The sequence below is a fragment of the Lactuca serriola genome, chromosome 2 (assembly GCF_051521515.1).
Source record: "Lactuca serriola cultivar US96UC23 chromosome 2, Lser_US96UC23_V15, whole genome shotgun sequence".
Taxonomy (NCBI): Eukaryota; Viridiplantae; Streptophyta; class Magnoliopsida; order Asterales; family Asteraceae; genus Lactuca; species Lactuca serriola.
In genome coordinates this window covers 188,484,483-188,556,571 of record NC_136409.1, presented here as the reverse complement: position 1 = coordinate 188,556,571, position 72,089 = coordinate 188,484,483, and the positions used below count along the sequence as shown (strand labels likewise).

The 72,089-nt window shown below is 36.3% G+C and overlaps 6 protein-coding genes and 1 non-coding gene across 7 annotated transcripts; 2 read left to right on the top strand and 5 right to left on the bottom strand.

The window, feature by feature from the left end:
• The first annotated feature begins 25,373 nt into the window (after positions 1-25,373).
• On the top strand, positions 25,374-27,712 carry LOC145087818 (nucleic acid binding / zinc ion binding protein). Its single transcript, XM_079025893.1, has 4 exons — positions 25,374-25,684; positions 26,704-26,765; positions 26,873-27,071; positions 27,148-27,712. Exons 1-4 carry the CDS (start codon positions 25,541-25,543, stop codon positions 27,496-27,498), a joined length of 756 nt encoding a protein of 251 aa, XP_078882019.1. The 5' UTR covers positions 25,374-25,540; the 3' UTR covers positions 27,499-27,712.
• Positions 27,713-30,626: 2,914 nt separating this feature from the next.
• LOC145087817 (protein transport protein Sec61 subunit gamma-like) lies at positions 30,627-31,824 on the top strand. The gene is made up of 3 exons (XM_079025892.1): positions 30,627-30,812; positions 30,913-31,030; positions 31,629-31,824. Exons 1-2 carry the CDS (start codon positions 30,719-30,721, stop codon positions 31,026-31,028), a joined length of 210 nt encoding a protein of 69 aa, XP_078882018.1. The 5' UTR covers positions 30,627-30,718; the 3' UTR covers positions 31,029-31,030; positions 31,629-31,824.
• A 533-nt stretch (positions 31,825-32,357) lies between these two features.
• On the bottom strand, positions 32,358-34,366 carry RPL27 (ribosomal protein large subunit 27). Its single transcript, XM_079025891.1, has 4 exons — positions 34,208-34,366; positions 33,831-34,131; positions 32,812-32,913; positions 32,358-32,724 (listed from the first exon to the last, which is right to left on the bottom strand). Exons 1-4 carry the CDS (start codon positions 34,327-34,329, stop codon positions 32,506-32,508), a joined length of 744 nt encoding a protein of 247 aa, XP_078882017.1. The 5' UTR covers positions 34,330-34,366; the 3' UTR covers positions 32,358-32,505.
• A 10,823-nt stretch (positions 34,367-45,189) lies between these two features.
• TRNAL-AAG (transfer RNA leucine (anticodon AAG)) lies at positions 45,190-45,270 on the bottom strand. Its single transcript has one exon. It is a non-coding gene; the product is annotated as a tRNA-Leu (tRNA).
• A 319-nt stretch (positions 45,271-45,589) lies between these two features.
• LOC145087815 (ribonucleoside-diphosphate reductase small chain-like) lies at positions 45,590-46,784 on the bottom strand. The gene has a single exon (XM_079025890.1). The coding sequence runs from the start codon at positions 46,697-46,699 to the stop codon at positions 45,710-45,712; it is 990 nt and encodes a 329-aa protein (XP_078882016.1). The 5' UTR covers positions 46,700-46,784; the 3' UTR covers positions 45,590-45,709.
• Positions 46,785-47,679: 895 nt separating this feature from the next.
• Positions 47,680-50,769, bottom strand: LOC145087814 (DHBP synthase RibB-like alpha/beta domain-containing protein). Its single transcript, XM_079025889.1, has 9 exons — positions 50,485-50,769; positions 49,433-49,548; positions 49,277-49,330; positions 49,175-49,199; positions 48,927-49,049; positions 48,609-48,775; positions 48,444-48,513; positions 48,257-48,355; positions 47,680-47,931 (listed from the first exon to the last, which is right to left on the bottom strand). The coding sequence occupies exons 1-9, from the start codon at positions 50,668-50,670 to the stop codon at positions 47,851-47,853; spliced, it is 921 nt and encodes a 306-aa protein (XP_078882015.1). The 5' UTR covers positions 50,671-50,769; the 3' UTR covers positions 47,680-47,850.
• A 6,729-nt stretch (positions 50,770-57,498) lies between these two features.
• LOC145087813 (mitochondrial import receptor subunit TOM20-like) lies at positions 57,499-59,563 on the bottom strand. The gene is made up of 6 exons (XM_079025888.1): positions 59,327-59,563; positions 59,123-59,201; positions 58,795-58,964; positions 58,544-58,591; positions 57,982-58,092; positions 57,499-57,891 (listed from the first exon to the last, which is right to left on the bottom strand). Exons 1-6 carry the CDS (start codon positions 59,420-59,422, stop codon positions 57,766-57,768), a joined length of 630 nt encoding a protein of 209 aa, XP_078882014.1. The 5' UTR covers positions 59,423-59,563; the 3' UTR covers positions 57,499-57,765.
• Between the last annotated feature and the right edge of the window lie 12,526 nt (positions 59,564-72,089).

Genomic DNA, 72,089 nt, shown 5'->3' with positions numbered 1-72,089 from the left:
ATTTTGAACTGAGTGTGTTCACAAGGTATTTTTGAACTAAGTGTGTTCACTAGTTATTTTTGAACTAAGTGTTTACCAGATGTTTTGGACTACGTGTTCACCAGTTGTAATCTATAAACCTTGGTAACGATGGACTTCGTACCTATTCCTTAGGATAATCCTTAGGAATAAATGAACGAGGAATAGTTGATTCTTAGGGTAGATCCTTAAGAGTAAAGAAGATAATGTGGATGGGTAATTGGGTTGATTAATTGTTTGAAGATTAAACATAATAATTATATTATTGTGGGTTGAAAACCCTATGTACTCACCAGGTTTCCCAACCTGACCCACTCAGTTTATTTATATCACAAGTGTTGATATGAAGTCACATTACACTGAGAGATTAAGGAGATATAAATCACTAATTATAATGAATGTAAGTTCTGTTTATGCTTATATTTATGTATTGACGATGACATCCCAAATGTTTTAAAATGAATAAAAATGTTTTTCTTTAGAAATACCTTGATAACGTATTTATCATGTTGTACTGGGAACAAATTCCGCAATTTTTTTATTAAAAGAGGTAGTCTGATTTTTATAAAGCATAAACAACATCGGTATTTTCTGGCCGTGAAAATGGGGATGTCAGTTGGTATCAGAGCATTAGTTTAAGCGAACTAGGAATATGAATTTATTTCTAGACTTAAACTTAGAATGCTAAGAAATGATTGTGATGAGTGTGTCTTAGGTAATACACTTGAATAGACACAAGCACTAGCTTATTTAGGGAAAATGCCTAACATGCTTTTATGTGCTAAATGATTTATGATGCTTTATGATGCTAAATGTATGATCGGATTTATGGTCTGTTGCCGACCGGATCTGGAAACTTTACATGTTCAGAATTCTAAACGATTAATTACGGTAGTAGAACTGGCATGTAACTTTTCGGAGTAATAGGGAGATTTACACGTCGATCGTAAATAAAATCTTTTCCAATCTTAATTCTTGTCATTACACATCGAACGTCCGAATTGGTGTATAGATCGAAATGGCAAGAACCCGAAGTGGAGTCGGGAACGCAAATGGAAATAGGAATCAACAACCCCTAGTGATTGAACAAATACATGTTGTAGTAGAAGTTGCACCTGAACCAATCACCATGGCTGGAGTACAAGCCATGATTCAGGTTATGTTGGATGAACAAAGGGAAGAAATGAGGAGGATGTTGCATGAAAATAGGGACGAACCTACCATGCCCATTGAGCAACCTGAGCTGATTCCCGAGCAATCAGAGGAAAGGAACTATAGCCGCCATGTGAGTCAAGTTGGGACTCAAGTAGAACGAAGGAATGTCCCAGAGGGGGAAACGAGAAGGATGGACGAATGTATAAGAACTCCTTGGGTGCCAAGCCACCAAGCCTTTCCGGAAGCCCGAAGCCGGTTGAGATTATGGATTGGATCTCCGAAGTGGAGATGGTGTTTGAGAGCTGTGACTGTAGCGACAGGCAAAAGACCGTCTTTGCAGTCAGACAACTAAAGACTGGAGTGCTAAGTTGGTGGAAGTTGTTAGCAGATACAATGCCACGAGGAGAAGCCATGTGAATGTCTTGGGAAGCATTCGTGGAGCAGTTGAAAATGCAGTACTGCTCAGGGATAGATCTGATAGACCTAAACAACGAATTTCAGAACCTGAAGAAAGGAAAGATGAGTGTGGATGAGTATGCCACCGCATTCACCGAGAGGATGAAGCTATTCTCCTACTTGGTTCCTACTGAACTCTCCAAGATCGATAGGTTTGCTAACGGACTGCCCACAGACTTTGTCCCAACAGTCAAAATGGCAAATACGTTGAAAACGATCGTTAGAGCAGCCAGGAATGTTGAGACCCAGATAAGAGAGAAGGGTCTGGAGAGAGCTGAAGTTGGCGAGAAAATGAAACATGAAGGTTGTTCAAGGTCCAACAAGGGGAGAAAATTCCCGAAGTCTGGAGGAGGAGGAGGTGAAGCAAGATGGTGTGATAAAAGCAAGAAGAAACACTTTGGAAAATGCGGCAAGGAGGTGACATGTTTCAAGTGTGGAAAGTCTGGGCATTACGCCAATGAGTGTACATCCAACAAGAGGGTGTGTTATGAATGTAATGAAGGAGGGCATCTTTCAAAGAATTGCCCAAAAAAGAATGAAGCAGCAAGGCCAAACACACCACCAAGGCCAAGGGCATTCCACATGATCCTCGACGGAGCAGAAAACAATGCAAGGAATTGAGGATGAGGAATTCATACCCAAAGATCGAGTTATAAAGTAGCCAAGGGGATAGAATCATATGATGTAGCCTATTATAGGCACAGGGTGAACTTGAACACCTATGTAATATAGTTTCAAGAAATAATAAAACCTTCGTTTTGTTATATGGCGTGTTAAACCGTTATGTGATTTTCTTGTATGGTGACTTGGAAAACTACAAGACAATACTTGAGACGAGTATGAGTAGGTGTGAATGGTAGTAGAAGCATATACTACCGGAAGCACATGACTCACGCTTGGATCAGGGAAAGTCACAAGGTTACCAGGAAGCTAGTAATTGATATCGTTTTATTCAAATATGTCGTTACCATCATTTCGGTAATAACTAAGAAGATGATTTTTATTCCGACCCGAGTGGTCATATCGAATTGAGTCCGACTACGATGAATATGTTACGTGGTTCTGAGAACCAAGTGAGTGGATAATCCTTTTCATCTTACACATAGATATGAAGTATTTTAATATAAATTATGTGTTATGTGTGCATATTGTCTGAATACTTGCTGTCTATGCTAGGTGAAAGATTTTTATACATGTTTTAAATGATTTAAACTGTATATGTATTTTATGTCTACAAAATGTGTTGGGTAAAACATGGGTAGATGAAATAGTTGTTGTGTGATAACACAATGAAAGACATCAATGTTGATAGTGATCCAGTCATCTAGTGGAGTATAGATGATGACCACATATTATACTAGACAGTCCGGTGAAACGCTAGCAGGCTCGTAACCTGTAGGTGTTTTTGAAGTAGGTGCTCATTAAGTATTTTTGAACTGAGTGTGTTCACTAGCTATTTTTGAACTGAGTGTGTTCACTATGTATTTTTGAACTGAGTTAGGTATTTTTGAACTGAATGTGTTCACTAGGTATTTTTGAACTAAGTGTGTTCACTAGTTATTTTTGAACTAAGTGTTTACCAGATGTTTTGGACTACATGTTCACCAGTTGTAATCTATAAACCTTGGTAACGGGGAATAGCTGATTCTTAGGGTAGATCCTTAAGATTAAATAAGATAATGTGGATGGGTAATTGTGTTGATTAATTGTTTGAAGATTAAACATAATAATTATATTATTGTGGGTTGAAAACCCTATGTACTCACCAGTTTTCCCAACCTAACCCACTCAGTTTGTTTATATCACAAATGTTGATATGAAGTCACATTACACTGAGAGATTAAGGAGATATAAATCACTAATGATAATGAATGTAAGTTATGTTTATGCTTATGTTTCTGTATTGACGATGACATCCCAAATGTTTTAAAATGAATAAAAATACTTTTCTTCGGAAATGTCTTGATAACGTATTTATCATGTTTTACTGGGAACAAATTCCGCAACATTTTTATTAAAAGAGGTACTCTAGTTTTTATAAAGCATAAACAAAATCGGTCTTTTCTGGCCGTGAAAATGGGGATGTCACAGGGGACAAATTCTAGAATCCCTTGTAGGGTTTCCTCGGGCTCTAAGGGTGCATTGGATACCTTAAGGATGAAGTAAAGGGATTAGGGTTATCTTGGAGATACCTGTCTTATCCAATATTTTCCTATTACCTATATAAACCCTCTTTGGGGTTGAATTTCGTCCAATCCTTGATTCCTAAGAGGAATTTCGAATTTTACACACGCATACACATATATACTCTCTCTCTCTCTCTTTATCTCTCTCTCTCTCTCTCTCTCTCTCTTCAAGCTCCTTGGTTGCTAGGGTTTGGGTGTGAACCATTGGAGGCGCAAAACTTATGGTGCTTGCTTCCAAGAGATCAACAAGAAGGTTTCTTTGATAATAATCAAGTTATGTTTCTCGTAACCCTAATTAGTATTATTTTGAAAATATGCTAGGTAGGGATTCTTATTTGTTGTTCAAAGTTGTATGTTCAATTAGAGAAAACATAGATCAAGAACTAGGGTTGCATGCACACATAAGATTTTATATGTTTTGCATAATTCTCATCAGTGGTATCAGAGCATAGGGTTTGTTTTCTATTGAATTGTTGCAATTGTTGAACTTGAACTAGGAGAAGCAAAATAGAATCATCATTATGTTCGGCCACCGCATCGTGGTGGTTTCCACCACGGCGTGGTGACCTGCGAATTCGTCCGACCACGGCGTGGTAATTGCTTACCACGACGTGGTGGACTGTCAGATCCATAAAAATTGGATTTTTTTGCTTATCTCATGAATTAATTATGATAATTACCTTAAATAATGTTTTAAATAAGTAAAATTGAATAATTATCTAAGTAATTGGATATCCTTATCTTGAATTCATAATTGGTTTACTTTTAAATTAAAATTAATTTCTTAATTTTCGATATTTAAAATATAAACCCTAGTATTTTGAAAAGTTTAAAATACATTATTATGGATCTTATTATTAATTTAATTAAGTGATTAGTTAAAAGATAATCAATAATTCCATAAAATTGTTTAAGTTTAATTAAACTAAAAGTTTAATTTATTAAAAGACTAAACCTTTGGAATTTTAAAATGTTTTAAAATACATTGTATACTACGCATATAGTTAAAAGTTTAATATATATTATATATATAAGAAAAGTCATTCGAACCGCTAGTACGCCTCATTTACGAAGTCATGGTATAATGGGAGTTTAAGGAAGCGACTTATAAAATGACCGTCATTGGGTATCCATTCTTACCTACTTCTCTCTTGTATGGTGGAGGGTTGTTAGCCGAACGGGTTTGATAGGACAATTAATTCTCATTAATAAGTATAATGTGATTAAAAGTAACTAAACTATTTTAAAATCCCACTCTTAGTTACTTTAGGAAAATGTGAATTTGTATGCTAATCCATGAAATTGCATATTGCATTTTACAAGTCATTAATGAAGCATGTGTGGTTAACCGACACACTAATGGGGGACTAATAAAGAGTGGTAACGCGTTTCTCGAAAATTATCGTTGATTAATGGAGCGTGTGTGGCTAACCAACATTTTAAAATGAGATGATAAATGACATCGAGAGTACCAAGCTAATTTTCATGGTTATTCACATCTCGTCTGTGATCCTCGGCATCCCAATCACAAAAGTGAGAGCATAATCGAGATTAAACATGTCATTGATTAGATTTAATGAATTTCAAATGATCTAGGAGTTTCATAAGATTGAAACTGGTAAAAGCCTTGCCTACCTAAAATAGATTCGCATTTGATTACAACATCCCTCTTCAAAGTTCAAATCGAAAATATGGATCCTAGCCTTAGTTTAATTTTATGGGTTAATAATTAAGGATTAAAATCAACTAACTTGAATTCTCTTTTCTCCCTTTATAGATGTCAAGTCAAGACAACAATGGTCTTTCTGATTCTTTTGGATATACTTTTCTTCTTCCTTCTGAAGATGATCTTCCACGTTCAGATCAAGGAGAAAATGTTTTCTCTTCTTCGGGAAATGGTGGAACTGGATGTCATGCTTCTTTAACTCTTCATCGTCCTCCATTGACTCTCCCCGCGTCACGTTTTCCTAGAGTCGAAAGATACAAAATTACTCAAGCCCTATTGGCATGTAAACAAGAGGATGAAAATTATGTGTGTACGCATGTTCTGAAAATGAAATTGTACATTGACAAATTGGATAGATTGGGTGTCGTTTTCCCAATGGAGCAGGCCATTGATTTGGTTCTACTTTTGCTTCCTAAGTCATATAGTCAGTTCATTGAGAAATTTTATATGAGCGACCTCGACATAAACCTAAGTGATCTGACACATATGTTGATCGATGCTGAAGTATAAATGCTTAAGAGCACAAATGAAGCAAAAATGTTTGAAGGATCAAATTCCAAAGTTTCCATGGACATTCACAATGGTGGTCCATAAAAGATTTCTCTTCCCAATGGAAAGGGATCGACCAAGGTCAAATTGTTTGATCGTATGGTAAAGAGAAAAGCTAGTTCTAAGATAGTTCCATCTGCTAACCCTAAAAAGCCCATATGTTTCTATTGCCAATTGAAGGGACATTGGTTGCGAAGCTGCCCAAACTACCTGAAAGATCTTAGAGATGGTAAAATCAAGTCGTGTGACTCTACTTCAGGTACATCTATTATCTAACTCCATTATTTTAATAAGTTCCTATTCATAGACTCTTAATACATGATGTGATGATCACATTTTGATGGTATTGCATGATCTAAGAGAAAGAAGAAAACTTAAAAAGAGTGAGTTGAATCTGATCGTGAGATATGGAATTCGGTCGCATGGTTCGATGATCAGATTTTGGAAACTACTACTTAGGATTTATAATAATTTAATAGATTGCTTAGGAAATGTCTAGAAACATTGTTATCATTTATGCATTGTAAGGAAAAATTCCAATTTTTCGTTTATTATCAATAAAAGTAAAATTCTGGTTTATATAGTTGGTTTACTTTATATTTATTTGTAATGACATCTATGAAAGTGTTGGTTACATTTATATTATTAGCAATATTTGATAGGTTTTTGGTCATAAGAACATCCTATGTGCTCATACAAACCCTAATGCTTGGATCTAGGTTTCTCTATTGTACATGCAAGTTATCCAAGACTATAAACCCTAATTCTAGCATACAAGTAATCATATTAACATAAGAATGGGTTTAAGATATTACCTTGATTGTTATGTAGCAATAACAATCCCAAATCCTTCTTCTATTGACTTTAGAAAGCTTAGAGTCATAAATGTCACTCCTCTAATGGTTCACAAACACCATAAGCAAGAGGATGAAGAGGAGAGAGGATGGAGGCTGCCCAAAAAACGTGTGAAACCCTAGAACAAAGCTTAGCGACGTTTTTGGTCCTTAAGGGATCTATATATAGGAGGCTATTAGGGTTATCTTAACAAGGAAACCCTAATTTGGATGCTTAAGCCCTAAGCAACCCATGGACTCCTTTAATTATGGCCTTGGACGATTTCCTTATGGGTTTCCCCATAGAATTCGTCCACTCCTTAATATAAGACAATCCATGGCCCAAATTGTAATTATCCTGTAATTATAAGTCCAGTCCCTTAAGTTTAATTAATCTCTTTTAGTCACAAAACTAATTATCAATTAATTATTGACTAATATTAATTAAACAATATAATTTCTCCTTTAATATATTATTCCCATAATATATTAATAAATCATATTTAATCCTTTCTCTCCATAATTCATCCTATCAAGTTGTTTTGGTGAAGGCAACCCAAAAGGACCATGCACCATCGGGTCAAGTACATACCAAAATAGTTATGGACTTAGACACTAATCCAATAGTCTCCCACTTGGATAAGTCTAATAACTATTATGCGTATGACTTCAGATCCTGATCTGCAATCGTAGCTTTCCAAAGCCACTGTCAACTCTGATCCTATCAGATACGCGTGTCCTTTAGATAAGGGATCATATATTCCTCCATTCTAGATATCGTATGAGACATGATTTCAAATCATTCTCTTTGTACTATTTCTCGACTTCCAATTTATGACGACTGACTAATTGAACAAATCAAATTAGCCCTAGCCCGGCCGAGCATTTACGTTTGTCATCACTAAATCATCGAGGGGCCCAAAGATATCGCTTTTATCCTACTTTGGATAAAAGGAACGGATAAACTTTGATACAATGCTTGCTTGCACTCACTCACCGAATTACACACAACAATATGTTTTATAACACCAAGTTACTAGTGCGTTTACATATTATCAATGTGCAACCAATTTGCAAGATACAACTCACACATCTCGGTTTCAAGAATATAAGATATTATCGTCTCACCAATCACTCGTGATACGAGTGATCCAAGTGAGCGTGGGTTTAATCCAATGCTCAAATCATATTCATAAGCACTCATGAACGTTGCAGCAAACATTTGCTTATGTCTAATACCTTTTAGACAATCCACACACCAATTCATGACAGTCTTTATTCATACCTACTTCCAACATATGAACGACTGTGGCCCGTTCGAATAATTTGACTGTTCTCAACCAATTAAATTATTCAGGAAGTCAAAACATGAAAAGTGAAACACAGGGATAATACTAGTCCCATATGGCCTCAAACCTTTGAGTATAAATAAAACACCTTTTATTTATCACCATATCGATTACTCATTATTTGTTGTTTCGGGTAATCAACTTCTTTCTTGAATTATTACAACACTTGTCCCATGCTCTTAGCATGCACACAATGTTTACCTATGGTTCTTACTTTGTGAAATAGATCAAACGAACACATTTCCAATCATACTCATTTCACAACTCCAAATCCTTTTTCATAAGTGAAAGAATATCAAATTCTTGCCACTTATTGAATATGAAAGATTCTAACATTTTATGCAATGATCCTTTCGTAATATCACTGCACCAAAGTCACAAAGACTATTGCCAATGAATTACAAGGTCCTCTATCGGAGATTGTTACAATACAATTCCTTAGATATCATGTCTCTCACTCAAAGCACTTTCCTTTGAACATCCTTTTGCATAAAAGTTTCTAATCTAGACATATATTTTCAATATTCAATTCCCAATATGGAAAACTTTCCATACTTACCATATGACAACTCATTCTCAATAGAATCTTATCTATTCATAATAATGTTGATATGGTCCATCCAATACTATACTTCCAACTACTCACAAGCGACCAATCCTAGGCGAACTTTGGATTGTCCTTTGATAGTTGTTTAATTATCTTAGTCAAAACCGATTCTTGTCCTTTTCCCTCTAAATGTGCTAGACATTTGGAAAATTTTAGAATGGTCAAATATTATAGCATTTGCAATTGATCCTATACCCGAAGCGTATGGGACACGATGCATAATGTCTTACATAAAGAATTGATACTTTATCAATCTTCTGCCATAATATTTTATGTGCTACGTTCTCAAAATTCGAACTATGAAGAGGAATGCCGTAATCATAATAGAAATTTGAGAACACACTATGTTTCCTTGACTAAATTTATTAACATTTCACAACCTAAACCTTAAATTTGAAATGAAGCATAATATTCTCTCCCTTAATTATATCAAAACAACTATTCAACCTTTACAACTTTGCAAAGTATGACTTTTGTTTTTCTATAATTAATATTGCTAACTTGCAATACTTTCCATAATAATCATACAATCATAACACTTATGCTCCCACTAGCTTTGACATGTATTTAGAAACAGCTTAACTTTCAGAAAAACAATACTTATTGAATTTCTTAAGTTCATGTTTCTAATACCTAATGCTTTGATAACCCTTTATCTAAGCTTATACACCTTTCTTTTAGATAGCTCATATGTGTGTCTAAACAATTTAGACTAATTGCCAAATCTCACAATTCAAATCATGGAAAGGGATATCGTAACCATAATCGAATTCGAGAATTCAATTTCACAGTCACTATCTTTTTAAAATCTCTCTTAGTGAAAGCATTTCCTCACAGTCATTTCCATGAAGGAGGGAATCTTATGACACTTAGATTTTAATGGTGTATGTGTTCCTATCCATGTGAATTTGTCAAAACCAAAGTTTACGAAAAATTCAAACTCATATGGACCGAACTTTCTTAATCTTGATTTCTTGCCTTATGGTAACACAGCTACCCACCATGTCTTCCAAGTAGTTAAGCAGCTCACCCTTTCCTATCAATGTACTTTCCATTGATCAAGGTGTCTGCCTTTTATGCGTCCAAATGAGAACTCATAGAATTCACATGCATAATTAACTCAATTGGAATGGCACATAAACAAAATTGTGTCAACACGATAGGTTGTAAACCTCAACTCATGTGCTAGTGATGATCAATAAGGTCTATTTTGATTTTTTCTTGAAACCTTTCAATACCATTAAGACTCCCACTGACTCCTTGACATATGAGATTCTTTTGCCAATAAACATTTCTTGACAAACAAATATTCAAGAGTTAGTGTAGTTTTTATAAAAACACATCATAAATTGGTCCTAGTTGGTCTTTGTCTTATCCAAGACATCACAACTTTCCACATTCAATGAATGCTATAAACCTTCTTAATACTTTTCACTCAATGTCACAATCTTAACTTTAAGACATGTTTTGGAACGAAGTATGATTGACTTCTTGATTTAACCATTTCTTCAATCCTTGATTCTTCTTCTTAAACATACAATTGTACTAAGACTCACTTAGAGCATCAATTGAGATATGGTTCTTAATCATTAAGACCTATCATAAAGCATAAAAGGTACTCTCCCTTCTTCTTAAAATGGAGAACCCTTTATCTTTCTGCCTACTTGATTCTTCTTATTTGTTCTGCTATTGATTTAAACCTTTTTTCAATCAATCTAGAATTACACTTAATCTTGTAAGTATAATCACATTTACTAAACCTTTAGTAAATCATGACGAATATCTTTGTTACTCTTATGGTGGACTTGATCAACACACAACTTTGTGTACTCGATTTCCTAGTCCTTCATTTGACACTTTGTCAATGAATTAGTCTAATTTCCAAATATGAAATTTCTCATTCATCATGCAACCAAGTTGCGTGATTCCAAATTTCTGTCCAATTGAAACTTGGACGATGAGAAACTCTCCCTATTTGGTAAATTCTCGGCATTTCCACAAATAACATAACTAAGAATCAAATTCATTATTGCTAATCATTCAAACATCAATTTTTCATACACGCCATTGCAAGGATAAATAAATAATATAAAATCAATATTTATTTTATTGCGGAAAAAAAATTTGTCCTTACAATGCAATTCATTGAAAAACTATGCTAATACATCTTTCTTAGCAATCTAATTCTAACTCTAAGTAGCAGCTCAAGAATCTAATCTTCAAGTAACGCGATCGAAATCCATTCATTCACGGTTAGATTCTGCTCACTTCTTCCTTTAAGCTTCCTCTCTTTTCTTTGATCCTACAAAACATCAATTGTAATCTTATCACATTATGTATTAAGAATCTAGAATAGGAGCTTAAAAGAGTTAGTCAATGGATTTTACCTAAAACATAGCCATACGTTTTGACTCTCCCATCTCTTAGATCTCTTAGGTAAATAGGGTAGCTTCGTCTCCAATGCCCCTTCTCTTGGTAATAAAAGCAAATTGACTCTTTTGGAATAGGACATGGAACTAGTTCAGACATTGCCTTTCTCTTATGATCAAACTTTTCGATCATAACATGTCTTTCGTTGCCATTGTCTATATCCATAGAGGTCTTGAAGGCAGATTCACCAATCAACTTTGCTTTTCTATTGCGCCAAACCATTGCTGATTCAGCAGCAATAAGCATATAGGTGAGATCTATAAGGGTCACGTCGTAGTTTATCATATAGTACTCTCTTACGAACTCACTATACGATTTAGGAAGTGACTGAAGAACCCAATCAACAGCCATCTCTTCATAGACAATGGATCCTAACATTCTTAACTTATCAATGTGTAATTTCATCCCTAGGACGTGTGCACACACCGACTCTCCTTCTTTATGTTTACTTGCCAAAAGGGTTTGAGTGAGCTTGAACTTTTCAAGCCTTCGAACTTGTGGGTTATGGAGAATAATTGGAGGAGGTGGAGGAAGAGAAGTATGATCTCTTGTTCCTCGATCGAATCGTGGAATATCATCTTCATGCGGAATGCTTGTTTCATGGGATTTGGGAAGACCATAGTTGTCAAACTTTCACATCTATAATACGGGAGAAAACGAATTCAAGTTAGTTGATTGATTGAGTCCTTAGTAAATCACCCTAATGAGATACTAAGGCTAGGACCCAACACAATATGCTACAACCTAGAAAAGGGATTCCGTAATCTAGTTGCATAATATTTGAAGGTAAGTGAATGATGATTCACTAATTTCCACCATGAAAAACGAAAAAGAAATTTAAGTTTTAAATCTATGAAAACTCCTAGATCCTATGAGATTCATTGAACATTTCAATGGCATGTTTAAATCTCGATATGCCCCTCTAGTTTGTGACTGGGATGCCGAGGATCACAAAGCTGGTGTGAATAACCATGCAAACTTATATGGTGCCCTCACATGTTACAGTCACCTATTCGATGTGCCGGTAAACCACACACGCTCCACCGAACTATGACAAACATTGAGTCACCCTTTGCTACCTTTGCTTAGAACCATTTAGTGTTCCGGTTAACTACACACGCTCCACTAACGTCTTCGCAAAGGCACAAAGTGTAATTTCATGGAATTGCATCAATTCACTTTTGCCTAAAGTAACTAAGATTGGGAATTTTATGAAAACATTTAGTTACTTTTATACTTCATTATACTTATAATGGAAGGTTTTTGTCATATCCTACCCGTTCGGCTAACGACCCTCCACTAGTCAAGAGTGAGGTGGGTAAGAGTGGATACCCATTCAATCGCCATTTTATAGGCAATTTCCTTAAACACCCCTTATAGACCAGCTTCGTGAATGAGGCCTACTAACGGTAAGACTTACTTTTACTCATACATATATATATATATATATATATATATATATATATATATATATATATATATATATATATATATATATATATAATGTTAGACTTTTAATGTTATATATAGTATAGGGTGTATTTTACACTTTTAAAATATTAGGTGGTCAAATTTAACAATTATACTTATAATTCAATTAAATTGTAAACCAAAACTTTATGGATTTATTAAACATCTTTTAATTATACACCTTAATTAATTAATAAAACCTTAAGGGTGTGATTTGAATCTTTTTCAAAACAATACTAGGGTTTTAGAATTTAACATTCCTAAATTAAACTTTTAATCAAATTTTAAATTCCAAAACTTGAGGGCAAGTTTTGGAACATTTCAAAACATTAGGGTTTAGAATTTAAATATACATCAAAATTAAACTATTAATCAAAATTTAAATTCCAAAACTTGAGGGCAAGTTTTGAAACCTTTTTCAAAACATTAGGGTTTCAACTATTTAAATTTCAAAACAACAAAACTTTTGAGGTCAAATTTAAACTATAAAACCTAAAGGGGAAAATATGAAACATTTCATAACATAAGGATCAAATAACAAGTAATCTAAATTAACATTTAATCATATAATTATCCATATTTGATTTATTTAATGATTTCTTGCAAAACAATTTACCAATTTAATCAAAATAATTAATCAATTATCACATAAGGAAATAAATATTTTATTAATTGATAAATATCTTCAATTAGATCAAGAATATACTCATATATATCATAAAATCGGATTTATATTGATCTAATATGATAATGGCAAGTATCTCAAAGATAAACAGCAAGAAATCCCGAAAATAGTTCCATCTGACGCTCGAACTCGTCGAGTACCCCCATGGACTCGCCGAGTAGGGGGCAACTCACCGAGTCCACAGTGGGACTCGCCGAGTCCATCATGCAGAACCAAAAAAATCGAATTTTTTCAACATACACGACATTAATACAATAGAAACCAATCAAGTCTCTGATACCACTGATGGGTTTTTGGTCATAAGAACATCCTATGTGCTCATACAAACCCTAATGCTTGGATCTAGGTTTCTCTATTGTACATGCAAGTTATCCAAGACTATAAACCCTAATTCTAGCATACAAGTAATCATATTAACATAAGAATGGGTTTAAGATATTACCTTGATTGTTATGTAGCAATAATAATCCCAAATCCTTCTTCTATTGACTTTAGAAAGCTTAGAGTCACAAATGTCACTCCTCTAATGGTTCACAAACACCATAAGCAAGAGGATGAAGAGGAGAGAGGATGGAGGCTGCCCAAAAAAAGTTTGAAACCCTAGAACAAAGCTTAGCGACGTTTTTGGTCCTTAAGGGATCTATATATAGGAGGCTATTAGGGTTATCTTAACAAGGAAACCCTAAATTGGATGCTTAAGCCCTAAGCAACCCATGGACTCCTTTAATTAAGGCCTTGGACGATTTCCTTATGGGTTTCCCCATAGAATTCGTCCACTCCTTAATATAAGACAATCCATGGCCCAAATTGCAATTATCCTGTAATTATAAGTCCAATCTCTTAAGTTTAATTAATCTCTTTTAGTCACAAAACTAATTATCAATTAATTATTGACTAATATTAATTAAACAATATGATTTCTCCTTTAATATATTATTCCCATAATATATTAATAAATCATATTTAATCCTTTCTCTCCATAATTCATCCTATCAAGTTGCTTTGGTGAAGGCAACCCAAAAGGACCATGCACCATCGGGTCAGGTACATACCAAAATAGTTATGGACTTCGACACTTATCCAACAATATTAAATGTGGATTTGATTCTTATTATTCCACTTGTGGTGAATGTCATAATTGACTAAGTGATAAAGAATTCTCATCACCCAAGTTTCAGTTGGATAGAAACTTGGAGTCATGTAATTTGAATTGTATGATGCATGAGAATCTTGATCGTTGGAAGATTATGACTAATTCGTTGATCACATGTTTATGTGAGTCAAGTGAAGGACTAATGGATCTAGTTCATGTTGATATGGACTATTTAGATCCACCACAAAGGAAGATAAGTCAATTCGTCATAATTTACTGATGTTTCAGTAAGTATGGTTGTTTTTATAAGATTAATCATGATTTTGATAATTTGAATAAACTTTAAAGATTAGCAGAACGGATATGAATAATCTTTTAGGCAGAAGGATAAAAATTTCTCCAATCTGAAAGGAAAGGAGAGTACTTTATTATCGTGTTTTGTGAACATCTTAATGATTGTGGAACTATGTCTCAATTGATCCTCAAATAACATCTTAGTGCAATTGTTTGACTAAGAAGAGGAATCAGATATTGTTACAAAGTTGGTTTTGCTAAAGAGGCGGGTATGGGTTCTGAATCCCCCATGGTAGCATCTTCACAATCTGAAGATTCATTCCTACCCAAATCGAAATTAGATCACACACAAAACAAAGGGAAGCAAACTGGAAATTGCATACTTGGCAGTGGTGGTGGTCGTGTGTCTGGCAGAGGTCACGGTGGAAGTCAAGGTGGCGGTAGTGGGAGCTGTCGAAGTCCACAACAACAACAACAGGGGTTCGCTCCTTGGGGGTCTCTCCACCTTGCCCATATCCAACACAAGGACAGGCCCGTGGATTACCAACTAATAGACAACAGCAAAATGGGCTTCTTGGACCTTGTCCACAACACCAGCAAGCCTTTGTGACCTCACCAAATGACCAAACTACATCATATGCTCCAACAGATATTGAAGCAACTATGCACATAAAGTCTATTAATCTACCCGATCTGACTTGGTTCATGGACATCGATGCTACATGTCACTTGACCTCTTCCAATGGTAACAACTCCTCCTATTTTTATTTGAGCAATCATCATAATGGAATTCTTGTAGGAAATGGTCATACTATTCCAATTTGTGGTTATGGTCACACTTCATTACCTACCCCTAACCCCCCTTTATCCTTAAAAGATGTTCTTCATGCTCCCGAAATTATTGAAAATCTTATTTCAGTTCGAGTGTGTACTACTGATAATTGTGTAACGGTTGAATTTGATCCGTTTGGGTTTTCTGTGAAGGATTTACAGATAGGGAGACGAATAATGAGACGTGAAAGTCGAGGTGACCTATATCCTCTTACTAATTCCTCAAATAATCAAGCTCTACCTTCCACTTTTTCCGCCATTTCTTCTTCTCTTTGGCATGATCGTCTAGGTCATCTGGGTGGTCAAATTTTGGATACTCTTAGACAAAATAAAATCATTGATTGTAATCGTATTTCTACTTCTACAATTTATCACTCTTGTGTTCTTGGAAAACATGTAAAGCTACCATTTTTTCTTTTAATTTGAATACCACTATGCCTTTTGATATTATTCATAATGATAATTATACTTCTCCTACTTTGAGTTATATAGGGCAAAAATATTACGTATTGTTCTTGGATGATTATTCGAATTTTTTATGGACTTTTCCATTAGCCAATAAATCAGATGTATGTGACATATTTGTCAGTTTTCAGACATATATCCTGACCCAATTTGCATGCATTATTAAAAACTTACAATGTGATAATGGGAGGGAGTTTGATAATGGCCAATTTTGGAATTTTTGTAAAACTCGTGGCATGTCATTACGTTTTTCTTGCCCTTTTACCTCTTCTTAAAATGGTAAAGCCGAAAGAAAAATGCGTTCTATCAATCATGTTATATGTACTCTTTTAACTCATCCCTCTCTTCCCTCTCCTTTTTGGTATCACACTTTGCAAATGGCGACTTATCTTATAAATGTTCTTCCAAGCAAGCTTTTGGGTAACTTGTCACCTCTTCAAATATTATATCGGCGGTTTCCTTCCTATTCTCACATTCATATTTTTGGATGTTTGTGTTACCCTTTAATCCCATCTACTACTATAAATAAAGTGCAACCACGATCCACTCCATGCGTATTTTTAGGATACCCATCGAATCACAGTGGCTACAAATGTTATAATTTGTCTAAGAATAAAATCGTTCTTTGTCAGCATGTTTTATTTGATGAGCATGTTTTTCCTTTTGCAACGGGACACAATGTATCACCTTCTACATATGATTTTCTAAAAGATGACATTTCTCCATATATAATGCATCATTTTCAAAAACTTACTAATCAAAATCAAAATCTGTCCCATGTGGATCCTACTTATTCATCTTCAACTCAAAATGACATATCTCCTAATACTAGCCCAACTGCTCAATTATATGACCACCTTGCTAATAATGACCCACCATCTTCCCACACACAAATTTCACCTACACCCGTTGTTTCTTCTAATGCATCAAATGGACAAATTGTGGTGGTTGTCGAGGCCAACAAAATTAATAACCCTAAATATTACACACTAAAATACTGTATAGTGGTAAAGGGATCGAATCCACGAAGATTGGTTCAATTTTATAACTCTATGAAAAATCTCTTTGTAAAAATACTTGTAAAATGACAATAAATTAAAAATGGGGGGTTGGTCTTTTGAAATACTTGAAATAAACTAGAATTAAACTAAGATTTAAATAGACAATTTGAACAAAAATAAGAGTTTGATGTAAAATCAATAAGGGAAGGATGGTTGACTTATTCCTCACTTTGACTTTTGATGAACATATCATTAGAATCCAATGGTACAATACTTGATTTAAATCCTTAATTCGGCTATAGTAATCCAAGAAGCTTGAAATTACCTAGACTTTTCTTAGTTGTTAAAATGGTTAGAGAAGCTCATAACAATTTCCTTAGTCAAAGTCATAATCTCCATGAAGTATACAATATTGTGAAAATCAATTAGCATTAAGTTCTAAGAGTTACCGAGTCCAAAAGATAATCAAATGCTTACATTATCATTATGGAGGAAACATTTCCATGGTCTAAATGAAATGAAAACAAAGATATAAACCATTTGTTGCTTACTAATTCGAGGGTCCATTACTTAACCAAGAAATTAGTCAACAAAAATAAGCATTCATTCATCAAAGCTCATGATCAAAGATAAATAAACAAAAGAAGATGTTTGTCTAGAAAACATTTCCAAAAGTTTCAAACACAATATAATATGAAGTCTTCAAAGCAACTAATCATCCATGGGTTAAACCCTAATCAACCAAATGTGAATCTAGCCAACCATGGCCAAAATAAAGGAAATGCAAGATAGTTTAGAAGTACCACACATTGTTCTAGTTGCAAGATGAAAAGAAATTACACCAATCTTCTAAATCTTCAAAATCTTCCAAAGCCTTCTTGAGAGCAAAAGGAGTTGTTCTTCAAAGTGTTATGTTGAGTTTTCTTCAAAAATCTCCAGCAAAAGAGGCCTCATTTCCAGATTCAAAAGTTGGCCAAAAGCGCTCCACCAACCTTCCTCATATAGCTCAAAAAAAGATTTTTCGGAATTGCCCCTGCAGGGGGTTGCACGACCCGCGTGTTGTTGCGGGGGTAGCCCGTGTGTCGAGCTGGGTTCTTTTGTAATTTGGGCTCTTTTGAGAATTGGGCCTCCAATGACTTAGTCCATTTGTCCATAATGAATCCACTAAGCTTGTAGCCAGGTATTCTTCATGTTTTCTTCATTTTAAGCCCAATTTAATTTCCCCAAATCATCCATGGCTCACATACTCGTCCGATCAAAAATCTTTGCATGCTCGCAAATTCACCATTTTCTTATAAATTCAAGGTATATTTCTTCCAAGCCTTCAATTAATAAGCAAGCCCACTCCATTATCACCAAGCCCTAAATTCTTGTTGTCCTCCAAGTCCAATCGCCTCCCAAAGATTCTGCACCGCTAGTCTCCTCAAAATCTGCAATTATGCTCACGAAACTAGAAAATATCTAAAATGGTCATAAAACAACAAAAAGGAAAATATGCATGGAAATTAACTAAAATGCAAATGAAATGTGCTAAATAAACTATAAAAAGAAGTAAATAAAATGAAACTATCAAAATGCAACTCTGAATGCCTACCCACGGTACTCCAATGGTTACAAGAAGTCAAAATGTATTTTTAAACCAAATAAAAGTATAATTCTTTTACAACCACTGTTACATTGTCACCTCTACCAAGTAACCCGATTGCATCCCTTCGTGACCCGAATAGGAAAATTGCTATGAATGATGAATATAATGCTCTTATTAAAAATAAGACGGGGGAGTTGGTACCGCGGCCACCTGATGTTAATGTTATTCGTTTTATTTGGATTTTTACTCATAAAGAAAAATCTAATGTTGTGTTTGAGAGGCATAAAGATCGTCTTGTAGCTGATGGAAATACTCAACAGGTTGGCATTGATTGTGGAGAAACATTTAGCCCAGTGGTGAAACCAGTTACGATTCACATGGTTCTTTCTCATTCATTATCAAAAGCATGGTCCATTCATCATCTGGATGTAAAAAATGTGTTTATTCATAGTGAATTAAGAGAAACAATATATATGCACCAATCATTGGGTTATTGGGATCGAAATCGTCCAGATTATGTGTGTCATTTACGTTAGTCATTATGTAGTCTTAAGCATGCACCCCGTACATGATATAAGTGCTTTGAAGATTATGTTATTTCTCTTGGCTTCACTAATAGCAAGTTTGACAACTCCTTGTTTATTTATCGCAAAGGATCTGACATGGGTTATATCTTATTATATATGGATGAAATTATTCTCACAGTTTCGTGTAACGCCCTTCGTTTATCCATAATGGGTTTTCTTAGCTTGAAATTTGCTATGAAAGATCTCAGGCCTTTGAATTACTTTCTTGGTATTGTCATGTCTCGACATAAAGGGGGGGGGGCTATTTTTCTTTCACAATGCAAGTATGCCGAGAAAATAATTGAGCGAGCTGGAATGTCCTCTTGCAAGTCTTCCACTACACCTGTTGACACAAAATACAAATTTAGTACTACTTCTAGTACCTGTTTTGAGCATCCTACTCTATATATGAGCCTTGTTGCGGCACTCGAATATCTTACATTTACTCGTTCTAATATTTTGTATGCGGTTCAACAAGTATGTTTACATATTCATGATCCGAGAGTTGATCATATCCAAGCTCTCAAGCACATTATCAGGTATATTCAAGGTAATCTTAATCATGGTCCCCATCTCTATGCTTCTTCGATTTTACCATTGGTTTCTTATATCGATGTCGATTAGGGTGGCTGCCCGGGTATACGACGTTCTACATCCGGTTGTTGTGTTTTTTTGGGAGATAATTTGGTCTTGTAGTCGTCTAAACGACAACCTACTCTCTCTCTCTCTCTCTCTCGATCGATCGAATGTCTAAGTCGAATATTGGGGTGTTGCCAATGTCGTATCTTAATCATGTTGGTTACGAAATTTGTTGTTATAATTGCATTGTCCAATTAAAAAGGCAATACTTGTTTATTGTGACAATGTGAGTGCAATTTATGTGTCGGGAAATCTGGTGCAACATCAATGTACCAAGCATATTGAGATGGATATCCATTTTGTAAGCGAAAAAGTTTCTCGTGGTCAGGTTCGTGTTCTCCATGTACCTTCCGGACATCAGATCGCGAATATTTTTACGAAGGGTCTTCCGTGTGTTCTTTTTGACAATTTTCGAGACAGACTCGGTATTCGAGAATCTCCAACTTCGACTGTGGGGGTGTGTTAAATATATGTTGTATACGTTATTATGTACAATAACTTAGTCAATCATTGGTTCCTTAAAATAAGGTTTGACCCTATTGTATTAGGAAAAAGATATGCATATGTATTGTGTATATATATTGACATGAATGTGAATGAAAGTTTTGAGGAATTTTTTTTTATAAACATACATAGATTAAAAGCGAGATCATGTCCCACCTTGTTCCATCCTTTTTGATGCAACACAAAATTAAAATTTTTGTCTCATCGACACCAATCACAATTCTAATTGATGCATGTCAAATACTATACAACATTTTTTGTATAGTACTACGTAACAAATAGAGTCTAAGGCTTTTTCATTTGTTGGTTATGGTTGGTTTTCAATTATTTGGCTTATTTATATGATCCATTACAATGATTAGCTAAAATACTAGAATAGAAGATACCAGTTAAACCGTAACACATAATATAAACTCTACTAAATAATTTGATGGTAAAACACACACAAATTGACAGCCAAACTATTTGGAATTAAATTCTAATATAGCCAACACTTGTTTTTCTAGAATTACACCACTTCAAGCTTAATTCAAACGGAATATGTCACTATACATGTAAAAGCTTTCTTATGGTGCAGACATCATATGGAACAACTGCACATAAGCACACAACATAAAAAGTCTTAACTATAACTTTGTAAAACTTTTCCAATAACTCCAAAATGAGAGAAGTGTATATGACTTTGTTTTCTCTTTCTTGGATACATATAATTGCAAAAGAAATGTTTTTATGTCATACTATGCTTCTTGAAACTAAATACCAGCGTCAACATTTGCAATAATTGTAGTTTTTTCTTAGCTTTAAAAAACCTAATTCCCAAAACTTGTTTGGTGTTGTATACTAAGTCTATTTTTTGTATGAATAAAATTACTAAATATAAGTAAACTAAAATCGTGATATTTTGCTACAAATCTCATTCCATTCATTATATATATATATATATATATATATATATATATATATATATATATATATATATGTTCTTCATGCGTAAGAAGGTTTGGAAGGAATAAACTCATAAAGTTGTCAACTTTATGACTCTCCTGAATCCCAAGAGCAACATATGTTGTGGATCTGGACTTTGGTTGGAGTTCTTGTCAATTGCATAAGTCTTGGTTATTTTCTAGCTTACTTTGATCCAAAATGGATTCTGACATGTTTTGGTCATGCATGTCTATAAAGCTTTCACCTTTATGATAGATATGACATTAGAAACCCTTATAGAGTGGTTGGGTTAAAGACTTTTTTAGATTAAGGGCTCAATGGCTAAGACATTGTAGTATTTGGCTTTATTTAGACCTAGGATTTGAGAACTTGATCTCTTTGGGTGTCTTAATGGATAAAGTTGGAAACTTTATCCATTTAGACCACAATATAGACCAGATCTGAGCTTTGGAGCTTTTGGAGTCGAAGAAAACGGCTTAATCCATTAAGTTGTTGGAAACCCAACACCCATGGCGTGGCTATAGGTCTCCACGACATGGCGACCAAGAAATGCCCGACTGTTCGATTGCATGAGGGTCACGATGTGGCCATGGATGGCTACGACGTGGCGGTTGACTAAAGTCAACGATTGGCCGTTGACTTTTGGAATGGGTCGAGTTTTGATCAAATTTATATTTTTAGATGGTAGACTTAGGGTTTGCCATGTGTGGATTGTTAGGAGGTGTTTAACACCTATCTTTTGGGGGTAAGAGTTGTTGGTTGTGGTCGGTGCGACTTTGAGTGGGTTTTAGTCGGTGTTATGATTTATGCAAGTCTCCTTACTGTTTTATGGGTCGAAAGCACAAATGCTGACCCACTGGATTATGTTATGTAGGAAGACTAGGTGGTGGTACTTGGTAATTTTATGAAAGACTTGGATATAGCTCCCGATAATTTGTATGCAATACAAAGGTCTGGACCTTGGTAGTTATATGTAGAATGCTAGTTGTCTTTATGATACTTGCAGGGAAGACCGGGAGGTGGCTCTTGGCACTTGTTTGTAAGACTCGAGTTAGCCCCCGACATGGTAAGGAAAGACCATGATACGAATCATGGAATGATAGTAAGTGTAAGACTATGGATGAAACATAGCAAACTTCATTCTATGTGTGACATGTGTTATTTTGGAGAACTCACTAAGCTTTGTCCATACGGTTTTACATTTATGGTTTCAGGTACTTTCGATTCTAAAAGGAAAGGCCCGACGTTACTGCACAACATCCCCCAGAGTTTCCACATTGACTACTTATGATTTTTAATCTGATGTTTAAATGATGTAATCACTTTGATTGGTTTTGGAACAACTTATTTATATGGTTTATTGTTTTAAAAATGAAAGTTTTACTCTGAATTTCTGGGACACTATAATATTTTTTATGTTCAATAAATATAGTAAGCACGTTGGCAGGTCAACCTGCAAAATGGTCATCTATGTTAGCGGATCATTATTTATTGTATTATTATTATACATGTATTGTTAGCCTAATTTATTTCGGACCATTTGTATTCGAGTTTATTTCCTATGTAAATTGTATATATATATATATATATATATATATATATATATATATATATATATACACACACACACACACACAATTTACATAGGAAATAAACTCGAATACAAATGGTCCGAAATAAATTAGGCTAACAATACATGTATAATAATAATACAATAAATAATGATCCGCTAACATAGATGACCATTTTCCAGGTTGACCTGGCAACGTGCTTACAATATTTATTGAACATAAAAAATATTATAGTGTCCCAAAAATTCAGAGTAAAGCTTTCATTTTTAAAACAATAAACCATACAAATAAGTTGTTCCAAAACCAATCAAAGTGATTACATCATTTAAACATCAGAGTAAAAATCATAAGTAGTCAATGTGGAAACTCTGGGGGATGCTGTGCAGTAACGTCGGGCCTTTCCTTTTAGAATCGAAAGTACCCGAAACCATAAACGTAAAACCGTATGGACAAAGCTTAGTGAGTTCTCCAAAATAACACATGTCACACATAGAATGAAGTTTGCTATGTTTCATCCATAGTCTTACACTTACTATCATTCCATGATTCGTATCATGGTCTTTCCTTACCATGTCGGGGGCTAACTCGAGTCTTACAAACAAGTGCCAAGAGCCACCTCCCGGTCTTCTCTGCAAGTATCATAAAGACAACTAGCATTCTACATATAACTATCAAGGTCCAAACCTTTGTATTGCATACAAATTGTCGGGAGCTATATCCAAGTCTTTCATACAATTACCAAGTACCACCACCTAGTCTTCCTACATAACATAATCCAGTGGGTCAGCATTTGTGCCTTCGACCCATAAAACAGTAAGGAGACTTGCATAAATCATAACACCGACTAAAACCCGCTCAAAGTCGCACCGACCACAACCAACAACTCTTACCCTCAAAAGATGGGTGTTAAACACCTCCTAACAATCCACACATGGCAAACCCTAAGTCTACCTTCTAAAAATATAAATTTGATCAAAACTCGACCCATTCCAAAAGTCAACGGCCAATCGTTGACTTTAGTCAACCGCCACGTCGTGACCCTCATGCAATCGAACAGTCGGGCCTTTCCTGGTCGCCATGTCGTGGAGACCTATAACTACGCCATGGGTGCTGGGTTTCCAACAACTTAATGGATTAAGCCGTTTTCTTCGACTCCAAGAGCTCCAAAGCTCAGATCTGGTCTATATTGTGGTCTAAATGGATAAATTTTCCAACTTTATCCATTAAGACACCCAAAGAGATCAAGTTCTCAAATCCTAGGTCCAAATAAAGCCAAATACTACAATGTCTTAGCCATTGAGCCCTTAATCTAAAAAAGTCTTTAACCGAACCACTCCATAAGGGTTTCTAATGTCATATCTATCATAAAGGTGAAATCTTTATAGACATGCATGACCAAAACATGTCAGAATCCATTTTGGATCAAAGTAAGCTAGAAAATAACCAAGACTTATGTAATTGACAAGAACTCCAACCAAAGTCCAGATCCACAACATATGTTGCTCTTGGGATTCAGGAGAGTCATAAAGTTGACAACTTTATGAGTTTATTCCTTCCAAACTTGCTTAAGCATGAAGAACATGGGACAATATCTTAGATTTAGTCACTTCAAGCCATAAAGTTTGAGCCTTTGACACTTACAAAGGTCTAGAAGCAATGTGAGATGTTGATGGTGTTGTTTCCTTGCAAGATCCACCAGTAGAGCACCTTTTTCTCCTTATTCTCTTCTTATACAAGCTAACAAATGCTCCAAAGGCCACAAATTACCAAGGGAATGGGGGATATGGTTTCTTTGAGGTATAAGAGTGTTGGTGGCTGGTTATGAACCCTAGAAATGGCTTAGAGGGCTTTAAATACGAAGGGAACCTTAAAAGAATCATTGCCACTCGTGGGCATCCTTGCACCACGTCGTGACACAGAGTTTCCTCAAAAACTTCATCTTTGGTATCTGATAAATATAAAGTTAAACCAATCTGGAACATGGGTTACAAATATATTTATTAAATAAATTAAATCGGTAAATCAAGTTTTAAACGATTATAACTTGCAAACCCAAATTGGCGGATCTATAGTGGTGTCCGGTGTTGCAATGGTAACACCTATTTTTCTTGCACGCCGTGAATTTTTTTTCGATTTTATACCTATTTTTCATACACCGACAATGCCTAATATGAATTCCTACGTCCGTCCTTACGAACCCAATGATAATCAATGAATCCAAATATGGCCCAAAAATCCATAAACCCCTAATGAAACCAACGTTACCTTGACATCACTGACTATACCCAAAGTCTTGCAATAGGCCCATAACTAATTTTCCTCTTCAATGAGACTTTAGCCAGCTACCAGTTTGGTACCTAACCCGGTTCATATATATGTACCAAATCACTAGCCAGCTGGATTGCACTTTTCTCAGGAAAAGAGCCGTTGGAGAACGGGGCTTCTTTCGCCCGACCCGCAACACCTTACCCGAATAATTAGGCGGTTTGAAGCATCAGCTTCTAGCGATTCTTGCCGTTGAATTTGGGAAAATCTCTTGTCTGTTCAATCGTCGCTTCCATAATCATTTAAGCACATCGATGATGATGGTGGATAATCATTTGCAGACAAAGACACAATTGCAGTCAGAGTTCCAGTACTGGTTTCCAGTTCTTCGCCGATCCGGCCCCGACGATCCCTTCTTTGCTTCTGGAAATATTGAACGTGAACTTCTCGCCAAACAGGTTCCTTTACTCTCCGCTCCTTCGTTTCGTATGTGATTTGATTTCTACGAATTTCCCTATGTGATTTCAAGATTTGAGATGCTAATCTTTATTAGAGGTTACACATGTACCAATGAGAGATCCGACCGGTTTAATTGTCATGTCCAGAATCATTTGTTGCTATTGGAATTCAGACATGACAACCGTGTCACGGATGGCGTAATTGATCAAAAACTAAAAAGTTTGTTTGTGAATTTCTCTTTATGATTTTTAGGTAATCATATAGTTCCCTATGAATATGACATATATTTGATAAAACTGGGAATAAAGTGGTGCAGAGTATGGATTAAATTGGTGATGAATTAAAGAACAATAGAATAGATAGGTGTAAAAATGACAAATGGGTGGAAATTGAAAATGAATTGTTGTTGAAAATGATCGTAAATTGGTGATGAAAAACTACGAGTTGGTGATAAGTTAGTGATGATATTGCTTTAAATATATAAATCCTAAAAGTACACCCTTAATGCAAAAACTACAAGTTGCTAATTCATGCCATAACCCCTATTTTCACAAACTTATGCAATATGCATGGTAGCATAGACCAACAGTTAACTTAGCTTTAATGTGGTTGGTAATTTTTGTATATGCTATCATAACATTTTTAACAACTCATTCAACACCTAGAATTCAAAAGCTGGCAGGGATCTATTTTTATTACTTAATTGTTTGTAATTGCTTTAAATATATAAATCCTAAAAGTACACCCTTAATGCAAAAACTACAAGTTGCTAATTCATGCCATAACCCCTATTTTCACAAACTTATGCAATATGCATGGTAGCATAGACCAACAGTTAACTTAGCTTTAATGTGGTTGGTAATTTTTGTATGTATGAGTGACACATCTCTAAAAAACTTCAATATGTAACATAACATAATGTGTGTTTATTAGTATCCGATAAGTTCCAAGTACATGGTTAGCATGATGTGAAACAGATGGTAGATTTTAACTATTTCTTTCTCATTTTGATACCCAGATCACACTAGATTTAACTGAAGAGGAAAAACAAGAGATTAGAAATTTTGAAGACAAGTACAGGTACTGCCTGACATGACAATTTCAAATTTCATTCCTCTTACACATTCATATATATTATCAAAAATACTACTATAAGGAAAAACATTAACACAAATTTATTTGACCAGAGAGGTGTTGTGTCCAATAGTTGGTTGTGGGGCAACCTTGAAAACATTGACTGAGTTTGAAGATCATTACAATGCACGCCACACATCCTCTTGCTCTGTCTGCTCAAGAGTATACCCCACATCTCGCCTACTCAGCATACACGTGTCCGAGGCACATGATTCCTTCTTTCAAGCAAAAGCAGCACGAGGTTATCCAATGGTAAATATTTCATCTTATTTCATTAAAAAAAAAATCCTCGGATAATAAAGTTTGGTTGTTTTTCCTTTTGAAACAGTATGAATGCCTTGTTGAAGGGTGTGGTGTAAAGCTGAAAAGCTACAAGTCTCGGCATCAACATCTAATGGACAAGCATAAGTTTCCTTCGACATATGAGTTTTTGAAAAAGTCGCATCCCTCAAAAAAAGAAAGGGTGAAGAAATACCAATGTAAACAAAAACATGTGGCAGATGAAGGGGAGGAATCAAGTGCGATGCAAGTGGAAGAAGAGACTCTTGATGGGCTTGTTTCAGGTGTTTCCAAGTTGACTACTTCAGATTCGTCTCCTTCGGTTGTAAGTTTTGGTCGACGCCATACACGTGGGTTGACGTTTCTACCTCGATCTGTTCAACGTGAAACAAAGAAATGAAGGTCAGTAGGGAAATTTATAATCAACTTAAATTTGGTTGCCTTATAGAAAGATTTGTGAGTTTTAGGTTTTTTGTAAGAATATATTATGTGCAATTGTGCATGGATCTTGAGACACTTTTGAGTGTACCTAAATTGGGGTAGAATCCAATTCCATGAAAAGTTGGATGGAATCCAGTCGGTGGTTATAATAGTGAAAATGTGGATTTTTTTTATAGATTGCTTATAGTGTTTCTTTTGTAGGGTTGTGTTTTATATGACTATATCACAATGTTAGGTGATTGTTACGAAAACATTGTGCACATATTGTTGATGATGATTTTAGTATCACTTGTATCATTTTGGTGTACTTGGAATTTATATACTGCCAAATGGCTTGTCTCTCAAACAATGATCTAGTACAAGTTGAGTTTGATCCACATACCGACCCCATGAACGACCAAGGGAACAAGACTTCTTCCCACACAGATCCATAAACGATTCAAGACAAGCCTAGCGATCTAGGGAACAAGGCTCTGTGTCCCACATATAGACTCATGCAAGCCAAACATTTGGGGAGGAGGAGGAGGAGGAGGGGGGGCACACCTTGTGGTAGTCATGCTAAGGAACTGACTTGGTTAGCATAGGAGAATGCTAATACCCATATTTGGGACTGTCCTGGTCAGTTTCGTTGACTGGTTTCTAACTTGCATGATCTTGGAATTGACTTGGTCTTGTTATGTTTGACTAGCTTTGGTTTGGGATTGACTTAATCTTGGTATGTTTGGAACCGACTTGGTTAGTTTGGAGCTAATTTGTTTGGTAAAACTGACTTGTAAGTTTAACTGTGACTTGTAAGTTTAATGAAGAAGTAATTGATTCTAACTTTCGAAAATAGTTATTCTAGTTATTGTTATCCATTTTTATAAGTATCATGAGCATAAATTGACTTGTTATACTTCTCGTTTTAACTCTCCCAAGATTACAAACAATAAAATACGAACACTTGTTTAATTTTGTGCTTATAAATTTAAGTTTTTTGTTGTAAGATTATCCTAAGAATTTATTTGCGGATTACCATGCATAATGAGTAAATAGATTTTCAGGAATGTGATTGCATGATCTTACACCTATCCAAGCAGCACAAAAATATTACATCCTGAACTAAAAGTTTGAGGATGGGTAACGACTAATGACTTGGGTTAACGGTCACAACTGGAATTTGGGTTAATGGTCACAATTGGGTCTGAACCGCTCTTGATTATTAAAGGCTATATTTTTAAATAGTGTTTACAAAATTGTTTTGAATAAGTCAAGATATTTTAACTTCTAAAATTAGAGATTTTGACAATTTAGTTTTGTAAGAAGTAAATAGAGCTTTTTTTTTTTTTAAATAGCTCTAATTGATTTCATGAAACCTAATGCACATAAGTTTTTTTAACTAATAAAAAGGATTGAATATCATTGAAAATCAGAAAATTATATTTGTATTATATAAAAAATAAAAAATAATAATAAAAACAACACAAGTTTGCGGACTTAGGGGGTGTCTGGCTTAGCTTTTTAGAGGCCAAAAGTTATTTTCCAAAAAGTTACAAAAAGTCAGGTTTTCTTGACTTTTCCAAAAAGTTGATTTTTTTTATCCAAAATTCAAAAGTTGCTTTTAAAAGTCTTTATCAAACATCTTTTGGCTTTGATCTTTTACTAAAAGTTCTTTTGGCATATGAAAAGCTAAGCCAAACACCCCCTTAGGACAGGAGAAGTTTTTTTAACTAATAAAAATGATTGAATATCATTGAATACCCCTAAGGTCCTAGCCGATTCTGATTCTGATTTGATTTTCGGTTAAAAAGCTAATCCTTATTTGTACATCTCAAATGAGTCATAAATATCTATTAAAAAGGTAGTATAGAAAATCAACATGTGTTTGTACTTTTTACATTCGATACATTTGGTTTTCTCGTAGCAGAAGCGGTGGAGCTCATCAATAGAATCCAACAGGTCATGCATTCTAATGTCATATCTCTTAGATCCACAAATATTGTTTTCAAAAGAATTGGTTTATCATCCAGAAAGGGCTAGCAGCGCAGTTTGTTGCCCGTTTGCCTTCAATCGATATGTATTGAACTTTTATTATATGTTAATATAATATATGATTTTTTAGAAAAAAAGGTAGTATAGTTTACTTATTGATTATACCTTTCTTAGGCAATATTTGTATAATTTTTTTGATTTCGAATTAGAAATTTTAAACACCTCTATTGAATATTGATTATAAAATAAAAGACATTATAACGGAAACATTACGTAAACGATACGGCATCGTATCTCGCAGATACAAACTAAACACTAAACAGAGAACAAGTTAGAAGTCGTCAACGTGCTGACTGTACAGTATTATCCATCGTGGCATTGCCAGCAAGGAAAGGATGACGAAACTCCATCCACGTTCAGCCTACCTAAAAGAAAAAAAGTAAACAACTAAAATAACGAATTACAAAAAGGTGTCTAACTATTAGAAATTGGCAATTTTGATCCTTGTCTTTTTGATTTTGTAGCTTTAGAGTGGAAAGCAAATAAACCATATAATTCGTTTACCCCATAAGACCAATCTCTAAAAATCTTTTAGTAGGAGTACCATAACATCCTATCACCTAATCATATATTTTCTATTTTTAGAATTTTAGAGACTTTAATAAACTAATACTTTTCATGTCCTATCATGTTATATTAAGGTAAAATGATCCAAAAATTCAAAGTAATTTAATATAAAAATTATTTTGGAAAAAAAGTAGGATATTTTTTTTGATTTTTCATACAACTGAACGTATCTCTTATTTTATCTTTAAGAAAATAAATTATTTTATGTTAATCTATTTAATTGTTTGTTAAATGTTAAGTGACGAACTTACAATACACAAGAATATTACGTTGCTAATGTTTTGGAATGACTATGGGCACGATAAAATATTAATTTGAAGGCTCAAAGCTCATGTTATACGAACTTGGATCAAATTGATTAGAGAATCTCAACAAAACCACCAAAAAAAAACCTCAAGGGACCATTATGTATATGTAAAACAATAAGGGCCATTTTTGTAATTATTGAGATAATAAGGTGAGCGAATTGTTTTTTGGTTCAACGCGTATAACCCTTGCTCTCGTCTTCTTATTTCTTCCGCATCTCCATTCAAATCCCTAATTCTCTTTCCAGATCTGATATTTCTCTCGATCTATTGATAATGGATGCTTTGGATTCAGTCTTCGAGCCATTGAGAGAGTTCTCAAAGGATAGCTACCGTCTAGTCAAGAGATGCCACAAACCTGATCGTAAAGGTACGCGCTACTACTACTCAATTACACTTTGATCGACTCATTTCAATTTCAGATCTTGGTTTCGTGTTGTCGGTTCCAATATTATTTCTCTCTTTTACAGAATTCTCGAAGGTAGCGGTTCGTACGGCGATTGGTTTCGTGGTGATGGGATTTGTTGGGTTCTTCGTTAAGCTCATCTTCATCCCTATCAACAACATAATTGTCGGATCTGTTTAGAGGTGAATTCATTTCTTTCTGCTTTATTTACATTTACAACAGAGTTATTTTGACTTGATAGTTAAGTGTGGATTTGATCTGTTCACGCAGTCGATCTTTTTAATCTCTTTAATCTTAGAATTTACCAATCCATTTAAGTTGGTTACACGCTTAAGGTATTGGTCATTTAGCTTGATCTGCTATGGTTCTTGCAAACTTCACCTAGATATGTTGCTCTGCAATGAAATTGAACATGCATCTCATTGGATCAGAAACACGTATTCACACTTGTTAGGAGATTGAAGCGTATGTATAAAACGGAAGCAAGCTAGTTGACATCAAAATGTGAATAATTTCTTTTGCAAGTAGGGTTGGGCAGTCTGTTGGTAGATTTTTAAGATTTTCTTTTTATCAAAATAGCACAGATACAGTCAAGACAGATGCTAGGAGTAGATAGGCCTTGTCTCAATGTCCATTACATGAGCATTTTCATGAATCTGCGATGTGCATCTTATATTGGTTGAGTGACATCATTACATATCTGCAGCTAAAGAAGTTTTGTTGACAAATGAATCTGCATCACAATTTTGGCTAACATGTGCATTTTTTTGGGCTATTCAGGTCATACAATCATGAAGGGATGGATGGAGGACGTTTAGCTGTGTGGAAAATGGTTTTACATCGAGAAGTATGATGTATTGTAGGGAACTTTTCTGGTGTTATGTTCAAGTAGAAAGAGATTTGTTTTTTTGATACTTTAAAATCTTTAATGTGGAACCTTATATACTAGTTTTTACATCATCTGCTTTTTGTTTTACTTGTTTGCATCATTTTTTTTTCACTTCTCGCCTTGTGCAACCTGTCCCCAAATGTGCCAATGCTGATTGTTGATGGTTGTTCATGTTGTATGCTCAATCTGTGGAAATTTCATTTAAAATGGTGATGGTGGTGGAACATGATGATTATATAAAATAAAGTAAAAAGAATGATTTCAGGTTTTTGTAAAGTCAATTATATATAAAAAGTTCACTTCGACATAACATGTACAACTGTTGCCATGTAAATGCCACATCACCCACTGATCTATAAAATGGTGAGATTTACATGAAAAAATATGTACCAACTTCTTGTGGTACAATCAAACGAATGCAAACCAGTTATAGTTGGTGGGTATAACCTATATATGTCTTCATGATTGCTTTCACAAAAAGTGAAAGAAAGATTGTATAAAATAGAAGAAAGACTGCATAAAACAAGCTGTAAGCTTTCTTTTTAACATGTAGGCTAATAAATAGTAGAACTTTTTAACATGTAGGCAAATAAAGAGTAGAAGCTTAATATGGTTCGAAGTAGGGAAAAACTTAAGAGTGCTTTACAGGCACCATTTTCACAGAAAATAATACACATACAAAAAAATCAGTACTTGTAAACTGTGATACAGACCTCGTCCAAATATTTATCATCCCTCATGAAACATGATTACATTGTGAATTCTAAATCAGCAATCAACATTGGCATCGGCAGTGGCAGTGGCAGTGGCAGTGGCAGTAACAGTTCCTTTAGCTGAAGCCAGCACCAACAGAGGTTGGACAGCAGTCCCTTCCCGAAGCTCTTTTCTTGCTTTCCTGCGTTCACGCTGTAGCCTGAACGATTCTCTCTTCCTATTTCTGTAACTGTTTGGATTTTCTGGCTGCACTTCACGCGGGTAAACACTCACCTGCACACACACACACACACACACACAAATTTTATCAAATGAAAGCACACAGCTGAAATGGGGTTTGAGAAATTACAAGTATTTCACCTTTTTCCTATCAGGTCCAAATTTCTCAAACTTCACCAATCCATCAATTAGAGAGAAAATGGTGTGATCTTTGCCAATCCCAACATTCTTCCCTGGATGCACCTGGACAAGAAACCAAAAACTCTTAATGAAGGCTTCAACTCAAGTCTTTTAGGGGCTAGACTAGAGTGGCTAACAAATCTTTAGTGATCTACCCCGGACAAAAATTATAGTTGGTTACCAGAATTAGCATTAACACAATACTAATTGTACAAAACATCAAGATAATGGTCAGTTAGCTGTAGAGTAATACAAGTATCTTCTGTCAGCTTTAAGATACTTAACCTCAAACAAGAAGACTCCATCTCCATAGAACTATACAAGATAACACACACGATTAATTAATACCAACCATAAATGATAAACAGTTTGGCATGTTCACCATTTCTAAACATCTAATGCATGCCAATAAGTTTATACTCATCCAAACACACATACTGTGAGATTTCAATAAAAGGTTCCCAAAACACAAAGTATTCAACTACATCCAGCCACTCAACTCAACCGACTATAATAGGCTCATATCCAGATGTCCCGCTTGTCATTGACTTCACAAATAGCTTTTTAGCTCAAATTGCTCCAACAGCTCTTTGTGAATTGTCATCACATAAGGAAATATGATTCAGTTTACCCTATGAGAGACAGGGTCCCTGATTCAATATAAGGGCATAAAGAAATATGATTCAGTTATAGTTGCCCGCCTAGTTCCGGATGGAAGAGGGAACATATATTCTGTTTTACACATCAAATCTCATACATTATTCATATGATTCAGGTCCAACTGAACTGTTAAAACACATGTTGGTTTTTTAGCACAAACTGAGTGATGATTGAGCAAAAGAAATCCTTCCTTTGTACTAATGGCTGGTTTCATGCGTGCGTATATATACTTGATTTAGGGCTTACATCTACGAGAAAAAACTACATCAATTTCACACAATTTCAAAGCAATCTCATGTAAACGAAGCTCGTATATATACCTTTGTTCCGCGTTGTCGAATAATGATTGAGCCAGGCTTCGCAAGTTGGTCTCCGTAAATCTTAACACCAAGCCTCTGACCTTTTGAATCACGACCGTTCTTTGTACTTCCAGCTCCTTTTTTGTGCGCATTCTGTATCGTCAATGGGGTTCTTATCGGGAGCGAAATTGAAATCTTACGAGCAGTGGGAACCGATCCAAAATCTCCTTTGAAGAAGGAAGATGAAGAACTTGAACCAAACGAAAGTCCTCTAAAAGCTCCAACCAAATTAAAACTAAGCGCTGTCGCCGCAGCCATCGCTCTGCAAAAAGGAACAACATTTCAAAACTCAAATTACACATACATATGATAGATAGATTTAGGTTTGTTGTTCTTACTCGACGAGAAGTGAAGAACGTTTGCCTTCAGTGAAGGATAGGATTGGGAGAAGACGAAAGTTATAACTAGCAGTCGGACTAGAGTAAGGGGTATGTATCTTATCTTTTGTATGTGCGTTCATGGAGTCATTTTCTAGGAAATCTTGTGGATAAATTACCTGATCTTGCCACGTTCGCTGGTCTACGCTAAAACGGAAGACCAGCTTACACCAGATTCCTATAAAAAAAATACTATTAGCAAAGGGGTTCATGTCACAGCAACCTACTTTCGTTGGCAAAAAGAAAAATGAAAATCTTTAAAAAAAATCACTAAATCTTCGATTAACCCCACTTACCATTTTATTTTCTTAGAACTATTTTTTTTCTCCACTAATATGCACGAATGGTTCATGTTAGCTGAAAATTATCATTTTTGTCCAAAAAAAATTTAATAGTATCAGAGGTCTAAATTTTTCATTTTGTCGTGAGTTTGGTCCAATTTGGTTTTAACTCTTTTATAATGACAATTTTGTCATTGATATTTTCTTTTTCAGTTTTTTTTTATAAAACACACACACACTCTCTCTCTCTCATACACACATCCATCTTCTTCTTCTTCCTCAAGAACACCCAAGAATATCTTCCGCCCACCACCGTTCGACCACTGTCCGCCACCACCACAATTTGTCACCTCCATCTCCACCTAAATCAGATCAGATGAACACACACACACACAAAATCAGATCAGATGAACACACACATACACACACAAAAATGAAATCTGATGAACACACACAGATCAACACAAACATCCATCGACTTTTCAACATATTCAACACAAACACACACACAAATACAAGTTCGAACAAGACCAACGAGAGATTAAACACACATACACACAAACGCCACAACAGATTTGAAAAGCTAGGGTTTTAAAAAACTAGAAGGACAGCTGTTGAGTTCAGCGCCAATTCGTCTATGTAAAATTTGAGAAAGGGTTTGTAAAGAGATGGTAGTTGCCAAACCTCAGTCGGTTAGGTTGAGTTCAGCGTCACCACTACTAGGGTTTTAGCTCGCCACCATTACAAACCCTAACTTGTTACAGATTCGTTTCAGAGATGGTGGCAGCAAGGAGAAACGCGATGGCTGGATAGATCTATATTAAGAACAACGACGAGGGGGGACAAGTCTAAACTCTAGTCGTCACCGCCTTCGGCCCCATACTAGATCTTGATTCGTTATCACTGTTAACGATGACCGGGTCATAGAGTTTCACGTCAGGGCTTGGCAACGCTAGGGATTCCTTTAACGTGAGGATGGGGAGGAGATCTGAGACCCATGACTCGATCTGATTTCGTCTTCTTGAATATGTTCATCAGAAAACCCTTCATCATATATGATTATGTGTATGTGTTCTTGAGTGTGTGTGTTTGAAGAATAAACCTAAAAAGTATGGAGTGTTTGTGTATATGTTCATGAATATGAATATGTGTTCTTAAATTTCATTTCTTAAGTGTGTTTGTATTTGCAGAGAGAGAGAGAAGGGGGGGGGGAGAGTGAGAGAGTATTTTCTTTTTCTTTTTTCTTTTTAATTTTTGTAATAAAAAAACTGAAAAGAAAATATCAAGGGCAAAATCGTCATTATAAAATAGTTAAAACCAAATTGGACCAAACTCGCAACAAAATGAAAAGTGTAGACCTCTAGTGTTAGTCCAACCCTTTTTGAACCAAAGTGGCAATTTTCAGCCCACCATAGGGACTATTTGTGCATTTTTGTTTTTTTTTAATCCCTTACTTTTAATAATTTAATATAGATAAGGTATAAAAATAATTTTTATTTTTTTAAATATATTATCTAAATTATTTAAATCATACAAATATTATAATTATTTTATTTATTTATCAATAATTTTTTATTTAAAATTATCTTTTTACGTTTTATTAGAATAAATATCTTTAATGTTGTTTTTTATTTTGAAATTTCGTTCATTTTTTTAAACTTTTTGATTTTTCATTCATTTATATTGTTTAATCATAATTTTTTTCACCCAACAATTCTTCATTGTTGCATAACACTTCTACCTAAAGTACAAAAAAAGTCATGGAATTTTTCATGGGTTGGTTCCAATATAAAATTTGTCATCAGAAGTGAGTTGGTTTATGTCTAATCTAGGAAGGGAGTATAAGGAATGTGTCAAGTGGTTGTTACGCTACTTGAAATGTACTAATGAGGCTACCTTATGCTTCAGAATGAAATGTTGGCTTTAGAACGTTTGCTTATGCTGATTTGAGGGTTGTATGGATTAGGAAAGAACACAATCGGTTATGCGTTAACATCCGTAAGTATCGATACTAGTTGGATGTTTAGGCTACAGAAGAGTGTTACGTTTTCAACCAAATAAACATAGTACATGGTGAGTGTTACTCTTTTAACCACATAAACAAAGTACATGGTGATTGTAGAAGCAAGCAAAGAGCTTATATGTTTGAATAACTTCACGTCAGAACTTTAGATGCAACATGGAGATTGTGTATAACACTGTAATAACCAAAGTGCAATCAATTTGGCAAAGAATCTAGTGTTTAACAGTTTGACGAAATAGGTTCATATGAGATACTACTTTATCTGAGAACTGGTAAGTGATGAGAGTCTGAATCTGAAGATAATCCTTGGTATGAAGAATCCAGCAAACATGTTTGATAGGGTGATGATTGTGGAGAAGTTGAAGTTGTGTATGGTTTTAAATTCCAAGTGCTTGATGAGAATGCACAAAATTCATGTAACCTAATGTATCAAAAGCCATTTGACAATATCAATAAAAGTATTTCTCTTATTTTCGCCCCTTAACGTAGCTTATCACTCTGATCATGTGAACCATGTAAATTGATTATGTCTTTGTTTTTTCATTTTGAGTTTATGAAACTGTAACTGACATCGTTTATCACATATTGTAGTGCTTAAACCCTAACATAAACCCTCTCCTCTCAACTCGCCAAGAAAATACAAACAACTACAAACCTTCTCATTGCCATAACCAAACCTGACATATGAACAAACAGCAAAAAGTTGAAGTGTAACACTCAAAAATCATGATAAATCTAGGTGAATCTCAACATACCAAACTATCTCCCTCTTCATACACGACCACCAGTAACTTAGTCTCAAATCCCGATACATCTAGGTGGCTCCTAGGTGTATCGAAAATAGAGACTTATGTGCCTCTTCCAAAACTATCTGTCTGATCCCATTAGAAACCGGAACCCATACCCGACCACATCGGGTCAACAATCCCTGACTATCAGTGACATATCTGTCGATCTCACCCCTAATCCTCTCCTATTTCCAATTCTCCTTCTTGACTCCTTCTGTCTGTGCCCCTCTGATCAAATCCAAAAGTGGAGAATCAATAGATATCCTCATACACATGCCCCGAACCAAAGATCCAACCGACTGGCGGCTTAAAGCATATGTGACCATATTTGCATTACCCATATGGTAAAAGATCTCGCAATCATAATCCTTGACCACGTCAAGCCACCTGCGTTGTCTCATGTTCAGGTTCGGATGATCCATAAGATATCGTAAAATCTTATGATCCGTGTAAACGGTACATCAGACCCCGTACAAATAATTTCTAATCTTGAGGGCAAACACCACTGCCCCCAACTCCAGATCATGAGTAGGATATTACGCCTCATGTGGTTTCGGTTGCTGAGAAGCATATGCAATCACTCACCCCCTCTGTATAAGAACCGCCCCGAAACCAGTGATGGATACATCAAAAAAATACCATGAAATCCTCGACACCCTCTAGAAGGGTCAACACGGGGGCCTCACATAACATCCATCGTAGTGTCTCAGACATTGTCTGCTGCTCCAGGCCCCAACGGAAATATATTACCCTTCCTCGTCATACAAGTGAGGGGTACAACAATCTTGGAGAAATCATGGATCAATCTCCGATAATATCCTGCTAAACCCAAGAAACTTCTGATCTCTGGGGGGTCAATACTCCCAAAAGCTCTCAAAGGTTCTCTTCGTGTTGTTCTATGGTCTTGGAATACACATAGATATCATCAATAAAAACAATAAACACTGAAGGCACATTGGTGAGCCCAAATGGCATCACCACGAACTCGTAATGACCATAACAAGTCTGAAATGGGGTCTTCTCCACATCCTCCTCTATAACCCTCACCTGGTGATACCCCGACCTTAGATCGATCTTGGAGAACCAAGATGCACCTTGCAAATGATCAAAGAGGTCGTCAATACGTGGAATAGGATAACAATTCCTCACTGTCAACTTGTTCAACTCCCGATAATCAATGCACATTTGGTGTTAACCATCCTTCTTCTTGACGAATAATATCGATGCTCCCCATGGCGAACTGCTCGGTTAGATGAACTTCTTGCCTAACAGATCCTGAAGCAAAGAGGATAACTCATGCATCTCATGCGGTACCAAACGGTACGGAGCCTTGGCAATCGGAGCCGCAACTGGCACTAAGTCAATCCTGAAGTCAACTTGCCTATCGGGAGACACACTGGGTAACTCCTCCAGAAACACATCAGCAAACTCCTTGACAACCGACACATACAAAATTGATGTCCGCTCCCCAACCCGTTTATCAACCACATAGGCAAAATAACCCATACAACCATGTTGAATGTATTGTCGAGCCCATGGCCGTCGAACAAAAACCTGACCCAATCTTCGTATCCTCTACATAGATAACCAATTCTCCCCCACATGGGGTTTGAACTATTACTCGCTGACCCTCGTAGTCTGTCATAGCACCAAACCTGCTCAACCAATATATTTCTACTACCACGTATACATCCCCCATGGAAATAGGAATCAAACCAATCAGGTAACACAACCCAAAAAACTCCAAGACACAACCCTGATACACTCTGGATGCAGAAATCCCATGTTCGTTTGTGATAGAAACCCATAACAGACACTCCAACTCGCTAAGGGTCATATCAAAATCCCTACTAAAAGACCGAGACAGAAAGGACCGACTCACTCCCGAGTTGAATAACACAAGAGCAGGCAACGAATTCACTAAGTAGGTACCTATTAGAAACATATGCAAAAGCATACCATAAAATAATTAACAGAATGATAAATGTAAGCATACCGGTAACGACGTCTGGCGCCGCCTTAGCTCCTCTGTCGTAAGCTGAACAGCGTGACCTCGAGCACTTAGGGGCTCCGCCATACCCTATCGTCCATTGGTGATCCTCAAAGTAGCTGGCTTTGGAGCCTGCATCGGTCTTCCAGTGAGCAAAGGACAGTTGGCCCTTACATGATCGCCCTGCTCACAGTGATAACAGATCCTAGTGGTCGGTGTGGGAACCTTCTGGCGACAATCCTCTGCATAATGCCTATCCTTGCAACTATTGTGGCACCCAAACATAGATCGACAACAACCCTAATGAACCTAGCCGCATTTGCCACAAGTACGGACCCTCTGACTCCCAGATCTCACTTCAACACCCTTAATCCACTTCACCGCATGTTGCGACTGTGCTGGAGCCTGCCTCTGCTCCCTCGTCTAGAGCTCCAACTCAATATCCCGCCTCCTAGCGGACTCCTGCAACTCCACAAGTGTACCATAGCGTTGAGTTGACACAAAATGGAGGATGTCCGTCTTGAGTATGCTCAAGTAGCGGGTCATTTGATCTTGCTCAGAAGCAGCAAACTCAGGACAAAACAATGCTCTATCAGTGAACATCTTGGTGATCTCCGTCACCGACCTAGTCCCCTGCCTCAAGTCCAAATACTCATGGGTCAATCTCTCCCTCTCAACCAATAGGACATATCTCGTTTGGAACATCTTATAGAATTACTCCCATGAAACAGTAGCCCTCTGCTCCGGACTATAAGAGCTAGTAACCAACCTCCACCAATCCTTCGCCCCCAACCTGAGAAGGTTGAGGGCACAATTGACCTTCTAGTCAGCTGCGTAGGAGCAGGTAAAGAAACACCCCTCAACATCAGATAACTACTTCCTAGCAATGATCGGATTCTGAACCCCATCGAACATCGAGGGCTTCATATTTCCACTAATGATCAAGTGGCCGATGTCTTCACTAAGCCACTATCAACACCCAAGTTTCAATTTCTTCGGTCCAAGCTTCAAGTCATGTCCTACCCTTAGCTTATGGGGTAATATTAAACGAAGTTTAACAATGGTTTATAGTTAAGGGGTTAGTTTGCAAATATGTTTCCTATATATATATATATATATATATATATATATATATATATATATATATATATATATATATATATATATATATATATATATATATATCTTGTACTCTATTATTGAACGTAATGAAAAAAAGATTACCTTAATCAATTAAGGATTTATACCTCGTAATGATTTTTTTTAAATGTTTGGTCTTAAACTGAAAACCTTTCTCTGGTTGTTTTACGACTCAAAGCAAATATTAATTGTTGTTTGTTATCATACGTTTGACGAACAAACATATCATCATTTGGACCTAAACTGTGAAATGGTCCAGGTTCAAGAATCGGATCAGGAAAATCAGGTATGGGAGGCATATCGTAAAAGATGTCTAAAGCTTTTTTTACGTGTGTGAACTCATTTTTTGACCATCCTTCATTTGATTCTTCATCGTCTGACAAAGTTTTGTCACCCAGTCTTCCAAATTCATATAAATTTTCTTTTTCCACCTTATTTACTGCCACAATTTCTTCTAGTGAACACTCTTTAGCATTATCTGATACAATGCTTTCAACATTATATAAAATGTTGTCAACATTGTATACAATGTTGCCAACATTGTATGATACAATCTTGTCAACCGCTTCTATCTATTCGACCCGTCCTTCTGTAACATTTGTGTCCTTGGTTGAATCGAGTTAGGGTTTTGGAAGGTCAAAGGATTGGATTTTTGTGAAAAGGGGGTCCTCACGGCGTGAGGCATGGAGGCTCACAACGTGAGGAGGGCCGCATGAAGATTTCATCTGGGACTGAACTCACGACATGAACAATAAGAGCTCACGACTTGAGGAGCGCTGCAACCCAAGCCCATAAAGTTTTATGGTTTCCCACGTATTTAAGCCCCCTTATCTTGGTTTTAGGGTTCATTTCTCAGGCTCCTCATTCCCCTAACTCAGAAAATCCTGACCCTAATCCATCTTAGTGATTTTGGATTCATTTTAGTTTTTTGGTGGCTAGAAGAAGAATAAGAATAGATTCTAGAGTGTTGGTTCAGCAAGGAGGCTTCATCATCATCATATTGTGCACATTTTGGACCATTGTAAGTATCCAAGATCAAATCTTTATGAGCCTAAATTACTAGATCTAATTTCTAATCTCCTTTTTGCATGTGTATATTGGATTGCATGCTTGGGATCCATAAAGTTGGAAACTTTATGGATCAACGAGTCGTTCTCTATGATTTAGTCTTATAGATATGGAGTGTGGTTGTAATTTATGAATCTTTGTTGAGTTTAGGGCCATTTCTCGTCATTTTGACCTAAGATGGGTTTATGACATGTTTGGGGAATGCATGTCCATCAAGTAATCGTTTTTATTGGCCTTTGGAGTCCTTGATAGCTTGTGGAAGAAGTAGGATTAAAAGCTTAATGGATTAAACTTAAAAGTTGAATTTTTAGCCTCAGACTATTCTCACGACGTGAGACACAAGGTCTCACGATGTGAGAAGCGCTTGGTCCCGTTTCTGGTCATCTGCTTGGGACTCATGACGTAAGAAAGGATTCTCACAACGTGAGGTCAACCTTGTTGACTTTTCTTTGGTTGAGTTGACTATGTTGAGTCGTGATGAGTTGGGATCTGATTGAGTGAGCTCTCACGACGTGACCAAGGCTGGTCACGACGTGATATATGTGGTTTTTGGGCATTTAGGCATTGTTGGGCCCTAGTTCTTTATATGTGGTCCTTTTTGGTGCTTCGTCCCATTTGGAGCTTTGGGTATCTTTTAGGAGTTTGGGCCTCCTTAGATTAGGCCCAAAATGGATTTTGGGCCAATTAGGAAGTTGGGCCTTAGTGGGCTTTTGATGCTATTGGTGAGCCTCGGATTTTGGGTCAAGCGAGGAAAGGGTAAAATGGACTTTTACCCTGAGTGTTCAACAATCGGACTTGAACCCTAGCTTTGGGTTGTGGAACGATTATTAATTTGGTATTATTTGTTGGTGCTAGCGCGCAGGATTTTCCGGGTCGGTAGTCCGAGCTTTTATTTGAGATATTTGGTAGTTTGAGGTGAGTTTTCCTCAATGTACTTTCGGGTCAAAGGCACCAAGACCGGCCCATTGGATTGTTATCCTGGTTTATTGCATGTTGGCATGTTGTAGTGATATGTTAGATCTATATCCTGGTATATAGGATGATGCTATGTTTAGTGATATGTAGGATCCGTTTGATTGTTTGTTGATTGGTTATATGTTATTTGGTTGTTGAGGTTTTATTGTTATGTGCGTGAGCCAACAGGCCGGGGGCAATCCAACCGGAGGGTTGATTGGGCCCGATGGTATTCCATCCCAAGGATGACTGGACCCATTGTATATTGGCATTCCTACCCGATGGTTGATTGGGCATGGGGTATTCCATCTTGATGGTTGATTGGACCAATATGGTATGTGGTGAGACTGGACTGCTTTCTGCGTCAGTTAATATGCATGGGGTATTCCAACCCGATGGTTGATTAGACCCGACATGTTTAGTATTCCAACCTGATGGTTGATTAGACCAAACTGCTTATGATGATAGGGTATTACATCCCGAGGATGAGTAGGCCCATCATAGACATGCCTGGTATTCCATCCTGATGCTGATTGGGCCAGACATGAATGTTTGAGCATGCTATTTTTGTTGTTATCTATTTGTGTGGTAGTATTTTATGGGAATTCACTAAGCTTCGTGCTTACAGTTTTGGTTTATGGTTTCAGGTACCTCAGTGGACAGTGGCAAGGCGAAGACGTGACCGTACACATCCTTGGTTTTACAACTGATTGGCTCTTGGGAGACTCTGATTTTAAATAATGTTTTGAAAATAATAGTTTATAAACACTTTTATTAATAAATGGGTCGCTTTTGAAAGGTTTATATTTATTGAAATAAAAGGGATGTTACACCCTCAAACACCTCCAAATACAAATGCACAATCTTCTTCGTTTCAAACATTACGTTTCTGAGTTGATGAACATTTGTTTCGTCTACCATAGTCATAACTTACCCATGAACCGGGTGTTAAAATGAAAATGATATATTACTATTGAACATATTAGCCTTAGTTTTAACCAAATCAAACATTATTGACGGTCAAAATTAGGCGGAAGTAGTAAACCTAAGTTGTTAAACTTTGGTCTAACTTATGTGTTAATTCCATTACTCAACTAACAAAACCATCCGTACATAAAATAACAAAACTCATATTTTTTCTGGAAAAAAAATTCACCCTAACACTGATCGTTTTTTTAAATAGAACAAAAAATTTATTTTAAATGACAAAAAATCGTCACAGAAGACCAAACAAACACATTCCGTAGAGAGGTTAACCAATCTGTGGAGACCTCGTCAATATGCTAGGTGGAGGCTTTAATAATATGTTAAACCAAACACTCCGCGAAGGTAGCTCTGCAGAGCCCTCTGCAGTTCGTATAAAATGTCTAAAAATCGTATAAAATCATTCATTTCGAGATGATTTTATGATTCCGCAGAGCCCGTAAAGTGCCCTCTGCGGAAGCTATGTCTATACCCAAAATTTTGTTTTTTTGTGACTAAATTTATAAATCCCCCCCCCCCTCCTCAAAAAAAAATGTCTATAGCCAGTATCTTCCCAACAAGTATTCATATTGATTGCATTTTGTTCAAGGTTTGTATCTTTTGAAGGAAAATTGAAAATTGGTAATGGATTCCATGAGGACTGAGGCATCAAAAAATCATAGAATAAGAAAGCCAACGAAGGAAAGAAGGAAAATTGAAAATTGGTAATGGATTACATGAGGACTGATGCATCAAAAAAACATAAAATAAGAAAGCCAATGAGGTCGTGAAGACTAATGCATCAAAAAATCATCAAGCCAGTAACAAGAGTTAGGGCTATAATAATCCTCCCATTGGTGAACCTGGCTTGTAAAATTGAAGAACATAAATCCTTATAAGCAATACAAAATCCTATCAGCAAGAAGAGAAACTCTACCAAAAATTGTCGAGCATTAAAAACTACTTACCTTGAAAAACTTCATAATCGAGTTTGTAGCTCCGTGCTTTGTGGTGGTGTCGATTACTACAAAACGAAGGAAGAAGAAGAAAGTGAAAGAGTTACTTGTCCATAGGATACAATATATTCTTGCAATTTTGAATAAAAGGTGTTATGCTCGACCTAAATAATTTTATAATTAATAACAAAAACTTGGTTAAAAAATATTTTAAAATATATATTTGGACAAATATAATATTTTGCTGTTTATTTAGTATATATATATATATATATATATATATATATATATATATATATATATATATATATATATATATATATATATATATATATTCTAAGGTTATGTTTTCTTATAATTACATAAAAATGATTGTAATACATCAATGACTTTGTCTATGTTTTATACGACAAATAGGTTTGTTTCAACAATAATATTTGTAGAAGAGAGATCCCCTTAAACGAAATACCTTGAAAACCTGATCACATTAATTAAAATTACATTGCAATTTGCTTTCCTTTTTGTTGATTATCTAAAACTTGTATTGTGATGACAAAGTTATGGCCTCGTGATAAGGCCATAATCGTGAAGTAAAGTTACTTGAATTGTGTTGTTGTTCATATTAAAAAATGTGTTAGTGGTTTATCATAGTTACTACCTATCATAATCGTCAAGTAAAGTTACTTGAATTGTGTTGTTCATATTAAAAAATGTGTTGGTGGTTTATCACAGTCTAGAATCAAGAATTATTGAGTTAGATATGTGAAAACTAAAAATAAATGTCGAGAGTGGGATTTGAACCCACGCCCTTTCGGACCAGAACCTTAATCTGGCGCCTTAGACCAACTCGGCCATCTCGACCTGATGTTATGAGTTACACCAATGATATAAATAAATATTTACAAAACATTTAAATTGCTTATTATTTTCCTTATCTTGTCACTTTGTCAGCCTTGAAATATACGATTTCATGAATAAAAAACGAAGATTTTACTAAGCACTTTGCCACTTGTCGTGCAAATGTTTATAATCTTATCCCTATATCAAAAGTTATTGGCAAGAACTAATATATTAGTCGCAACAAGTTGACGATGAGATTATAACTAGTAACTAGTTCATATATAAAGTAACAGATATACCAACAAAATGCCTATATAAATTTTTTTTGTAAAAGACACAATTCATTAACGTAAATTGATTAAACACACTAATTATACAACTTGTTACACCTAAATTGATAATACAAAGACAAAACAACAATTTTTTGTAAAGGTTTTATGACATCAGTAGAAACCCTAATTTAGAAATCATCATCCATCTTGAAAACATGGGAATCCCCATTGCCATTGAGATTAGACATGACAGATGCCTTCTGGTATTCGCCGACCCTCTTCTCGAAGAAATTGGTCTTACCCTGCAATGAAATCAGTTCCATCCAATCAAATGGGTTCTGAACATTGTACATCTTCCCGTATCCCAAAGCACCAATCAATCGATCTGCTACAAACTCGATATATGTGCTCATAAGATCGGCGTTCATCCCCACCAACCCACACGGCAATGCTTCACAGACGAATTCCCTCTCAATCTCTACAGCATCAGCCACGATTGCCTTCACTCGCTCTTCACTCAGCTTCATCTTCAACAGGCTGTAAAGCAAGCACGCGAAGTCACAGTGCAAACCCTCGTCTCGCGAGATCAATTCGTTCGAGAATGTTAGCCCTGGCATAAGCCCTCGTTTTTTGAGCCAGAATATGGCGCAGAAACTGCCGGAGAAGAAGATACCTTCGACGCAAGCGAAAGCGATGATCCGTTCTGCGAAGGTTTCAGATCCATCGATCCATCTGAGGGCCCATTTAGCTTTCTTCTGGATGCAAGGGATGGTATCGATTGCGCGAAACAGCCTACTCTTCTCGTTGGAGTCTTTGATGTATGATTCGAGAAGCAGACTGTACATCTCGGAGTGGATGTTCTCGATTGCGATCTGGAATCCGTAGAAGGCACGCGCCTCCGCAACTTGGACCTCTTTCATGAACCGTCCGGCGAGGTTTTCCAATACGATTCCATCGGAGGCGGCGAAGAATGCGAGGACGTGAGTGATGAAGTACCTCTCGCCATCGCTTAGGTTGTCCCACTGACGCTGGTCCTGTGACAAATCAACCTCCTCCGCCGTCCAAAATGAAGCTTCTGCTTTTTTGTACATTTCCCAGATCTGAGGGTATTGGATTGGGAACATACAGAATCTATCTGGGTTTGGAGCAAGAAGAGGCTCTTCAGGGATGGAAGGCATCTTTTCGTCTTTAATGGAAACTGTAAGAAGAAGATTATGAGTTGATGAGATTATGTGAATGAGAGAAGGGTTCAAAGGTGCTTATAATGGAAGTTTTGGGGGGGATGTTTGAATGGAAAGCGGGTGATTTTGAAATTTGGTGGAGAATCTTGCGGGAGATAGAAACTACTTAAAAAACATGAAAACGGATATCAAAGTTTCAATTTTAAAACTCTAGAAATTTAAGCGGGAGTTCCAAATTTTAGCTCGTTTTTATCAGATGTCGACTACTTCAAATTGGAACAGGCGTGTGTCTAACTTTAACCATGTATATCATTTCTGGACTAATAATGGTTAAACCTCTCAGAACAGGTGACACCCATCTTTTAGGTGCAAGTGACCTGGAAAGAAAAAAAAGACTTATATGACATTAATTCTATTAGTAAAACTTTTTTTGTGGTCAAATCTAAAATAAATTCATCATTTCTTATTTGAATACAAGATAGGTTAAAGAAAAAACTGCCAAAATAATGGTTTAGCACCATCAATATTATGAATTCTGTAGACTGTAGTACAGCATTTTCATTATTTATGGCCCCTTAAATTTAGTTTATGTCATTTTTATTTTTTATATCATATCAATATGTTTGAAATTAAATTTATATAACTAAATAGAATATATAACTTTTGACTTTTTATATTTACATTATTACAAAACTTTCAAGGGTACGTTTTATATATATTTTGTGGTATAAAATAAAACAAGAGAAAATACTACATACTTATTTTCACTTTATTTTATAGATTTACACAAGAGAATCAATAGCAGTAAAACTTAAATTTACATATATTAACGATTCAAACGATTTTCTATTTTTTATGTTTATGTTTGTAGACATCTTTATTTGGTATTATTTAGGTCTGTAATATATAATTTAACATGTTATTACGATTTATATTAGTAACTAACTAATTAAAATAATAATAATAATAATAATAAATGATTGAAAAAGCTCTTGATTTGATCTTGTAAATTTACAAGTAGATTAAAAAGTTATCACAATAGGGGATATTTTTCAAAAGATTTTTCCACCCAAAACTCCTATTGGCTATTGTGGATTCAATTAGTAGATTCTAAGCTTCACAATTTACAGGTGTACACGGAGTGTTAACTATGCAGTAGATGAAATCGAATCTCTTTCTTCATCACCATCTTCTCCTTCTTCTTCTACCATCCACGGTTGTTTAGGACCCTAAAACCAAATAACATATAAAATATCAGATTAGGCAGAACACAGAAAAGGCACCCTTTTATCAATTCATTATAGTTTTATATTTTACCGTTAAAAAATGTTTCTAATTTTCTGTAGGTTATCTACTTTTGACATGACGGGAAATACAAAAAAAAAAACAACATATTGAGTGTTTTAGGCTTTTAGCTACTAAACTATTTTTTTCGATTTAATTACTGAGCTATAAATTATTATTATTATAGTATTATTTTTAATCAGTAGGCAAAATTAATAAAATAGTTTCTTTTTGATCCTCACAAGTCAAACTTAGCATTGAAAATGTTACCTTCCCTTGACGAATAATTGTCGGGGGAATCTTTATCATATCCACAACAGTGGATGGATTAGCCACTCTAACCCCAGCATCAATTACAAAATTAAGACCCTGCAATAATCATAATTAATAATAATAATAATAACAAAACTATAATTAAAGCAAACATTGACTTATGAGTTTTGGAAAAAACGGGTACCTCCGGTCCGTATGCATCAGCTATTAACACCGGGTCAATTATCCATCGGTTTTCCTCTGGTGACCTCACACTGAAACATTTAACCACTAACATCACTATTTTTTTTATACTTTTTAGATGATTTAAAATGACCATAGTAATAATTAAGGAATGATGAAAAAAGACCTTGTGGAAATAAGAGGTGCACCCATCTTCTCCAATACAGCTTGACATACAGCATCATTAGGTATGCGGACACCCAAATTTTTCCTATATGCGTATTTAGAAGTTGTGGTTCCGTATTTTATACACTGTTTTGGTAATGCTTTGCTTGCAGTTAAGATGAACGTGTACTATTATAACAACATTAACAGAAACAGGAAACCATCAGCCAAAATAGGGAAAATTTCTTTCCTCTTTCCATTTCAAATATTATTGTACACTTTATCTAGATCAAGTAAAGTTATGTGCAATTTTTAACAATAAGTAAAAAAGCATACTTACAGGTCCAGGTAAGCAATGTTTCACAGCTCTGAAAATGTCTGAAATACCATCACTGTTCCCACGAGGGAATCCAGTCGTATATGTATCAATGTCATGGAGGGAACGACACAAAATACTAAATGGCTGCAAGAGTCATCATTTTCACATTAAAAACAAAAAATAATAATACTAATAAATTATTTTACTTCTTTTCACAAGACAAAACATTATTAGAGTACTGAAGCAGAATGAATGAATAAATGGCTTGCCTTTGAAGCTTCAACCTCTTTCAACCTACACCATAAATATACACTTGAGATTTTGACTTTATATTAAGCTTCAACATCTTTTAATATGTACAAATCATCTACCTTCGAAGACGTTCAATGGCATCATGATTAGTCATATCACAAACCATAGCATACCTATTGAAAGCACAAAGAAATAATATAATAAGTGCTACATATATTAAGAAATTGCTGTTAGTGATCAATGCTGTCATAAGTTATTATTGGTGTTGGACTTACACAGTATCTGTGGGAATCACACCAACAGCTCCCTTTTTAAGAAGTTCCACAGCTGAATCCACTTTCCATGTGTCTGCTCCATTAGGATCAACTTCAATGTAGAGCAATCCATCCTCCTGAATATTTTCAACGATATTATAATTAAGGTGAGTTAGCTTCCTACAATTTCCTTCTGCAATCATGAAGAGAGTTTCAGTTTCATTTATCACATGTTTACATCTAAGATTTCTTAAAATGTGGATTCCACAAACCTCATCATGTTAATGGCAAGTGATGATTTAATAAAAATGGAATATACTGCATAAGATAAATGCTTGTCATGTCGAGATTATACTACTGATGGAGAAACCTCGTCATGCTAATAATCAGTGATCATTTGATTTGGTTGTTCATGGTGAAGCAATGATGAACACAGAAAAACATAAAATTTAGGGATTCAATGAACACGATGTGATACAGTTAGTCTCAGGTAACAAACACAGGAAGCCCTTACAAATAATTTTACAATGCATGGAGGTCTATATTAGGGAAATGTAATATATGTTCTCTATGGATTGCTTGTGGTTATGAATGGAGTGATTTACTTTTTCTCCTCTCGAATTTCTCTTACAGTGTTTCCTTTAACCTGATCGTCAATAGCTAATTCTTCATCTTAGCTACAAATAGAGTACTATTACAGACAATTTTATCTGCTATCTTATCTGATTTGGTGGAGTTAAATAGTTAATCGGGTCCAGGTCTCACCCAATATACAGTTGGAGTAAGAATGAGCTGAGAAGAAGGAACAAGTTAGACAAAGGTAACCAGCTTCTCCGGAAGCAACAATTACTACAATGGCTGCACAACTCTCCCGAAAGAGAGTCACTCCGGGGTTACAACTACTATCAAACTGGTTTCTTCAAGTCTAACATATTAGCCTAAGTTGAAAACGTCCAGATTAACCGACGTCGTTTACAACTTCGTAGCGTTGATTATAATACGACAGTACGAGACGGTTCTCGAGTTGAATAATACCTTGAATGAAGTAAGGAAGGGATGGAGAGGATGATTACCTTGGGAAAACGAGGGGTAGCGTACTTGAGGCGTTTAGGGCTTTTCTTAACAACACACGACACAGTGAACCGAGAAACTTTTTGTGATGGTTGGAAGGACACGCGGCTGCTGAATGGACTTAGACACCGCCGGAATGGAAGTGGTGCTGCGGCAGCGCAACAGTTTGCTTTCATTTGCAGCGCCATAGCCAAAACTGTGTTGTGCGAACCAGGCCTTCGGTTTCGTACCAAATACAGGCAGGAATTGCTCGAGTTTGATCGTGACAAACAATTCCTTTTCTCAGAGGTATATCCGAGTATCACATTTGAAAATTATTCACACTATAATATTTTTTTGTTTTAAGTTACTATAATAAATCGTAATATGATTTTATTAACGAGAAAATGACAAAAATAGCCATTTACACTGATTACATTGTAAAAATAACAAAAAAAAAAATCGAAATTACAAAGATAGAGATGCCCCATCTGTGAAATGAGCATCTCCTCTGCGAATGTACAAGCACCTAAAGCACAGAGCATCTCATTTGCGAATGTACAAGCACCTAAAGCACAGTTGTGCTTTAGGTGCTTGTACATTCGCAGGTGCTTCTAATTTTTTTTTTAAATTTTTTTTTCTGTATATATAGGGGTAATTTCGCAGATTGAATAGGTCCATCTGCATTTACTCTCATTCTATCTGTGAAATTGTGGTTTTTTTTTTGTATTTTTTTTTAGTTTGACTATGAAATGAATTAGTTTGACTACGAAATCATGTTGTTATATAAAAAGTTTTGTAGAAAAATATCATTTTGGTTGTTATATAAATCAGGTTCCATTAACTAGCCATCTCCCACCGGTTACAAGACAAACCAAATATTCAATCATTTTTTGAGCAAATTGTAGAGAAAGTTCCTAAACAAATAACAACCAAAATGATATTTTTCTACAAAACTTTTTATATAGCGACATGATTTCGTAGTCAAACCAATTCATTTCATAGTCAAACTAAAAAAAAAATACAAAAAAAAAACCACAATTTCGCAGATAAAATGAGAGTAAATCGCAGATGGACCTATTCCATCTGCGAAATTACCCGTTGTGCTTTAGGTGCTTGTACATTCGCAGATGAGATGTTGATTTCGCAGATGGGGCATCTCCATCTGCGAAATTGTGGGCTAATTTTGTAATTTTGATTTTTTTGGCTATTTTTGTAATCCCATTAGTGTAAATGGCTATTTTTGTCATTTTCTCTTTATTAATTTCTTTATCATAATAATTTCTTTTCATTTTGTTGATTAAATCCTATTAATGCAAAAATAAATAAATAAAATAAAGACAAAACTTCAAAAATGGTCTATGTGGTTTCTGAAAATATCAAGTTTAGTCCCTAAGTTCAAAAAACCTCACAGATGGTCCCTGTGGTTTCAAAACTTTTAACATTTGGTCCTTCCGGCTAACTCCGTTACCATTTAGCCGTAAGTCAGGGCCATTTTTGTCATTTCACTACATAGAGACCATTTATGAAGTTTTTAGTTACTTTTTTTTAAAATAAAGATTAAAGGGGTCCCACCCCATCTCTTTCTCTCTTTCTCTCTCTCTCTCTTTCTCTCTCTCTCTCATTCTTTCTTTCTCTCTCCAAATTAAAAGTCTAAACTTCATCTAGATCTGCCACCACCACACTTCATCCAAAGTCCAAACATACACAAAAAATTGTATTCCGGCAAACACCTTCGTCTCCGACATATATCGACTTTGTCATTCATCAGGTCTCGCCATCTCATTAGCCTCACCGTCGTTGGGGCTACCACCACCATCATCATCGCCCAAGAAACCAGTATGTACCCAAATGGTCAAACCTACCCCTCTCTTATATATCTCTCTACCACTCTCCCTGTTCCTTCCCTAGAGTGAAAACCCCAAACAACCTCCACTACAGTCAATTGCCCAACTCCATGCCTCTCTCGTTCTAGTGGGTTAGATCTAATTGTGAAGATCATCGGAGACACCCAAAAATGAAAAGAAGTTGTCGCCGCCTCTCTCCTCCGATGCTTGCTAGAAAACGCCGATGTCCCCGACAACCCTCCATCTCCCTCCTCTCTGTCACCAACAACACTCTAGCATCAGACGAAATGAACCCGACGAACAGGAGTTCAACTCCCTTTTCTATTCAAATCACTTTTAAAATCCATAAATCACATTCATATCTTTTGATTTTTGAGTTCTTTGTTGTTCTCAGAGTTCTGCATTTTCTTATTATTCTCGTTCTAGTGTTTAATCTTTCTCTTATTTGACTCTATTTCTTCAATTTTGTATTCCCCCCCCCCCCCCCCCCCATGCATGATCTTTTTATTTGTTGAACTAGATGTATAAGGGGAAGGTTTAATTCGCATGCTCTGGATATTGATAGTTTAATAAATGGGTTGGAAAGTGGGGAAGATAAGTCGTGCATTGAAGGTGTTCGACGAATTGCTTGAGAGAACATCTTTGCCAACATTCAGAATCTTGAGACACTGCATCAGATTTTCCAGTGAACGAATCCCTCCAAAGTTTAGTGAGAGAGAGTGTGTGGTTGGGTTCTTGATGATCGTCGGTAACTGGAGAGAGAGAGAGAGAGAGGGAGGGAGAGAGAGAGTCATTTAATATTAAATAATTATATTTTTTATTAAATAAAGCAAAAACTGCATAAATGGTCCCTATAGTAGTGAAATGACATAAATACCCTTCACTTAACGGCCAAAAGCTAACGGAGTTAGCGAAAAGGACCATTTGTTAAAAGTTTTGAAACCACAGGGACCATCTATGAGGTCTTTTAAACTTAAGGACTAAACTTGATATTTTCGAAAACCAAACAAGGACCATTTTTGAAGTTTTGTCTAAAATAAAATAAAATTACTATTATAACTTCATTATTATACATATATATAACACAACTTTTGTGTGCTTATTTTGAAATATGCATCTTATAACATGTAATTCACGGTAAATAACTTCAAATTTACATTGTATACCATTAGATTCACATCAGATAACTAAATGTTAATTAAATGTTATCAAATGTAAATTGCAAGTTATACGATATAAAATTTATCACTCAAATGTCCGATGTGAATGTGTTGTTATAAGACATAAAACTGTGGTTATATATTAATATTTATTGTAAATTTAATTTTAACTATTATAAGGTGTAAATTTACATCCAATAGTAGGAGAGACGATAGGATGAGTTTATGGCCGGGTAGTGTTTTTCATCTTAAACTCGACTTCATAAATTTTTCTAATCCCACATCAATATTCAATAAGTATCTTATTGGGGCTAAATTTTTTCCCGAACCCAACCCAAAACCAGAAAACTATGCCAAAGAGTGAAAATTCTTGGAAAAAACTACAATTATATATATATATATATATATATATATATATATATATATATATATATATATATATATATATATATATATATAGAGAGAGAGAGAGAGAGAGAGAGAGAGAGAGAGAGAAATGATCAAATGAGAACACCTAAAATGTTGAGAACGCGAAAACAGGTATATTCATTTGTGATTTCATGTATTCATTTGTGGAGAAATGATAAATTTTTACGCACAATCAACATGAATATGTTTTTTCTCTTAAATTGAAATTAAAGGCGTAAAAATTTATCATTTCTCCACAAATGAATACATCGAATCACAAATTAATATACTTTGTTCTCGAGTTCTCAACATTTTTGGTGTTCTCATTTGATCCAACTCCTATATATATATATATATATATATATATATATATATATATATATATATATATATATGTGTGTGTGTGTGTGTGTGTGTGTGTGTGTGTGTGTGTGTGTGTGTGTGTGTGTGAGTAAATTACTAAAATCGTTCCTATGGTTTGGTCAAAATTGCACGTTCGGTCCCTAACTTTTTTGTTGCACTCAGATCGTCCCTGTGGTTTGATTTTGTTGTGTTTTTCGTCTCTATGGTTTGGTCAAAATTGCACGTTTGGTCCCTAACTTTATGTATGTAAGGGACGAAAACGCAACAAAATCAAACCATAGGGATGATCTAAGTGCAAAAAAAAAAAGTTAGAGACCAAATGTGCAATTTTAACCAAACTATAGGGACGATTTCAGTAATTTACTCTCTCTCTCTCTCTCTCTATATATATATATATATATATATATATATATATATATATATATATATATAATTAAAATTAAAAAAAAAATTCAAAGGGTCACAAGTCACAAGATGAATTAAGTTCATAAAATCATACAAACAAATAGAAATTAGTAATAGTTTGATATCGTAGCAAAGCCAACGAACCAAGGACAAAATATGAAAAACTTAATCCATCACATTATTACATTACATTTAAAACAAATTTCAAATCAAAGCAAATCATCCAAACTTGTTGTTCCACTAAAGTACATTCCTACAAAATGTTAAAGAAAATCATCGATGAAAATGATCAAACAAAAAACAATATATAAAAATAATATTCTTATTAGGGTCACTTTACCTATTCCACATCATAATCAAATTCAACTTAACAACAATATGCTTTGGTCTCTTCTAAACAAGTTGATGTATATAAGAAAAAATAAAAGCAATTTAACAAAAATATTATTAATATGCAAAAATAATTCATATAATTAATATAAAATAGTTTATTACATTGAATTCCATTTAACAACCAACTCTGAGCACACATTAAAGTCTCCAATGTCTTCGCATGAAGTCAACTACGATGAGGACTTACTAATCTTTCACTAGTGTTGAAAACTGATTACGAGGCAACAATAGAAACATGAATAGCTAATATATCTTTAGTTATCCTTTGGAGTGTCGGATACTTAAACCCATTTGTTTTCCACCACACCAACAAATCAAGTTTCTTGTCTTTAGCCAACAACTTCTCCTTCATGTAGTTATCTAATTCACATATACTTCCTCATTCATCATCATTACTAATAATAGAAGCAATATTCGATAAGAGTTTTCTGAATCCAACACGATGGCTAGAAGACAATCCAAAACTAAAGGAAGATGAACCACTACCAACACCTAATGTTTAGTAAAAAAATACCAACACCTAATGTTTAGTAAAAAAAATGTAAATAACTTAAGGTGATGTTCTACTTATTATATAATCAATAAGAAGAATACAATACCTTGATTGTTTATTTTGTTAGACGAATTACTTGATTCATACTCTAAAAACAAAGTTTTGACAAACCCCTCCAAATTTTCAAATTCAATATTTTCCCTCTATTCTCCATAAAGCATAGGAAAAAGTAACTCTACGGATCTAAAACCGTTGTCATTCGCATTATCTAATGAATTACAGACCAATACTTATTAAACTTAGAAACAAATTTTGAAGCCATATCCTTAATATCCTCAATAGGGGTTTTCGTCCACTCATGCAAAGAGTACCCAATCTCACATATCAAAGGAAAAAAAAAAAACAGTTGTTATAATATACTTTGTACTAAAGAACATAAGAGACACCTCATAAAACAATTGTAATATTTCACAAATCTTACTAGATAACTCCTAACCATGGTTTGTGGGCAAACATGTATACCTTAGATCTCTAGACTTTATCCGATTGAAAACATCTTTGTAACTTATAGCGACACTCAACATCAAAAATATGGAGTTCCACCATATCTTGCAAGTATCAACTTTTCATGTACGGTATTTCCAACTGATCTGCTGATGTATGGAAATTTTGCTCCCTCTTAGGTGGTGCAGTCCAGTATAAGACACTCTCTCTAATTCTATATACCTTGTTTTTAATGAGAGATAAGTTATCTTGAACAATAAGATTAAGAATGTATGCACAACAACGCATATGAAACAAGTCACCATTCATCATTAATGATCTTAAAAGGAAGTTTCTCTAACAATATCCTTATAATTGCATCATTTATGGTGGAATTATCAACACTAAGAATAGACACTTTCCTATCAAGATTCCAATTACAAAGTATCATAAAGTATGTATGCATCAGATGTATGCAAACAAGGAACGTAGATAAACTTGTTTAAGAATATGTATTTTAATATTAACATATAAATAATAATTAAGTATAGCTGTAGTTTAATAAGTATGATATACTTCATAATTATGTTTTACAAATCCAATTATGATCTATAAAATGTGTTGTAATTGCCATAAACCTTTTTTTATATTTACTTGTCCAAATATCAGTAGTAATTACTACTCTGCTTATTGTTCTATGCTAACAAACCCATAGTTTTTTCTTTTTCATAATCATAATTACTTTTTATGTCGCTCTTGATGTTGTTTCGACAAATGGATACACGTGTACAATAATCATTTCAGTCAAATCTTTCCTTAAAGTATCAACATTAAAAGTATAGTTTGAGATACAGCTTAAGTATCATCTACTTTCTTTTGTTCTTGCACCAAGATAGATTGATGTATATCTCCACATGATTTGTATAGACAACGTTCATAATTAACAAGTAAATGTTTTGTATCATTTTTGCTACTTGCACCCAACTTTTTTATTATCATTATTATTATTTTGCAATACTTGCATTCTTTATCTTCACCATTCGCTTTTAATTTCTTAACATGTTGCCATGATGGTGAACGTGTTGTTTTTTAGAACCTACCCTTTCAATTTCATTAAATGTATCATCAATATGTGTCATATTTTCTTGATCGTTTTCTTCAATAACATCATCAATATATCTTTAAAAACTAACAACTACTGATGAACATTTTTACACAAATAAAATTACAGCTTCCACGACCACGCCTTAAAGACCTTAAAATTTGAATAATCATTTTGTTATCATTCACAATTTTGAAATAGTAATAAAATATAACTAAAAATCACTTAGAAAATAAAATGAATACTTATAACATTTTTCCAACACACTACAATCAACATTTTGAAAATGATTATATATATATATATATATATATATATATATATATATATATATATATATATATATATATATATATATATAACTTAACAAAATAAAACATTGGTTCTTTTAATTATTTTTTATTTCTTAAACAAGTCCACACCAAATAATAACCAAACACCACATGTTCACATCTCACAAAGCAATGCCTTACAAGATATGACCATCATCTAGAGACTAGAGTCCATAAAACATACTAGAAATACCAATAAATTATGCCAAATTAATTTGTTGATTGAATGTTTAATCAGAACCATATCCTAACCAAAATCAAATCCCATATCTGCTTATAAGTTAAAACCACCAGACATGGTCTAAAATTTATTTTATATCAATGAGCCTCAGGTGGAGGTACATTAGCTTTTGCAAATCCTATCCACACCACAATGGATACAGCAAGAATAACCCATCCACATATATCATACTTCAAATCACAGCTTTTCTGTGATTTCAATCCCTGCAATCAATCAACACAAACACAATATGTTCATCAAATGACATTTTTGCCCTCAAATTATTCATTTGCAGACAAGATAAGATATGATACCCTGGCATTGGCATTGGAAGATGTTGATGAACCTGCTCCAGCCCCTGGCCCTGAGGCCGTGATTTGTTGACTGAAATTTTGTTTATGGAGCTCTTCGTGTAATTGTGGTGCCTGAAATTACAATAATTTATAAAACAAACTGAATTTTTTTATACGAAATATGCAACAGTGTTTCAAGATTCAAGTCTGATACTACACAAGTTTAAAGGATATGATGGAGAAATTTAGTGAGACAGAAGGTTGAAGTTATTGTCTTGCTGTCCAAAAAATTGAGAAAGAGAGAGATAGATATAGGCAAATGACTGTTTTACCCTCATGTGCACATCACATGAGGGTTAATCGTAGGAAACTACCTGGGTTAGTTTGAGGGACCAAAGGTACTGATTTAGTTTGAAATAGAGACCAAACTTGCAAAAATCATGATAGTTGGACCAAAGGTGTTTGTATTTGACCAAATGTTAGGGACCAAACATGTAATTTAGTCTAAAAAAATGCTAAAATAAACTCAAACTCTTTAGAAAGATTTTGATATCAGCTTGGAGGAACAAGAACAAGAATATACCTTTGCAGCCACTTCAAATGATTTCTGATAAAGTTCGTTTCCTGGATCCTGCAACAGGCAATAATTAATCAATTCAACTGCTGACACCAAATAGAAAAGAAGACATAACTGAATGGTGCATGATCTCGGGGTTATTATACATGCATGATAGTGTATATAAAGCAAATATAGATAAAACTAATGAGAGTGTTCAGTAACTGAACACTTATGAAACTGTATATTTTGCAACCATTTGTACAGATGAAACTTGCCTCGTCAATTGCCTTCTGAAAGTAAGTATAAGCCGAATCAAAATAACTTTTGGCTGCATCTTTGTCAGGAGTCAAAAAGGCATAAGAAGTTTGAGCATTACCCATGCACCACAATGTGTCATGTTTGTTTGGGTCGATAGACAATGCTTCATCGAGTTTCGATATAGCATCTGTAGAATAAAAACTTAACAAGCTCAAAACGAATAGAAATCAAAACCTAGCAAAAACATTAATTCCATACAAATTAGGGCACTTTATTTTACCATGCTTTAAGAAAACCACATAACCAAATCAACTCCAAAATAAATATGAAAATCACATTGCTTACCTTTAATCATAGTCCTCGACTCCTCTACACTCTGGAATGCCGACAATTCAAGCAAAGCCCCTCCCCATCTGGTTAGATTCTACGCAAATCGAGAAACAAGGAGACACAGAAATCAGACGGTTTTATTGAACGAGCATCGAAAAAAAAAACAGGAATACATAGAAACGTGAAGATACAATTAACACGTGGTGCGCGAACCCTAACCTCAGTATCGAGAGGATTTTGGGCATATGTGGCTTCGGCATTCCGGCGAGCATGCTCGAAAAGGAGAAGGCGATCGAAGTCCATTTGCATTTCCATCGTTGACGTCTGATCTCTCCTTCTCCCCAGAGAGTTAACTACTATCTGTAGCCTGTAGGTTGTGTGCACGAGGATCCTTTTGGTTATCACCTTGGGCGCAAATCTGCGACAAATGTTCAAGTTCAACCGCTTTTGCCGAAAAAAAAGAAATTTGGATAGCTACTACTTTTTTGCCCTTTTTTAAATTAATTTTGATGATTAAAATACGTTTCAAAAATCAGAATTTAATCTATCATAATACATAAAATTGTTAATTTGATGCTTACTGTTTTTTTTCTTTAATATCCTTAAACCATCTTCAACCCATCTTTATTATTTTTTTCCCATAAATAAACTAAAAAAACATTCAACCCTACTCCACTTTTATCTTAATTTTACCCCAAAAAAATATATTCCTAAAATATTTCATTTTTTTAACTTATATATATTATCAATACACATCTAATAATTAGCTTTTAACAAATATATATATATATATATATATATATTATATTTTTTAAATACAATAATATTATAAATTTTATTATCATAAATAAAAATAAAATATTTATATATAATAAGTTTAAATTAATTATTAATTAATCATAAATAAGTAATTAATAAATAAGATTATATTTATAATAAATATATTAAAATCATATTCATATTCAATTACTATGTTTTATAAATTATGTTATTGTGTTCAAGTATTTAGTATATATTTAATTTTTTATATGAATTAAATAAATAAATATTAAAGTCTATATTTATGATTAATTAATATAAATTAGTATATAACATAATGTTACAAATATTAAATATTTGTATCTCCCAAAATGGAGATAAATATTGGGTAACGCTGGAAAAGAATAGAGAAAGAAATGAGAAAAAAAATTAAATTTGAGGATGAGTTGGAGATGCTCTTATAAACTTGTATAATTACATTGTAAAACATAAATTACATGTATATCCTTATCAAATTATAAATTCACATATACATCAAAATATATAATGAATGATAATTAATATATTTAAAAATTAAAAACAATATTTGTAAATTAAATTATAGCTAAATTACTAAAATATGTATTTATAATCTCTCCTATAATTGATCTCCTTATTCACAATATGGTTATCAATACTTTCATATTCTACATAATCGATTAACAAACACTATTGATTGTATATTTTTAATCGTATGCCAAATAATATGTTTCATCTCCTATAATCGATTTACGAGGCCTAGGATTACTCTCTTCTAAACAATTTTGTTATTCCTTTGGTTCTTTAGTTATAATAATAATAATAATAATAATAATAATAATAATAATAATAATTAATTTCAATGTAGGTGTCAATATTTTATAAGGATCCATAAAGTAAACAGATTGAGAATAACAGTGTATGAGAAAAATAATATTGTAATATTACAAGTTAATTATATTTATAATAATAATAAATCAATTTAAAGATAGTGTTTTATTTTTTTTAATATATTAAATATAATTAAATTAAATATTTAGATATATATATATATATATATATATATATATATATATATATGTGTGTGTGTGTGTGTGTGTGATTTTATAGGTTTTATAAGGATATGTACGTAATTTAAAAGTTTAAAAGATATATATATATATATATATATATATATATATATATATATATATATATATATATATATATATATATAATATTCTCATTTTTTACGGTAAATGACTTTCAAAAATACAAAGTCTAGCTTGGTTGTTAGTTTTGTATCATCAAATATAAAGCAATAATTAATCTGCTCATATTTATTTTTTATAGGCAAAACTTCGGTCTCTAAGGTTTATAACCATGGTCTGACACAAACTCACCATCGACACAAAGTCATCGTTCGAATTAAAAAGCCACCATGGTTCATAACCAAGGGCTGGCAGAAAAGTCATCATCGGCACAAATCCATGATTCGACTTAAAAATCCACCATGGTTCGGTACAATAGTCACCATCGGGTTGAAGCCATGGTTTGACTTAAAAAGTCACCATGGTTCATAATCATGGTCCAACACAATAGTCACCATTGGCTCAAAGCCAAGGTTCGACTCAAAAAGCCCCCATGGTTAGGCATACATCGGTACAAACCCATGGTTTGACTTAAAAAGCCACCATGGTTCAGCACAATAGTCGTCATCGGCTCAAAGCTATGGTTCGACTTAAAAAAACACCATGGTCCGACACATAATTTACCATCGGATTGAAGCCTTAAGTTTGACCTTTGTATGTAAACAGAAACTATCATCCACGATTACTAAGTCAATCAAGAAAAGTGTGATAGGATGTGTGAACTTATATACGAATTTAAGTTAAGATGCATAGATTCACAAAGTGTGGAGCATTCCATGACAAATTACAAAGAATTTGGTTCTAACATACCACAATTCTAGATCAAAAGCATGGAGTAAAGTACAAGTCCAATGTCACACCCCGAAACCGGAACGACGGAATCGTTCCGCGGTGGAGGACGTCATGTTTAGCATCACAACCATTGTACAATAGCAATCATAGTAACACAACAATTACAATGAATATATATATATATATATATATATATATATATATATATATATATATATATATATATATATATATATATGAAAAGTGCTTACATCAGTTTGGAACTAATTTTTAAATACACCAAAAGTATGTAGAATATAAAGACATGACTCTTATTGCTCCGGCTCCACTAAATCCAAGGAGTATCTGTCTACTGATTTCCTGATAATACAAGCAGTTTGAAAGAATATCAGCATAAAGCTAGTGAGTTCATAAGCATTTAGTTTTTGGAGGAAAATGTTTCTTTGATCCTTTTGAAAAGTGTTCCTCAAGAAAATCCTATATTTTCTTATGAAAAGTGTGTTTGAAAACTCATTCCTTCCATGACTTCTAGATTCATACAAGATATGTACAATCCAAGGTGTCATGGAATGAATATGAACACCCGTTAGTTACTTGTTAAACAATCCGTTTATGAAAGGTCGGGTTATCCCGGGAAAATCCTATATTTTACCTAAAAGTAGGTTGTTGGTTATCTGTTCTAAAATGAAGTGTACAAGTATCTACCATACTTATATCGTTAAACGTAGTTTCCTTGAAAAACCCTAGTTACTCCCAGTGAAGCATACTAGCCTTATTACATAAATAAAACTAATAAATACGTGGTGAACTAAATCCTGAAGGTATTATTAATACCCAATAGTAATCAAATCGGTTATTACTTTGAGGTTAGTTCACTTGATTCCTTATTACAAAAGTAAGTCTCTGTTATATGGGTTGTGAGTTTTATAACCATACATTAACTTGATATGGCACGTATCGGGGCCAGTATCCTTTATGACTTTGTCACCCGTAGACCTGTCGGTCCCACTGTAGCTAGCAGCGAGGTTCGGGATAGTCAGTCTCGTATAGACCTATACACAATAGTCACGCTCTCCCTACAAGAGATTCTAGTTACAAGTGATAGTCCTACACTCTGATTCTGTGAGAGTGTTACCAAGGACGTGTCTCCAACTTAGACTAACAAATTTACAAGTAATAATACTGGAAATCATGTTTATGATTTGCATGAATCCTTTATAGAATAATACATTTTACTACATGATTCACATGTTCGTTACCCTGGTTTTGAAAACTGTTTCTACGAGCTGATTTCTTAATCGTTTGGTAAAAACTGTTTTCCATGTTAAAAGCATACTGAAAATATTATTAACTTAAACAAAAATAATATATTTTGAGCACAAGTTTCCTTGTACGTTTGCTTGTATTCCCCCTTGAAAACATGAAAACTCGAAGAAAAAAAAAACGTAAGGGTATGAACTCACCGTTTGACGTGCGATTCGAATGTAAGATCGTTAGGGATGTTGAGTGTCAAGTGCAGCCTCGAGCACAAACGGACCATATTTAACATATAACGATACATGTGTGGATATAATTAGTGTATAATACAATTAATCATGATAAGTGACACCCTAAGGGACTATGAAACATGTAACACCCTGATCCTCAGATATTAATAATGATATTTTGGTTTGGATTTTGAGAACCTACTCGACAATTTGGCCTCCCTACTCGTCGAGTAGTAGCGGGTTTGTCCGCGAAGTTTATTGACCTACTCAACGAGTTCATTATGGGACTCGACGAGTAGATGCTAGCAGATGAAACCCTAGATTTCGGGTCCTTGCACCCTTTAAAGGGTCATTAGCCTCCCCTAGCCTCCCCTTTACAGCTCTTTACCTCCCAAAAACCCTTATTCAAGTGTGAGTGTGTTTCTTGGTGATTTTAAGCTTGAAGGAGGGATTTGGTGAAGGAAGCACTTGAGGAAACAAACTAGATGAAGCAAAAGGGCTCGTGAGGATTCAAGATCTACTTCTGTGGAGCACTTTCTGAAGGTATTAAGTTGTTCCTTGGCTCATTTCCACCCAAAACCCTCTTGCGCATGGATTCTAAGAAAGGGCTTTTGTGTTTAAGCCAAGATCTGAAATTGTAACTTCATATCTGGACTCCTTTTGGCCTTGAGATGCATAAAGTTATCAGTTGAGCTTAGCATGTGCCTCCCCTCAAGTGTATGACTCCATTCCAAGCTTAGATTTGCTATTTTAGGGCCTTAAAGCCTTGCATGCACGTAAAGTTTGTAACTTTACATGGAAAGCATGCCTTAGGAGCCTAGATCTGTAATTTGGAAGCATTCCATGGCTCAAAAGAGTGTGTATGGCTTGAGATTTGATAGGACTCGGCGAGTCGCAGGGGGCGATTCGGCGAGTCATATGAAGGCATGCATGGACTCGACGAGTTGGATGAACAACTCGACGAGCCCGATGAATATTACTATGAACTCGACAAGTTGGATGAACAACTCGGCGAGCCGGATGAAGATTACCTAGAACTCGACGAGTTGAAGGAACAACTCGGCGAGTCGAGTAAGATTCCCCCAATTGTTGGATGTTCGTAGACGTGTCGAGTGTCAAGCAAGGAAACTCGACAAATGACCTTAGATTATCAATCAAGACCGTATGAACTCGACGAGACACCTCGATGACTCGGCGAGTAGATGTTATCCCGGGAAACTCGGCGAGTCACTAGTTGTACTCGGTGAGTTAGGGTCAACATGGACCGTTGACTTGATCTTGGTTGTAGTTGAGCAGGATGGACTTTGGGGAAATGACTGGATATTGTATGATACTTTTTAGGCAGTTGAGTGGAGCAGCCCGTGGGGTATATTTGGTCGCAAAGTGTCAGTTTAGCATTCATGACAGGTGAGTCTTTTCACCATACCTATAGGTCTAAGGCACCAAGGCCGGCTCATTATGTGATTATGATATATGTGTTAGACATTCTGTGTTTTGTTATGTGATTGCATGTTTTGTATGAAGACCCCGGGGGAAGCCCGTGGCATTGGATGTAAGACCATGTGGGGTAGCCCATGGCATTGGATGTAAGGCCATGTGGGGGAGCCTATGGCAGTCCTAGGTAAAGACCATGTGGGGTAGCCCATGACATTCTCACAGGTTTCATGTATGTATGGCTTACGTGATATGTGTGTAGCTTTTATAGCTAACATGATATATGATATGTGGTTTGTGTGTGTGTGTGGTATGCTCTGGGGAACTCACTAAGCATTTCGCTAACAGGTTGTTGATTGTTTCAGGTACTTCAGAGCCTAAGGGCAAAGGCAAGGCGTGATGACGTGGCATGCACTCTACCTCTCTTTTTGTGTGTTTAGGACTCTCTGATGTTTTCAAAAAGTACAATGAAATTGTAATAATTGTGAATTGGAAAACAAATGGTTTGGAAATTTATGGATTATGGGATTTGTGTGATTAATTAAAAATGAAAAAAATTATTGGTAAAAATTGGGTCGTTACAAGTTGGTATCAGAGTCTTGGTTTGAGGGATTCGGACACATTCCCGGGTGTGTCGGGACTCAAACTAAGGAAGTGGTAAAATGTTTTCAAAAGTAACCTAAAAAGGATTTTTTTTAAGCCAAAGGAGGAGAGTGCAACACGCGTGATCAGCCGAGCCAAGTAAGTAGTTTCCCAAGTTGAATAGCCATGTTATATGATAGTGAGCTTTGTCGATTATATGGAATTGCTAAGTGTATGTTTTAAAATTATATACGGTTAGGAGCTGATAGCCTCAAAATGATTGATTTAGCCTATTTGATCCTTTATGTGTATAATTTGCATGCCTAAAAGCAACCTGTAGTGATTGGTTTGACTGTTATGAGTAGGACAACCATAGGGTGTCCGAGTTTGATTCATGCGAGAGTTGTGAGTCATGGTTTATGTGGATAGATTTGGAGGTACCAGGTAAAGCAGCAGGGTAAGGTACGAGTATGTGTGGAAGGTAGTATTGGGCCCGTACTACTGGAAGCACATGACCCATACCCAAACCCATGTTCTACCTGAGAATTCCAAAGGAAAACGGTATGGAAGTAACCTCATTATATGTATCCTGATAATTATGTTTTATGACAGTCCAACATGGTGGTTACGCGATCGGGATCAGGATCGGGATCGGGATCCGGGGCTGGGTCAAGCGGCCCTACTGATGGTATCGATGAGAGGCTGTGTGAGCTGATTGCGGCCGAGGTTACGAGGGGCATCCTTGACGCTACCCCAATCATCTTTGGGACGGTCAAGGAGGGTATGATGGAGATCATGGAGGAGAGACTTAGAGCATTCAGGGCCGATATTTCTGCGGGCCAGGGTGGAGCTCGAACCCCCTTGTTTAGGGAGTTCAAGGCATGCAGAGCTCTGGAGTTTTCTAGGGTCAGGGATCCCATTGTGAGCAAACGCTGGGTGGCGGACATTGAGAATGCCCAGCGCACGAGTTCTTGTCCGAAGGAGGCAAAGGTTGGATTTTCTTCATGTATGCTGAGGGACAGGGCCCGAGATTAGTGGGGCGAGATTACTAGTCATGTGGGAGCAGCTGGTGTGGCTGACATGTCATGAGCCGAGTTTGTACGACGATTCGATCAGGAGTTTGCACCACCTATTGAGGTGCAACGGATGGTGAGGGAGTTTCATGATTTACAGCAGACTACTGATACTGTGGCAGAGATCACCGCTAAGTTTCGAGAGCGAGATTTGTTGATCCTTTCAGTATGCGACAGATGAGGACATGAGGAGGACCCGATATCACTCTATGCTGAGAGCAGTGTTCTAAAAGGTGCGCCATGGCGTGAGGTGCGGCGTCGCCATTACGAAAAGCTTCATAACGTTGCTGTCAGGCGTAGCGCGTGGCAAGGCGTGATATGGCATGCCATGGCGCGTTATGGCGCGTGTTTTTTCGTTTGAGACACGTTTTTTTGCTATTTTTTATACATTTTCTAATCGGACATACAAGTATTGTGTTTTTTATTAACTTTATGTTATTAGTTGTTGATATAACACTTCTAAATACTAGGTATATTTGATATAAATTTATATTTATACGGTAATATAATTATAAATTAATACAAAATCGTCGCCTTACGTCACGCCTTGAAAAACGCCATGGCTCGCCATAACTCGTTAAGCTTGAGGCTTGGCCTTGCCGCCACGCCACGCCTCACGCCTTTTAGAACCTTAGCTGAGAGAGGACATACATGAATTTGTGAGCTTTACAGGGTGCAAAACCCTGAATGAGATGGTTGATAAGGCCCGTGAGAGGGAGATGGAGTTGGAGTCCCGCACGAAGCAGAAGACTGAGCAGGTTCAGGCAGCGGGGGCTTAGGCTAAAAAACCTAAGACCTCTGATTCTTCGAGTAAGGGCCAACAGGGCCGGGGCCAGTGTGCCAAGTGCAGGAGATTTCATGATGGGGCTTGTCGGACAGCCGGGATGTCAGGATGCTACTCATGTGGCCAGCAGGGCCACTTGAGTAAGGATTGCCATAATAAGGGTTTGATATGCTTTCACTGCAACGAGACAACCCATAAAAAGGCCGATTGTCCGAGGTTGCAAGGAGGAGGAGGAGGACCTGTGGCAGCGCCTGCGCCCGCCACTATGAGGATTACTGATGGCCGCCCTAAGGCGGAAGCTCCAGCGGTGAAGAGCCGCGCATTCCAGCTGACTACCGAGGAGGCTCGGGCCGCGCCAGACATTGTGGCTGGTATGTGTTCATTATCCTCTGTCTCTTTTATGTTAAATGGTTTGTATGTATGCTTATTATGCTTTGTATAGGGACCTTTCTGGTCAATGGTATGACGGCCCATGTCTTATTCGATTCGGGGGCTACCCGATCTTTTGTGTCTCTTGCGCTTAGCAAGAAATTCCGAGACGCACCGGGGACTCTGGATACCCCGCTCGAGGTGGAGATTGCAAATGATCGCACCATGAGTGCTGCGAGGGTGTGTCAGGACTGTGTCCTGAATGTGTACGGCGAAAGGTTTCATGTTGATTTCGTTCCTAAACCATTGCGAGGATTGAATGTGATTATTGGGATGGACTGGTTGGGGGACAATGGGGCCATGATCGATTGTGAGCGGCAGTTAGTCCAGGTTCGAACCCCAAGGGGGGAGAATTGGTTATCCACGGCGAGAGGACCATGCAGGGCCCGACCTTTTGTTCAGCTGTGAGGGCGAGGAGGTTTCTGCAGCAGGGGTGCATGGGATTTTTGGCCTATGTTTCATATACGCGAGTGGAGGCAGTGACGGATATCGATAGTGTACCAGTGGTGCGGGATTTTCGGGACATTTTTCCCGAAGAATTACCCGGAGTGCCTCCGAAGAGGCAGGTGGAGTTTCGTATTGACCTGGTACTAGGTGTCATCCCAATAGCAAAGGCACCATATCGGTTGGCGCCACCCGAGATGCAGGAATTATCTGCACAACTTCAAGAGCTACTAGATCGAGGGTTCATCCGTCCGAGTAGTTCTCCGTGGGGAGCTCCGATCCTTTTCGTGAAAAAGAAGGACGGGTCGCACAGGATGTGCATCGATTACAGAGAGCTGAATAAGCTGACGGTGAAGAACCGTTATCCTTTGCCTAGGATTGACGACTTGTTTGATCAGCTTCAGGGAGCATCATGGTTCTCTAAGATTGATCTCCGATCAGGGTATCATCAAATGAGGATTCGGGATGAGGATATACCAAAGACAGCTTTCAGGACTCGTTATGGCATTACGAGTTCGTGGTGATGCCATTCGATCTCACTAATGCTCCAGCCGCGTTCATGGATCTCATGAACCGGGTGTGCAGGCCGATGTTAGATCAGTTGGTGATCATTTTTATTGATGATATCATGGTCTACTCCAAGACCAGGGAACAACACGAGCAACATTTGAGAGAGGTGCTGGAGACCTTGAGGACGGAGAAGCTGTATGCGAAGTTCTCCAAGTGTGACTTTTGGTTGTGGGAAGTGTAGTTTTTGGGTCATGTCATCAATCAAGAGGGTATTTCAGTTTACCCAACGAAGGTGGAGGATGTGATGCGATGGGAAGTACCAAGGAATGCCTTGGAGATTCGTAGCTTCTTGGGCTTAGCGGGTTATTATCGGAGATTTATCCAAGATTTCTCCAAGACTACTGTGCCATTGACCCATTTGACCAACAAGAATGTGGCTTTTCGATGGAGTGATGATCAGCAGAGGGCTTTTGAGACCCTGAGGCAGAGGTTATGTGAGGCTCCGATCCTAGTATTGCCCGAGGGATTGGACGATTTCGTGGTATATTGTGATGCATCGATTTCAAGGTTGGGTGTGGTACTGATGTAGAGGGGACACGTGATCGCATATGCCTCGAGGCAGTTGAAGCCTCACGAGGCAAATTACCCCACGCATGACCTGGAGTTGGGGGCAGTGGTGTTTGCCCTCAAGATTTGGAGGCACTATTTATATGGGGTGAGATTCGTTGTGTATACCGATCACAAGAGTCTGAAGTATTTGATGGACCAACAGAACCTGAATATGTGACAGAGGAGATGGTTGGATGTGCTAAAGGACTATGACTGCGAGATCCTATACCATCCAGGGAAGGCCAATGTGGTGGCCGATGCATTGAGTCACAAAGCGACAGGGTCGCCGATCAAGGGTATTTGTATGAGGGTGACGGTAAGTCCACCCTTGATAGACATGATTCGAGAGGCTCAGGTCGAGGGGGTGAAGAAAGAGAACTGGAAATTGGAAAGAATTCGGGGGCAGTGTCCTTTGTTTGTTAAGGATAGTCGTGGCTTGTTGACGCAGTGTGGCCGAGTATGGGTGCCGATGTCAGGGGGAGTGAGGCAGAGATTGTTAGAGGAGGCGCATAAGTCCAAATTTTCTATACACCCAGGTGCAACAAAAATGTATAGGGATTTGAGAATGAGCTATTGGTGGCCCTGCATGAAGCGAGAGATCGCCGGGTATGTGGAGCGATGCTTAACCTACAGGAAGGTCAAGGTCGAGCACCAGCGACCTCATGGTAAGGTTCAACCATTACCTATTCCCATGTGGAAGTGGGAAGAGATCACTATGGACTTCATCACAAAGCAACCGCAGATAGCAAGGGGAGTAAATGCCATATGGGTGATCGAGGATAGACTGACGAAGAGTGCTCACTTCATTCCGATCTCCGAGAGTATATATGCAGAGAAGTTGGCGGACATTTATGTTCGATAGGTGGTGGCTAGGCACGGAGTGCCGGTATCAGTGGCTTCAGATAGGGATGTTCGGTTTACATCTAGGTTTTGGAAGAAGTTCCACGAGGAACTGGGTACCCAGCTGCATTTTAGTATGACATATCACCCCCATACCGACGGCCAAAGTGAGAGGACAATCAAGACACTGGAGGATATGTTGCGGGCATGTGTGCTGGATTTCGGAGGGAGTTGGGATACATACCTCCCACTGGCAGAGTTTTCGTACAATAACAGTTATTATGCCAGTATCGACCGAGCACCATTTGAGATGTTATATGGACGGAGGTGCGGGACCCCAGTGTGTTGGGATGAGGTTGGGCATCGAGTTTTGGGGAGCACGAAGGTGGTACTCAAGACCACCGGACTGATTCAGCAGGTGCGTGACCGATTGCGAGTCACGCAGAGTCGCCAGAAGAGTTATGTGAACCGACGGCAGTCAGACCTCGAATTTCAAGAAAGAGACTTTGTCTTACTGAAGGTGTCACTCTGGAAAGGGATTATCCGGTTCCGCAAGAGGGGCAAATTGGGGCCTCGGTTCATAGGCTCGTTCAGGATCATAGCCCGGGTGGGCAGGGTGGCATATCGTTTAGAGCTCCCAGAGGAGCTTAGTCATATTCACAACACCTTCCATGTGTCTCAGCTCTGGAAGTGTGTTGCCGACGAGTCTTTAGTCATATCCTTAGACAACATTCAGTTGGATGGGAGCCTGAATTATGTCGAGAGACCAGTTGCGATCCTAGAAAAGAAGACGAGGAAGCTCCGTAATAAAGAAGTGAAGTTGGTAAAGGTGCAATGGCAGCACCGAAAGGGTTCCGAATGGACCTGGGAATCGGAAGATGAAATGCGAGGTTTCTACCCGGAGTTGTTTGGACAAGCAGGCTTCGAGGACGAAGCCTAATTCAAGTGGGGGAGATTTGTAACACCCTGATCCTCAGGTATTAATAATGATATTTTGGTTTGGATTTTGAGAACCTACTCGACGAGTTGGCCTCCCTAGTCGTCGAGTAGTAGCGGGTTTGTCCGCGAAGTTTAATGACCTACTCGTCGAGTTCATTATGGGACTCGACGAGTAGATGTTGGCAGATGAAACCCTAGATTTCGGGGCCTTGCACCCTATTTAAAGGGTCATTAGCCTCCCCTAGCCTCCCCTTTACAGCTCTTTACCTCCCAAAAACCCTGATTCGAGTGTGAGTGTGTTTCTTGGTGATTTTAAGCTTGAAGGAGGGGTTTGGTGAAGGAAGCACTTGAGGAAACAAGCTAGAGGAAGCAAAAGGGCCCGTGAGGATTCAAGTTCTACTTCTGTGGATCACTTTCTGAAGGTATTAAGTTGTTCCTTGGCTCATTTCCACCCAAAACCCTCTTGTGCATGGATTCTAAGAAAGGGCTTTTGTGTTTAAGCCAAGATCTGAAGTTGTAACTTCAGATCTGGACTCCTTTTGGCCTTGAGATGCATAAAGTTATCAGTTGAGCTTAGCATGTGCCTCCCCTCAAGTGTATGACTCCATTCCAAGCTTAGATTTGCTATTTTAGGGCCTTAAAGCCTTGCATGCACGTAAAGTTTGCAACTTTACGTGGAAAGCATGCCTCAGGAGCCTAGATCTGTAATTTGGAAGCATTTCATGGCTCAAAAGAGTGTGTATGGATTGAGATCTGATAGGACTTGGCGAGTCGCAGGGGGCGACTCGGTGAGTCATATGAAGGCAGGCATGGACTCGACGAGTTGGATGAACAACTCGGCGAGCCCGATGAATATTGCTATGAACTTGACAAGTTGGATGAACAACTCGGCGAGCCGGATGAAGATTACCTAGAACTCGACGAGTTGAAGGAACAACTCGGCGAGTCGAGTAAGATTCCCCTAATTGTTGGATGTTCGTAGACGTGTCGAGTGGCAAGCAAGGAAACTCGACGAATGACCTTAGATTATCAATCAAGACCGTATGTACTCGACGAGTCACCTTGATGACTCGGCGAGTAGATGTTATCCCGGGAAACTCGACGAGTCACTAGTTGTACTCGGCGAGTTAGGGTCAACATGGACTATTGACT

Bases quoted from the DNA above. Each gene is read 5' to 3' on its own strand.
- LOC145087818 (XM_079025893.1), top strand. From the start codon at position 25,541: ATGATGATGGTGGATAATCATTTGCAGACAAAGACACAATTGCAGTCA. The intron at 25,685-26,703 runs GTTCCTTTACTC...TTTGATACCCAG, and splicing joins GTGAACTTCTCGCCAAACAG to ATCACACTAGATTTAACTGA. The intron at 27,072-27,147 runs GTAAATATTTCA...CTTTTGAAACAG, and splicing joins CAGCACGAGGTTATCCAATG to TATGAATGCCTTGTTGAAGG.
- LOC145087817 (XM_079025892.1), top strand. From the start codon at position 30,719: ATGGATGCTTTGGATTCAGTCTTCGAGCCATTGAGAGAGTTCTCAAAG. The intron at 30,813-30,912 runs GTACGCGCTACT...TCTCTTTTACAG, and splicing joins CCACAAACCTGATCGTAAAG to AATTCTCGAAGGTAGCGGTT.
- RPL27 (XM_079025891.1), bottom strand. From the start codon at position 34,329: ATGAACGCACATACAAAAGATAAGATACATACCCCTTACTCTAGTCCG. The intron at 32,914-33,830 runs GTATATATACGA...TTTCTTGTCCAG, and splicing joins TTCGACAACGCGGAACAAAG to GTGCATCCAGGGAAGAATGT. The intron at 32,725-32,811 runs GTGAAATACTTG...GTGTGTGTGCAG, and splicing joins TTGGACCTGATAGGAAAAAG to GTGAGTGTTTACCCGCGTGA.
- LOC145087815 (XM_079025890.1), bottom strand. From the start codon at position 46,699: ATGCCTTCCATCCCTGAAGAGCCTCTTCTTGCTCCAAACCCAGATAGA.
- LOC145087814 (XM_079025889.1), bottom strand. From the start codon at position 50,670: ATGGCGCTGCAAATGAAAGCAAACTGTTGCGCTGCCGCAGCACCACTT. The intron at 49,200-49,276 runs GTAGATGATTTG...TTTATGGTGTAG, and splicing joins GCCATTGAACGTCTTCGAAG to GTTGAAAGAGGTTGAAGCTT. The intron at 48,514-48,608 runs GTCTTTTTTCAT...TAAATGTTTCAG, and splicing joins GCACCTCTTATTTCCACAAG to TGTGAGGTCACCAGAGGAAA.
- LOC145087813 (XM_079025888.1), bottom strand. From the start codon at position 59,422: ATGGAAATGCAAATGGACTTCGATCGCCTTCTCCTTTTCGAGCATGCT. The intron at 58,592-58,794 runs GCAAGTTTCATC...TGCCTGTTGCAG, and splicing joins TTCAGAAGGCAATTGACGAG to GATCCAGGAAACGAACTTTA. The intron at 57,892-57,981 runs GTATCATATCTT...GATTGATTGCAG, and splicing joins CTTCCAATGCCAATGCCAGG to GGATTGAAATCACAGAAAAG.